This window comes from Sinohyriopsis cumingii, chromosome 10 (assembly GCF_028554795.1).
Source record: "Sinohyriopsis cumingii isolate HCF-2022 chromosome 10, ASM2855479v2, whole genome shotgun sequence".
NCBI lineage: Eukaryota > Metazoa > Mollusca > Bivalvia > Unionida > Unionidae > Sinohyriopsis > Sinohyriopsis cumingii.
Genome location: NC_142970.1, coordinates 113,570,367 through 113,642,455, shown reverse-complemented (window position 1 = coordinate 113,642,455; position 72,089 = coordinate 113,570,367). Strand labels below are relative to the sequence as shown.

Below are 72,089 nucleotides of genomic sequence, written 5' to 3'. Positions count from 1 at the left end.
CATCACATTTGAATGGCTTTTCTCCAGTATGTGTCCTCATGTGACTCTTCAAATTACCACGAAAACTAAACAATTTATTACAAAATTCACAGTTGACTGGTTTCTCTCCAGTATGTATCCTCATGTGCTGCTTCAAAGATGAATTATGACTAAACATTCTATCGCAAACTTCACATTTGAATGGTTTCTTTCCGTTATGTACGTTTATATGCATCTTTAGACTTTCATTGCGACCAAACATTTTATCACAAACTGCACTCCTGAATGGTTTCTCACCAGTATGAATGCTCAGATGCTTCTTTAGATTTCCACTCTGAGTAAATTTTTTATTACAAACATTACACCTGAATGGCTTCTCTCCAGAATGTGTTATGATGTGCCTCTTCAAATTAGAACTACACCTAAATACTTTATTACAAACTGCACACTTGAATGGTTTCTCTCCAGTATGTATCATCAAGTGCCTCTTCAAATTAGAACTACTCCTAAATACTTTATCACAAACTGCACACTTGAATGGTTTCTCACCAGAATGAATGCTAAGCTGCTCCTTTAGATGTCCATTCTGAGTAAACATTTTATCTCCAGTATGTGTGTTCAAGTGTCTTTTCAAATCACCATTCAGTGCAGACATTTCCTCACATCAAAGTTAATTTGAATCTCAAATATGAGCATGCGCATGGTCAAGTTCCGACTTCAATGGGCGCTGGTTATGATTGTAACGGACCTCTACGACGAAAGACTAAAGCCAAAACGGACTAGCGCTTGAAAGGCACGGTTCAAAAAGGCCCATTTCTGTATGCAGTATTAATTGCTACTATCATGTATACTAATATAAATAAAGAACGCATACATATGAAATCCTATTTTGTTATTGTGAAATATATATATATATATATATATATATATATATATATATATATATATATATATATATATATATATATATATATATATATATATATATATGAATACTGAAAAGGAGACCAAACACGGAACTAAAACCATAAGAGACGGATTTGATGGATAAAACGGTTGTTATTTTAAGAAGAATGAATCGGGAAAGTCATGGGGAAGACGCAGAACCCCTTCCCCCAATATTTTGTAGTGACGGGTTGTAAAGACAAACATAAAGGATATTTTAAAACAAACAAATGCACAAACGAACGAACAACTAGTAAATAAATAGATAAATAAATAAATAATGCGTGTCATGAAATCTGTCATTTAGGAAAATACGAAAAGAATCAAAAGAAGCCGAAATTTAATAAAAAAATCTTCATGACATTTATAATCAGGAAAGGATAGAGAGAAGAATAAATCCATGGGATAATTATCATGTTGTACCCATTTAACAACCAGAAGATTAAGACAACACCGAAAACATACCTACTCTATAACGCTGTGTCACACGATAAGTGCGATTTGCCCAGCTCACCCCACCCCACCCCGCCCCGCCCCGACACGGTCGTATGTCGGGACAACAACACACAAAAAACACGATTTTCAGGAATTGTAACCACAACGGTTTGTCATCAACAAAGAACAAAGAAAATGAAAAAAACATTTCTTGGTGACTGTGATTATGTCCATAATAAGCGTACATAATAGTAAACAGTTTTTCTCAAAACTTAGCCAAACCTATCCTTGGGGCATACGGTAGTTTTTTCTTCTTTTTTAGATGCAACTGAAACGTTTCTTTGAAGTCGGAATTATATTCCAGACATAAAAAGCAAAAAGTAATTATTTTGTTTTTGTTGGAATAATGTCCACGTGTGCGATTCAGAAATCAATACGCTATCAGCAAGCAAAGCCAAGCAAAAATAAATTTAAAACTTCAGGTTGACGGAGAATTTTTTAATCAAATACAACAAGGAGGAGGAGCACTGCAATCATAACACACATACTGCAATCATAACACACATACTGCAACCATAACAGACACACTGCAATCATACCAGACACACTGCAACCATACCAGACACACTGCAAACATACCAGACACACTACAAACATACCAGACATACTGCAAACATATCTGCATTAGTCTTCTAAAAGATGCTACCTCAGTCGAAATAGGAGCAATATGTGTATGTTTCATATTGGACATGTTGGACTGAACATTCTGATTTTTTCTTTGTATTCGCAATACATTGTCTTAATCTTGTTAAAACGCTACCTATTAATGTACTCATGGTTTTCAGGATGAATGTAGCCATGAAATTGATTGAAACGTTATAATAAGCAAACATTCGTGTTTGCATTTGATATGTGTGGATAAAGCTTTAACACTCAAACCGGACGGAGACATCTATTCCTGCTTTATCACCAATGAAGACTATAGTAAACTTAATAATATGATGCCCCCCTCCCCTTCCCCACTGAAATAGTCAGTCCCAAATGTGATATCTTCGTTTATCTTTAGAGACAAGTATATCGCGATGTCAAACTGCATCAGTGGTCAGCATGTATCAGATATAGTTCTGACAATGGTAAGGTTACTTGTTTTTCAATTTTCTAAATGATTTGCCTTCACTTTGGGCAGTAATGCAAATCGCACGTGCTTTGGCTAATTATTTTTCTTAAAACAATGGTGTCAAAATCAGCCCAGCTAATCTGTATTCATAAATCACGTGGCCAAGCTCTATTTAAGTCCACGTCTGAAACGTACTCGTTGGATTACTAGTATTCGACAAGGTGAGCACACGCTATTTTATATTTTTTTATTTTATAAAGAGTGGGTGGGTGATTTAGTTTTTGATCAGGTGAGGTGTTTGTTATTTCATTCTCAAGATAATTAGTTTTAAATAATAGCAATGGTACAACAGGTTCCTATTATATACCAATCGAAGCAATATTATTTTTCAAAACTATTTTTCAAAATTATAATTTCTCACCCACCTTTCCAAAAATGGAAGGATTGGCCCCAGTGATTCCAATATAAGATTGAAATAGGTCGATATTATTTAGAACTTGTGGCAATTCTCGGAGAATAAATATACAACTGAAATACACGTTATTTTGTTGAAATAAAAACTAAAAATTGAAAGAAGGATTTAAAAGATGAGAATCTACATGTTCTTTTTATTTATCATTAAAGAGTACTGAACATATATTGCGTGGTATGGGTATTTCTGTCAACTGCATTGTATATAAATTCGACCAGAAATATCTATCATCAAACGGACAGAAACAAAACTTGCGCACTTTAAAAACAAATTATTATTAACCTTGTCAAGCATTCAAACACGAGTTAAAGACGAAGTAATCTATTAAATAGTTTAAGAAGACTGTACTTATATCCCCGCCAAGATTCAGTACGCCTGCTCTTGCGGCAGACTCGACATGGCAGCTTCGTATAAACCGGTGTGAAAGTCGCTGAGAAAAAACAACTAGGTTTGATTGATTCAGCTTACCGTTAACTTTGAATGCGTATGGATTTTGCCTGAGACCAGACTGTAGGGCACGCGGACATTTGGAAACCATATTGCTTACGTTTGCTGTCTTAAGAGTATTTATTTATTTATTTCTTGCTCTGCTCTGTTAATATAATTTGATCTTGATCGTAAGCGACCATAGAGTACAAGCAGCACGGACTCCCCTGACCGCTTTTCTGAGACTAAGCGTAAAAAAATCTCTCTGGAGACCATTAGTCGTGTAATAGACAATCTTGAACAGTAAACTAGGAGGGACAAAATACGTATCATAAATATTAGTCCCCTCTGCTGATCCAACGGAGTATAACACATAATGTGGTCACTACGTTTTTAAAAGTAAATGTTGGAGTTGATGTTCCAGCTGATAAATTCGACCGCTCCCATATTCCTCGATCAATTAATAAGAAGTCGCCCAGGGCACAAATACTTGTGGATTTTGTGTCCTATCTTACACGAGCTATTAAGCTGCTAGAGAGAAAGAAAGAACAACAAAAAAAAAAAAAAAAGAAAGAAAGACAATGAAAATGGAACCTTCATTACTGAAGATTTAACCAAGACTAGTTATAACCAAACAATAAAGCTGAGAGAACTTAAGAAAAAGAATCCAATTTATAATTTCTGGACACGGTTGGGAATATCTCATTCAGGGAAACAGAAGATGTGATATTGTTTGTAAAATCAGTATCTTCATAATTAACATTGATTAAAATCTGTAATGGCTTTTAAAGTTTAATCCAGAAAAAAACGACAGTTTATATTTTTTCACGAACAAAAACGTACTAAATAATCCTAAACTTGTTTTTCATAATATTGAACTTAAATATGCGGATTCTCATTGTCATCTAGGATTAATACTTTCATCAAATACCAAATGGACTTGTCATATTTTAAAAACAGCAGCATGTCAAATAGCTAATCTATGAAAACATACAAACTAAGTATGAACATTTTATCAAAACTTGCATTAGGTCTATCATAGAATGTGCCAGTGTAGTCTGGGACAGATGCTCACTGATTGATTCAGAAACATTAAAAAACTGCATTTATAGTGGCAGGACATCTGAAATACACTAGTAAGCAATTTCTCTTTGAAACAGGGTGGGAAAGTCTGCAGCCTAGAAGAAAGACTAAAATTATTAACACTCTACAACATTAAAATGAACCAAACTCCAGAGTATATCATTGAATTACTTCCTCCCCGGTGTCTGAATAAACAAATTATAACCTTCGTACACACAATATGGCCATTTACAATTTCAGGCAAATTGTACAAATTCATCTTTTATACCAAAACAGTATCTTTGTGGTACAATCTTGAATGGGATACTCATTATAGTATGTCTTACAGTGTTTTTTAAAGGTATGTATGTCCATAAACCGTATGTAGCAAATTGTATTAGTCATCAAACACTGGATATTATCCATACTAGATTATGACACCATGTAAGTTAATTAAAAGCCGATCTTTATCATGTTCAACTTGCTAACACTCCTTGTTGTTCATATGGTGGGATCAAAACCACCATGCACTTTTTCATGTTCTTTCTCAAATACAGTAGACAACGAACTGAGTAGATGATAAATTTACTTTCAATGACATATGTAGCTATTAGCTTGGATTCACTGCTTTGCGGAAAGGGTGATGCAAATTAAAAATATAGAATTGTACATCATGTATGCAAGTCCTCATTACTATTACCATTACTGAATGATTTTAATAATTACTCAAATTGTTGTCATTGCCCCCCATCCATCTCGCTTACCCAGCCCCACAGTGGCAGAGTCATCTAAAGTGCTTACCATTACGGAGCACTGCCATCTCACCTCTGCGTGGGTTCGAGTCTCGGGCTCAGTCAATGTGGATACATGAGAAAGCTTACCAGTAGCTTCTCGTGCAACAGTGGTTATTTCCGAGGTTTTTCCTGGATTCTTCCGCCACCATTTATAATGGCTGAATAGACTATCTTGTGCTGAAAAATGGCTTTAAACCTTACAACAACAACAACAACAACAACAACAACAACTTTCTCACTTACCAATCATTTTTCATTGTTATATTGTCATGTTGAATATGTTTGATTACTTGTGACATGTGAGGACAAGACTAATTTAAGTTATTAGAACTTGTGTGCAATCTCATTACTGGGACAATAAAATGTTTAAAACAAAACATCATTGTTAAGTAATTAGTTTTGAAAAATGACAGATTTGACAAAATTTAGCTGCAGACTTAAACCTTTGTGCTCTTGCTTAAGGATTCATGGTACTAATGATATAGAAATATGGGAACCAGTCTTAAAATGTTTTGAACATAAGAGCTTACGTGTTTCGCTGGCTAGGACTGGTTGATAATGAAAGTTTTTAGTCAAAATCTTTTGAGAGTTTATCCTAAAAGCAAAATTTCATAGATGGAATTTCTGTCCTTTAACAGACTTGGGCTTGGAACACACTCATTACTGAAACTTAATTGACTTATGCCTATCTCACTTTAAGTTTTAAATTATTAATGTTCATATGAAATGTTAGGTAATTTGTCATTTAATTTTTTTTCTTCTGTAGAAATACATGTTGATAGTCACCATGACCGTTTCTCATTTATTGCACATTTTGGCATTGGACAGACTTACATTTCAATCTTAAATTTAAGAGATAACTGGTGATAGTAAAAAAAGGTAACTGTTGATTAGACCTCTTCATTTTCATTTTTTTTCCTGATTTTATTAATAGTCAATAAGGTAATCTTTGACAAGCACAATTATGTGCATTTCTTGCTTATGCATTTGCTACTGTTCCTAGGTGTCAAGTAAATCAAGGGTGGATGTAACACTTGTGGCCCTAATGATATGAAAAACTGGGAACCACTTATGAAATGGGTGAAGATAAACGAGAGTATAAATGTTTTGGCTGGACAGGATTAGTTGTTAATGAAATTTAGATTTTACTTACAAGAATCTTGAGAGCTTACCTAGATATAACTGAAATTTAATTGATGAAATTTCAGTCCTTTACTAAGCTCGAGTTTAGAACCCTCATTACTGACGTTTAATTAACTTGTGCCTACCTTACTCTAGTCTTAAGTTGTGTTCTTTGGAAATTTGCTATAACTTCTGTCATTGAAATTTCTTTTTCTGTAGTAACACATGCACATATGGATGGTCATCATTTGCTTATTTATTGCATAACATGACAAGGCTGGTTATATATTTTAATCTCAAATTAAAGAGATAAAATGGTGATTTTAGAAAAGGTATCTCTCTTGATTAGACATCTTTATTTTCAGTTTTACTCTCTAATGTTTTTAAATGAAGTTAAATACTTAAATGCTGCCTGAGCTATACCATTGCCATATTGATGAACACAAACTTGCAATATAATTTAATATTCACTAATGTATTTCACAAGCAGAACTATGCACACTGCTTCCATATGCATTGAGCTACCTAGGTATGTCCAGAAAATCAAGGGTGGATACAGAACATGGTTCTAATGATAGGAAAAACTGGGAACCAGCCTGGAAATGGGTGAAGATAAAATAGATTACATACATGTTTAGCTGGCCAGGAATGTTAGTTTTAAGTATAATGAGACTTATCCTAGTTGTAACTGAAAAAATAGACATTGTTTTATTGATGGAATTTGAGTCCTTTACCATCCTTGTGTTTCGAAGTACACATTAGTGAAATTTAATTGATTTGTACTTAACCTTAGTCCTAAATTATGTGTTTGGGGAAATTTAGGTAGTTTCTGCCATTTAAATCTCCTTTTCTATGGTAATACTTGCACAGATGGTCACCTTGGCCTTGACTCATTTATTGCAAAATATGACTATGTTGGAAATATTTTTTAATTGTAAATTGAAAAGGGATGAATGGCAAAAGTACCTTTTGATTAGGGATTTATATTTCATTATTGTTTTTCTGATTTTCTTAAATGAATCTCAGATACATACATGACGCATAAACTGCACCGTTGCCATATTGGTGTACATGGACTTGAAATAAAATTTAATATTCACTAATGTGATCTTTCACAAGCAGAAAGTGCTTCATTTAATTATGCATTGAGCTATTCCTAGGTCTGTCAAGAAAATCAAGGGTTGATATAGGATACAAGGTATTAATTGTATGGAAAAATGGGAGCCAGCCTGGAAATGGGTGAACATAAAATAGAGTATATATGGGTTTGGCTGGCCAGGATTGGTTGATAATAAAAAGATAAAATGAAAAATAAAGAGTGCAATTTTGAAATTTGGGGTCCCAACGAGCAATAATGTTAAACTTTTCCTCATCGTATTCATGCAGATATGTTTACATGTGACAAAATAATTTGATTGGACAGCTTTACATTTGAAATACATTTCTCAAATTTAAAATATGTACCAGTAATCTGAACCAGAAATTTAAAATTTGAAGGTTTAGACGATTTTGATGTACAGTTAAGAATTTGATACAATAATCACAAAGCAAATAATATTCGGTCCATATGTAATTCTTTGCATGTGAACGGATTATATTTAGTATTACAGGAACCATCAGGCACTGTTCCAGTTGAATCAATAATAACGTACTTTTCTCGATTCAAATAATAAATGTACAAGTGATCCTCCCTACAATTCACCACACTATTAACGTCATCCAGCATTCTGGCTTATGTAAAAACCTGTCTTTGTAAAGTTTTAATCAGTATTTTAAGCAGAAGGTACTTTCAATTTCAAGGAGAAAGATATATAATGATCTTCCATTTCAGGTATAAATTTAAAAGAAAAAGTCTGCATTATTTTTATTAACAAAAATCTATCAGCAGATGGCTGAAATATAATTAATTGATGTTATCCATTAGTCTGCAACACCCTTCTTTTATATTAGGAAATTTCAATCATTTTGTCTTCAGTTAAATATTTCCAAGTGAAGACTTATGAATTTTCTGAATCATTGACACAAATTCCTGTAAATTCATAGATTTTTAACATTATTCACTAAGAGGAGAAGGAACCATCACGTGCAACTATATAAAAAATAACATCCATTTTCACCCCAGTTATGTAAGTAATATGATGGATGCCTTTTTAAAGGCCAACTATATGAATAATTTAATGGATTTAATTTTAATGCCAACTATATCAATATTATAGATGTCTCTTTAATGGCAACTATATCAATGCCTTTTTTGGGCCAACTATGCTAATAATAATATGGTTGTCTTTTTAGGCCAGCTATTATCAATAAAATGGTTTCCTTTTAAAGCTTTTTAACTGTTTGGGAAACCTGTCACAATATGCCATGTGTAGTCTTTATTAGGGACAGTTTGAAAATGACATGTTGAGGATAACCTGTCACATTATGCCATGTGTAGTCTTTATTTGGGATAGTTTGAAAATTACATGTTGAGGAAACTTATCACAATATGCAGTGTAAAGCCTTTATTAGAGACAGTTTGAAAATTAATATATTTGTTCTATTTTCAACTGCTCTGGTTAGAAAGGGGCTTCTCAGCAGGCTAGGATGTACACGGTTGGAAGTTTGACAATTTTGACATGTACAGTACATGCGATTAAACCCAGGCTAGTGAATTGTGGAATATGGGCCACAGTGACAACTGTTTTAATGAGGGTGTAATTCTTCAGATACAATCCCGTTACCAAATTTCATGATTTATACGGTAGGTACAACTGTACGTCTTTTTAAAAATATGCCAGAAATCCTATTTGGTCATAAGTAAACACAAAAACTGAGTGACGGTCAACAAAATGATATGTATGTCACAATGACCCTTAATTGAAAGGGTGGGGCACCAATATAGATGCATTCAATCATCCTTGATTCTTGCATGAATAAGGTTAGAAAAATGAGCTAAAAACCAAATATTAACCAAATATGATGAAACATGAAACTCTGGGACACAGTGACCTAATTTGTGATGACATTGTAGTTGCCATCAGCTCTTGAAGATGCATTGTCATACCATGTTTGACAGTTCCAGGACTATTTATTTATATTTATGTAGTTAAATGCAAGATCATTACCAAAGAAGTACAACGAATGTACATGTACAAAGTTCCACCCGAGCCCCCTTCCAAGGGACACACAATCCAAACTGTTACCAAAGACCTATGTGTAGGAATAAGGAATGTTTGAAATGCAGTGAGGCTGTATATACTTAGTTTTTATAAATGTAGACATCCACGCCATTGCTCTTCTAACAGTTCTCAATGTAATATTACCATTTTTATATATTCGTCTTTTTCAGTCTTCTTGATCAGTGCTTGAAATCCTCCCTTGGTGCTTGCCGTATCTCAGTGCTTTCAGTACTCAGTTATTGCTTGAACCAGCGTTTGCTAGTGCTTGGAAGTGTTGTGTCAACGATGGTCATACCCCTGGGGAATTACTATCGCTGTCGCAGTGGTGTGTGTAGTCAGGTTGTGACTAGGTCAATGGCACGGAAGATAGCAGCTGAGATATGTAGCTTGAAATCATATTGACTATATTACTGAATATATTTATTATAAATGTTAACTTGTTTTGGAAGTAGCTTGATAAGTAGATACTCGAGTCCCTGTATATAACATTTAGTCATCTCCATCTAAATTTACATTGTTTCAAAGATCAGAAATTAAAATGCACTACTCTCTTAGGATATAAAAGCATAACCTATAGTTTTGTCGTGTAAAGTGTATTCTGGAAAATTAGATTGCCAAATGCTTGTTCATTTTATTTATTGACTGTTTATAATCAAAGTTCAAGCAAGTCCCACTCAGATTTATTAATCATTTCAAATTGCCAAAGCAGGGGGAGGGTTCCGTATCTTTCATAACCCAAACTTGACCAGGAATGTGTGTAAATATATCTGGGACATGAATGATTATTGGTAATATTTGTCATTTCCAGCAAATGCTTCGAAACAACCCGTACAGAAAAATCTCACCAATTCACATGGGCTGCTCATAAGCTGCACATGAGAACCTTGTTAGAAATGTATGCAAATTGGGTAGATTTTGCAGGCTCATGTGTGCAGTTTGTTAGATCTTGTGAGGCAAGGAAAACCTAATCCGATTCTCACATGTGCAGATTTTGCTCTCGTGAGAATCTAAATTTTCACATGAGAAAGTAGAACTTAGAAAACATTCTTTTCCATTACATACAACCATGTTTGAAAATAAGGCAGAGTTCCAATTTTTCACGTGAGTTATCACGTGTGAAACTTGGACTTTGATTCTGATTAAACACTTTCAAATGCATTCAAAGTTGGATTTTCTCATGTGAGTTATCACATGAGCAATTTGGATTTAAATATTTTGTGTAAATGTTGAATGTCAAGCATCCCCATTATTGTCAAATTGACATTATTTCCATTTTTCACTTGCTGTTGCTTTGTTGTATTTTTTAAATTTTAAAACATCTGTCAACTTATTTTCTCAGAGTTTTAATCTTATTTTGTCCCAACAGGCTCCTTGTATTTGAACATATTAAGGTTCATTTCAATGTTTATAAAATGAAACAATTCAGAATTAAGGTTTCGTATAACGAGACTACCCATTAAACTTTAACAGCTGTCAAAGAATAAAGTTAATAACTTGCATACTGATCGTGGTTGATGTTATAAAAAGTAATCCATAAAAAGTTGAAATGTTTCTCTCCCCAAAATACGCAGTTTGCATATATAAAAAGGAAATCAAACTTTTGCTCTAAAATAAATATGTACCATAAACATATGATGCAACCCCTTTATTCACACTCTTCTCAAACTCCACTATAAAATTGTAAAACAAATACATAGCCACATATCTGGAAATAATAAACACTGATGCACAGTCCTTTTGGCTTAATAAACTCTCAAGTCATTTTCCAGAAAATGTTGAGAATTACATAAACTACGTCGTTTTCTTCCATGCCTAACAGTCGCACAAAAGTCAATACAATCTTATACTTACTAAACTGTGTAATTCAGCTTAGGGGTCATCCATTTAATACGTACGCAAAAATCTGGCAAAGCTTGACTCCTCCCCCCCCCCAACACATGCATGCTTTTTTAAATGCCCCCTCCCCCCGTGTACGTACGCTTGACAAACCCCTCCCCTAATTCTATAGAATGGCCTATATTTAATCCATGCAGAAACCATAAAGGATTAATATTAACGTGTTTAATAAAACATTGTCCACCGACGTTAAATGTCTGGCATCAAAGAAATAAGCTGCGTAACATTAAACAGTTTGTCTAGTGTCCGCAAAAATTCGAACGCAGACTGAACAGTTGAACAGGTTATGTATTAGACAAATTATTATCGAGGTTTCACCCCCACCCCGTTTCCTATGCGTATGTACATTATTAGTATATAATAAAAAAATGCAAGCGTATGCATTTGGGTTACCTCCCCCCTCCATGCGTACGTGCTAAATGGACGGTCCCTTATTACTGGCAACGATGTGCTCCATTTGTCTTTTTTCTCCAATGACATTGTTGTATGGAAATGCGAAACTAACTTCTCTAATAGCTGTCAGTGGATTCACTAATGCTAACACTAAATTATAATTGCCATTCAACGATATGTACTGTACATAAAATTTAATAAATCTGTATGAAGCTGCCTAATCCAGTCGTGTTTGGTTGTGTAGCTGTTTCACACTGTTTTGCACGTGTATATTCTTGGCAACGGAATATCTTGCTTATTTGCAGCCTTATTTATGTTCTGATCGTGTCATTTCAAAGTTTATAAGAGAAGTTTTATATTGAAATAATCACAAAACAAATAACTGATGTTTCCGTTAACTTTTCTGTGACCCAGGTTATCAGAGTACACTGTGTAAGGATCGGCTTGCTAGAACCATAAGAGTGTCCTATGGGGCATCGCTCGGCACAAGCTACTGTAAAAACATCAAAATTAACTACGTCTATATTAACTTATTAATGATATGAATTCACTTCTAGCTCAGTTTTTATGAAACATCAGATAATAAAATATCATTTATTTGATATATAAAATGTAACATTAAGAAATGCCCGAGTACATATGTACAAAGGAGTGTAAAACCACAAGGGCTCATATCGTTGGAAACAATTTAAATGTCAGTCATACAGTAGTATAAAATAATCAAGGTATGTTCTAATGTCACTACTGGCTTAAGTTTTTAAATCGTCAATCAAATCTTGAAATCTTCAATCAAAAGAATTGCTTACAATTATCATAATCATTGTCAATCTTCTTAGCTGTACACCATCTCTGAATCATTCATTCCTTTTCCCATGCGAATACAAGATGAGTCTGTGTTTTTTCGAAAATTTCTAAAGCTTTGACTTTGGGTCCCAGGTACCATCTCAGAAGCCTTCAAGACATATTTTATGACCACATGATAATCAGCAGTTTGTTCAGACGAGTGTAGACATCATTAGCTTTACCACTAATCACATCTCTGCAATATCAAAGTCCACAAATCTTTCAGCCATTGCAAAGTTTCAGCAATATGCTGAAAACTGGGAAACAATAGTTACCTCCTTTTCTCTAAAACGGGAAGGAGACCTGTCTGATATGTTTGGCAAGATCAAAATATGAGCATGTATTTCCTTTAAGTGTCCTTTATTGGTTTGGTCAGTTCCAATTCCTTTAATCGCAACTCCCTGTCTCCACTTTGCTCCTGCGTTTGTTCCTTCTTTCCCACTATCTCTCTCTCTCTCTCTTGCATTTCTATTCGCATCTTGTGCATTTCGACATATTTATCTCTCTCATTTATTTGCACCTGCATTTGTATTTTGGATTTCTTCCTTCTTCATTTTCATATCTTCCGTCTTTTTTCTTTCTCCTCCTTTCTTTCTTGCCTCTCTCTCTCTCTCTCTCTCTCTCTCTCTCTCTCGTCCTTTCACTATTTCCTTTGTATTGGCAGTAATCTCCGACGAAGCTAAAGTGTTTCTAACTCTGCTTCCGGCTGGCTCTTTGCTTTGACTTTACTAACCGAACCAGATGATGACTTCTCTAAAACAAACAACAAAAATAACCCAGAACAATTCCATCAAGAACATTCTGGTTTACTAAATAAAGCATCAAAATTTTCCTGATCGCTTTCTTCACCAAAGTGGCTTTCGCCTCAGCAGGGTCATAATATTTGGCAGGTTCATGTAACTCATCCTTTTGTAATTTTAAGAAGTCATAGCCCCTACTTTCACTGATCCCGAGACTACGTTTAATGACTAATTATCACAGTGTTAAAGGACACACCGACACCCACACCCATGCATACACACACACACACACACACACACACACACATATATATATATATATATATATATATATATATATATATATATATATATATATATATATATATATATATACAGTCTACACACTGTATAATATACTTTCACCTAGAATACGTCTTGGAAAAGGGCCAAGTACTTACTAACAAAAGACTGAGAAGATTATTTGTATCTTAATATCTAAACAGGAGCAGCCTTATCGAAATCATCAACAAGTGATACTGAACCCTTCGACATGAATGGTTCGTAATTCTCCATAACACAATCAGACTGTACTGTTCAAACCCCAACTCTTGCATTTCTTTCAACACATTACCGTGACCTTGACTTTTTAGAAGCAAGAAAGTTTGGAACTGCTCTTTTAGAATTATGTTGCCTAGTTTTCTCCCTATAGCAATCAGAAACAATAAATGCACATAGGAAGAAAAAAGATTTCTTATCCGTATGATCAGAAATTTGATTATTCGCAGTTATACCAGTTTGTAAGTTCTCAAAGGAGCCATAAATGGTTTCTTGACTAAAACCTGATGAGAGCAAGATTTATTTACAACTGGAACCTTGTGAAAAAACACAAAATAATCATGAACTGTATAGCTGCCTTCTCTAAAGTTTCAACCCAGTTCTCATCTAAAACGGGGAGGTGACCTGTCTGATATGTTTGGCAAGATCGAAATCTGAGCCTGTATTTCCATTCGAGTGTCCTTTATTGGTCAGTTCCAATTCATTTAATCTCAACTCCCTATCTCCACATTTCTCCTGCATTTGTTCCTTCTCTCTCTCTCTCTCTCTCTCTCTCTCTCTCTTGCATTTCCATTTGCATTTTGTGCATTTCCATATCTGTATCTATCTCATGTATTTGCATTTGCATTTGTATTTGCATTTGTTCCTTCTTCATTTTTCTATCTTCCGTCTCTTTTTCTCTCTCCTCCTTTCTTTATTGCCTTTTTCTGTCTTCCCTCTTTTTATCTCTTTCATCCTTTCTCTCTTTCCTTTTTATTGGCAGTAATCTCCGATGAAGCTAAAGTGTTTCTAACTGCTTCCGGCTATCTATTTTCGCTGACTTTACTAACCGAACCAGATGATGACTTCTCTAAAAAAACACAACAGAAACATTCCATCAAGAACATTCTGGTTTACTAAAAAAAACATCAAATGTTTCCTGATCACTTGTTTCACCAAAGAGGTTTTCGCCTCATAATATTTCTAATTTTTATTTGTTTTAAATACTCACATGTATCCCCGGGTTAAGTCTTTCTAAGTTGTATTAACATCGTTCTCTATTCACTATACAGGATGTAAAAACACAGACGGTGAGTTGTCAGGGATCAGATATATTGTATTACTGGGAAGGAGGAGGAGGCTCTGCCAAAGGTGAAATAACACTTATCACAGATACGTATCTGATAAAGACATTTCATGTATTCCGAGTACTGTAACATGGCCCATCCCAAAAGACTCCAATATGTTTTTACCTTTCACATTGCAAAAACCCACCCTACCTCCGGTGTTACGAAGCACACACACCTATACATCTATGCTAACCAGAAGACCCCAGACCAGTTCATACCAATATGGCCGTTTCTTAAAGAGTGAATGTAGGGGAACGTTCGATTTTTATATGGTTCCAGTTTGAAGACTTTATTAAGTTTTGCTTCTTCATGAACTGAAGATTTTCCTCTCCATGGACTGAAAAGTTCTCCAGTTTCAGGTTTTGCTTAGGGCATGCTAACTAGTCCGGCATCGCCCCCACCCTCCCTATCCCAAGGAATAAATGAGCAAATAATAGGCACACACAAATATTTTTTCCATGTTATTTGTACCTTTTTCTTTATAGTGAAGTCCAGAAGGAAGTTAAGTGTGCACGACTAAGTGATCTTTTACCGAACACACGTTAACCTAGATTGAACACAGACAGCATTAACGAAGCGTATATTACGGGCTCATGTGGAAGAGGTTACATGCGGAGTGTTATAGTTAGTTCATATTTTGTGTAGTTTTTTTTTACTTAGTATCAATTATAATTCTACTGACTATTCAGTTCTAGAAGAAAAGAATGATACACTTTAAAGATTAACTTACTAAAGTGTCCAATAGCGAAAATGTTAATGTACTAATACGGTGTTTTTTATATTTTATCGCAATAAAATTTTCGATCATTTAAGTATGTACAGCTGATATGATTTGGTAGACCGATATGGTCACTTGTTCAATCAAAAATTTGTTTGTTGTCATACATACATACATACATACATACATAGGTACGTACGTACGTATGTGCATGCGTGAGTGCGTGCGTACGTGCGTACATGCATGCTTACCCCTGCGAGTGTGGTGTTGTAGAATTGGCCCGACGTGTCCTCACTACGTGTCGTAAGAGGCGACTAAGTTGAGACAACCTGTTTGCCGTGGGTTGCGTCCCGTGTCGATGGAAGAAAGGATCATGGAAGTTGAGCAAAGAATTTTCAATGCCTTACACTACTTTGGATTCAACTTTTTCTAGTGCGGTGGTGGGCAGGGCCCGGTTTCGACTATTCGGCTGGTCACGGCAAGTCCCAGGAGATCGTGATTTACTCGTTCACTTTCTCTATCTTTCTTCATGTAGCTCTCTTGACACCACCTTTGCCCTACTGTCTACCCCATTATGTTCCTTTCTCCTAGTCTCAGTAAACTTCCAAGTACGTGGTGGCTTAACTGGTCAATCGGGAGGTTTTTCAACTTGCTGAGTATACCACCACCTATATATCCCTGGCACTTGAAACGTGCCCCCTTGTTGCAGTCTGCGGCGGACGATGAACACGGGTGAAGAATATAACACAAAAAGATAGAAAAAATAAAACGATCTGAACCTTACCTGACTAGGATGACGAGGCATGTAGCGTGGAATCGTTCCCACGCATCATGGTTATACATGGCCCAACCTTATTTCGCTCATTGGATTACTTAACTCATCCAAAAGTGTCATTCGCTGCCTTGCCCTCGCAGGGGCCAGCGACGCTGAAATCTTCGAGGAAATGAGAAATCAAGGTGCTACTGCAGTTCGTCGAACTTGTATCAAACGCGATGCACAATTGCAGGACACCAACACTATCATACTTACCTCGAACATACCAACTACCTAAGGTAGTAAAAGTTGGCGTTTTGCAGGTTAAAGTTGAAGTGTATATTCCAAATCCTCGACGTTGTTTCAAGAAACAGAAATACGGTCAACACGAAGAAATATGCTCCAGAAGCCCTGTATGTGGCCGATGCGGCGAAACCAGCCATCGAAAAGCAGACTGCAACGCGAACCACCATCATGCTAAATGTGGCGAAGGTCACCACGTAAATTCTATAGACTGCAAGACCTGGAAATTACAGAAGGTGAAATATACGTCAAACATCCCGTTCCCAGAGGCTAAACGATGGTCGAATCTCCAACCCATATACATGGCCCAACCATCGCAACTGTCTTAAAAACCAGTCCAAAGACAATCAAAGATGAAAAAACAAAAATAAATCTACCTGAGACAACATCAACTACTAATATTCCACACTACAAGGCACAAAGAAACACAATGTTCACGCAGACAATTTTCAAAAGAAACCATTATCTAAATCTCTAAACAGTAAAAAGAAACAACAAACAAGCAGGCAGCAAAAGGCGTCTGATGACCCCATTACGATGCACAGTAGGTTTGGCGACTTTGAGGACATTACTGCAGAAGAAACTGCTCCATGCTCTGAGGGTGGCTCCAGATATACGACCAAACAATTTAATCCCATACTTCCTCCAGAAAGACATCCTGATAGATTGTCCCCGCGAAAGGTTTAACATTGCTCCATATTCTCCACTTTAAACTTATAACGAAGAACAAGATCATACAATGGAACTGACGAGGACTTAAAACCAATTGCAATGATATTCTTCTGCTCCTAGATGAACATGATCCTTCAGTGCTATGCCTGCATGAAACAATCTTGATGATGAAGGTGTCACTGGATCTTTTGGGGTTACGTCCTACCGATGATCCTTATGTGAAAATGTGAAAACATCTTTATTTATACAAGAGAAAAAAGAGGAGCTTTGAACAAGCTAAAATGATTTAACCCTTGTCTCAAGAGAAATAATACAGCCTATAATGCACCAGTTCTGTCTTGCACCTACGTTTCAGACGAATTCACATTTTCAGGAGCAATATACGAAAAAGAGGACATAGGATATACATAAATAGTAGTTTTATTAACAGGTGTCCAATTAGGTGGTATGTTCAATATATTCGGAAACGCTTTTCTTAAATCTCCTTTCGCTAGCATCATCAAACACGGAGTAAATGCTACTGACACGGGTTATAGAGCTTCGCTATTGTCATTAGAGTTTCTTAGTTGCTTGCTGTTGATATATGGACTTGTGGATTACATGCCTCTCGTTCTCTCGATCGTGGTCGTTATTGTCGTCTTCATTAACGCAACTGTTATCGTTTCCCTCTTCTTCTTTCTCTTTGTTTTTCATACAGGCTTCAATACTTGCTGCTTAGTTCAAATGTCGATTCAAGAAGTTGCGAATTGTGTTAACTCAACTTTGTGCTTTAATAAATAAACGCTGTGTTTGTTTTCCAGTGGGAATAATTCGTTGTACTAATTGATCTGTCGTCAATGTAAATCACTTAACACTTCACTAAAACTATCTTCCAACAGATGCGAACGCATTTGTTATCTTTTGCGTTACTGATGAGACAGAATGCGCACAGCAAATCAGATGGATTAGATTTAAATTTCATGTTGAACGACATTTATAGTGGTCAATGAGGGGTGGATATTTGAGCTCGCGAATGAGTGATTTCATACTTCTTATAATTAACGTCTCCCCAGATTTAAGAACTAAACACGCATTTTTACGGATGTCTAAAGGATTGTAAAAGGGCTACTGCAGCCTTCATTAGTGAAATCGAACTATTTCGTTTGACACAGTGCATCGATATTTATAGATCTTACTCTGTGATATATCGATTGCCAAAATAATTTAAACTCTATTTTATTCTCGATTTCCTATCACTACGTCAGTCACTCCGCAACAGGAATTTGAAAACCCCACTATTTACAGTGTTGTTAAACATACCGAGCTGTGTAGTTTTTATAATATAATACATTGTTGGTTACCCATTGTTGGTTCTATTGCTGCACCATATAATTTTAAAATACCATACACTGATTTAGAACCTTGCATCAACTAATTCTTATTTAGTAAGCGACAAGCATCGTGGAATGGTGATGTTGATAACATGCTCAATGTGGTGAAACCCTGCCTAGGCAAATGGTCTCCTTTCTCTAGAACCATTACTACGTGTGAACTAGTCATTGCAAGAATTAGAATTGGTCCTGTTTATATAATCCACTCTTAAATCATAAAATGCGCATCTAGGAACAAATCCTTAGCTATGAAGCACGTTCTGACAGATTGCTGCAATATTTAGCTTATACTAAAATGCAAAACGAATCACGACCCTAGTCTCGTGCATGTTACGTATCTTTTTATAAAGGAGTATAATACCAAGCTTTCTATATGTCGTATAAATTCAGATAAGTCGACCACAGTAGGCATTTCCAGGAAACTATTGCCACTCGTTTCCTGTTCTAACACCTGAGATGAAGATAGGACGATCGTTCCATTTTTTTCCTTTAAGCCATTTCAACATCAAGACCACAGAAGATGAAAAAGAGATGTTGTCAAATTTCATCAATTATAAGCAAAATCTGACTATCGACAACTTGATAATTAGATCGTCTGCTTGGTCTGTGACACCGATTGACACATTGTATATGCAATTCATTTTGACAGTTTTTGCACCACAATATACACGTATGCATACATACATACATACATACACACGCACGCACAAACACACGCACGCACACACACACACACATACATATATACATACATACACGTACGTACGTACACACACATACATACATACATACATACATACATACATACATACACGTACGTACGTACACACACACACATACATACATACATACATACATACATACTGAGAAAAAAGGACTGTGTCAAATGAGTGTTGCTGCCAACGGTATTTATGACAAAACAAAAATCACCAGTGGTCCACTGGGAAATAATTTGCGTCTCACAGAAAATAATCTTCACTCGAAAGACAATGTCTCTGGGATATATCTGCATGAAGACAATACAAAGTATTCACTTTGTTGAATATATTGTCCCATCATATTGTAAGTTAAGCTACTAATCGTAGTACGTGTATATTTCCAGCATTATCTCCAATCCATAGTTCATTTTCAGTAACAATGAAGATATTGTTGCTGTTTATATTTGTATTAAGTGTACTAAGGTATATGCCTTGCTGATTAAATATAAGGATACATTTATTTTTGTTGTCTGCAACAAACACATGGCCCTGTCTAGAAATTGCTAAGCCGCGTGGATCCATGTCTCCCTGTTTAAACTTATTTCTAACAACCCCTTCCAAAGATATCACAATCACGTCTCCCTTACTGAAGTAAGAGTCAATAACAAATATCTCCTCGAAATAAATTGCCACCTTTAGAGGATGTGATGCCATCCCCTGACAAGAGTCTTTGTGAAGTTCCATGCAAGGCTTGCCTTCTTTACTGTACATGTTGATCCTTCCGGCGTCTTCAAAACAGACATATATTTTAATGTCCTCACTAACAGCGATTCCACTAGGACATAAAGGTAGGTTGAAGCATTTCACTACATTCAGATCTGCATTCACCAGTCTGATAGAAGACTTGCAAGCTACGTATATTTCCCCGACAATGTCTTTCACTACATCAAACACGTCCTCTCCCATATCAACTTTTTCACAGGCCCCTCTGTGTTTTATAAATTTTTGAATGCATTGCCCATATGCAACCCAAACAGTATCAGGAGAAATTCCACATATGCCTTTAATGCATTTCTCAACTTTAAATTCAAACTGCTTTTCGATTTTTATCGGTGAAGATAGTGCAAACCTCATGCTTGGGACTCCAATCATCTTTCGTATTTCGTCGTCAGACACACTAGGTGGCGAATATTCAATATTGGCATTCTCCTCCAACCAAATAAAGCCATCCCTCATGAGCGGACCATCATCTAATCCAGGAAGAATATTAACTAGTTCAGCGTCCCCGGCAAAGTCAATGTATTGTTGAATATAACTAGACTTTGCTCTTAAAGCCCGAAGTTCGTTTTGTATGTCACCTTCTGTGGTCTGGATCCCTTTGACATATTTGTTAACATTTTCTCGAAGAGCATTTGATATTGCCTTGTTAATGCGGGTGTTTACATGCTCCATCATCATTTCTGTTTCTTTTTGGCATTTATCCTGAACACTTTGCCTCTTGTATTTGCATTTTTGTAACCGCTCCTCCAGAATCTTGATCCGGTACGTCACTTTTTCAAGACCCTCTTGTACTTCACACTTTCGTTTGGATTCGGCCACTGAGGTAATATCTTCGCAGCGATGTTTTTTGTGAGTTGTCATATTACATTTGAAACATATGGGCTCCTTGCAGTCCATGCAGAAATAATGTAATGGCTCTGTTCCATGCTTTGTGCAAAACGAGGCTGACCTTTTCTTGTTTTGCAAGGGTATTTTTCCATTCGGAACAGTATGATGTTCTCTAGTGTATTTAATTTTCGAGTGGATATCTGTACATGTCTGGCAATAGTTCTGTGTGCACTCAAGGCAGAAACTAGCTGCTTGACTTGTTTCGCAGACTTCACACTTGGATACTTCTTCGAATGTCATCTTCACGAAAAGATCAGACACACCAACTAGAATCCCATCGCTGGTGATTTCTATAATTCTCCTACATAGGGGACACTTCACGTTTCCTTGGTCACGATTGGTATCTATGTAACGCTGGAGACAATCACTGCAGTAAGGGTGGTAGCAGGACAGAAGTTTTGGATGACATGGTTTTTCTTGACATATACCACACGTTATGTCTTCTTTCTCGTATATGCGTTGTACAGCTTTCTCGACTCCATCTGCCATTGTGTGCGTCGTTTTTATGCATGAACCTAAGACAGAAATTCAGTAAAGGAAAATCATTACAAATTATCAAACTCAAAATACACAATCATTTCAGGCATCGCGATCCTTTTATACGCATTTTCCTGGGCAAAGCTGTCCTATGTTGTGTAATCAATGAACTATGCAAAATATGGACAATGAATATATTCCAAAAGCCCTGGCTAATAACAAAATAGACTGTGTTCAGTGTGTAATATCCATTAGCAGGTTTGAAAAGCCTAGACTAATATAATAAAGAAGTGTGCTCAGTCCATGGAATGAAACATGCCAGTGATACAAATAATACTTAGTCTGGGTGAAGGTTAGATGAACATGAATAAAGCTGGGAACTACGTAAAGTATGATCATTTAATTTAATCTTGGGCTATTGAAGAAATATAAACAATTCAAGCTGTATTCTCTGTAAAATATCAATCTGCAAGCCGGTCAATATTGTCTCATTTCCTACAACATTCCTTCCTGACCCGCGCTCAGATCAATAGAACAGTTTATGGCAAAATATAAAATGCAACATAAAAGTGAAAATTAAAACGCTGTATTTATAAAGAACTTCCCAAAACCTCTCTCATTATATTGATTCGAATTGCTGGTATAAAGACCTCTCAGATGAATATATCATTATTTATGTCGTTTCAGCTACCGAGGATAATTTTTCAAGATCAATGTGCAAGTTGTGATATACACGACATATGTACAAGTATTCCTTTTGGTTTTCCGGTTCGATTTATCAGTCTCCTTTTCTCATCCGATTTGTCATAAACATGGTGAACAGCCTTCCACCAGTACAAGAAGAATTCCGATTTCACGTTCCCTTCCTTACAATCATCTATAGTATCTCACCTAAATTAAGACCGTAGGATTAGGTTATAAATTACATCCACAAGGTGCTGATAGATAGATAGATAGATAGTGTTCTCGTTATCTCTTTCTCTCTGTCTCTTTCTACCAACTCTTATTTACTGGATTCGGCACGATAATATTAACTTGAGAGTTGTGCACATTAACGTACAATATACAAAGTATGTAACTGCATATTACATTTTTAAGTAAATGGCTAAAAGAGCATATTCTACAGATATTGACGTATTGTCAAGCCAGTCACTCAACAAGCCAAAACATGTATACCAAAACAAATCAATACTCCACTTGTCAGCCGTATTACTAGCCCATTATATAGGTATGTTTTCTCACCGGTGTGGAAGTTCCTTTGCACATCAAACTAATACTTCTTCTAATTACAATCTCGTCTCTCCGACCACTCATTGATCTGCAGCTACATTCCGTATCGGCACATTTTTTCAAACTGTAAATACCTTAATTTCGATTCTGGTTTAAGCGAGCAGCGTACTTGCATATTATCGCCACACTGACTAATCTACGCTTGAGAAAAGTGTACAGGTCCAAATTTTGTAGCGAGGAAACTACGACAGGTATAGATAGTACTCACATTTTGGGCATGACATGACAATGTAAGATCTCACTGGACAGTTTATCTGGTGCATTTTCATCCGACAATGACCAATTACAGAAAAATGAGAATAATTTTACACTGAAGATACAAATAAAAACAAACTAATGATTTTTGTAGAAAGCCTACATGTGAGATTTTGACTGCAGTAATCAGGTTAATTCCTAATGCAACTGGTGGTTTTTATACTGAACCAACACTGCTACCAACCCTTAAATTTTACATTCATTTTTGACAAGAAATAGCTATTTTGAATATTTTTCTGTGACAAGGCGGCTAAATGATTCAGTATGTGCCTTATGCATGAATAAAGTTTACTAGTACTATAACAAATTGGCATACTTTTCATCACCCCTCAACCATACAGATTTTTAGATATTTATCTCTGTAGCAGACACACATAAATACGTAAGCCAAGTCGACAGCTCATTTGTAGCCCAAGTTACTCATTTGATCTCCAATTGCAAATCTAACTGTGACAGGCAGTCACCAACAAGCCAACCTATGTCCAAGCCTAACTCAAAGTAAATATAAACCACATTATAGATTTAGCTTATGTGTGAATCTATAAATGCTAGGCTTGTGATAATTAGGTTCATGCCTTCTACCTTAAAAATTAGGGGGGTGGGGTGTCAAAATACGAAACTATCCGGTGAGACCTAATTGCCTTGCATACAAATTGGACCGTATTCGGCAGATAGACGAAGTATAACCACTGCTGAGAAGTGAACCCGACAGCTCTGCTTCACCATCTGATGTACATACATTTGAGCCTAAACAAAATCCAGTAGTAAGGGTGAGAGAGTTCTAGAACATTTGGATTAATTATTTTTTTGACAGATTGTTTTGATTCAAATTAAAAAGTGCGCTAGGAAACAGACTAATATACAACTCTGGAACTGCAAACAAAACCCCCAAAAATCAATTGTATTTGTAATTATTCAATTACTATTTAAATTTGAATAAAAAAAGGAAATGATAATACAATAGCGTATTCCCCATACGTTAGCCTCCCAATACGTCTCCCTCTACATCACAAAAATGCACACTGCATGTACAGATGTTTATCATTTCGGTTTTACCAACAACTACGCATGAACTTCGACAGTAGAGTATAGAAACAAAATACAGACTGCGTCAAGGATGTTCTTGTAATATACCACACTTACAAAAATAGTTTTGGCACAATCTTATCAGGAACAAACCAATAGTAATTAGGAAGACATCTATAAAAGGATACAGTAAACCATGAATTTAATGTTGGAAATTAATATACCAACAAGTCCGATGAAATAAATTTACTGAATGCAGCAAATTAAAATGACGGAATTTGAATATTCTATAATTTTGAACTTGTGATATAATTTTTGTGACTATTTGGGATTTGATTCACAATGCTGTAAGTATTTTTAAATGTTCACTTTGTATTCAATGCAAATAAATTATGTGGTGAATTTTACAAGACTTTTTCTGCTAATTGAGTCTTATTAATATATATGTAAAGGTAGGACTGTCATTATCAGAATCCTCCCTCTCTACATATTGTTAATTTCATTTTTCATGTTTTTTCCTTCTGTTTGTACAAAGTACAAGCGAATTTTAGTGTTTTTGTAAGAAGCAAATAACCATTTGAATCTGGGTTAACTTCGTCCACACTAATGTTGCCAATGTACCGATGAGTTTAGGCAGATAGTAAAGTGTTATAAACCCTAAAAAAGGAGGTACAAAAGCGCCATCATATTTCTTAATGAAAACTGGTGTCGTTGTTGTATTACGAATCTGTGGTCTGAAACTACGTAGCAGAAAAGAGCGAAAATCAATAAGTTTTGTAAACTTTAAAAAATAATGTATTTCCCTTGAATAGGAAGTGAAAATTTAAAAAAGAATCTACAGTATTGTGAATTAAATTCAAACTAGTCCAAAACGTTCCATCACAAGTCCTATTGAATAAAGTTCTAGTTAAGTTCCTATGGTACTCGAAATAAGTATCAGCGCTGAAGGTGCTGATGTGCCTATAGTTTTGAATGTACTAATGTACCAATGGCCTGAAGTGTGGTGATGTGATAACAGCCTTCCAATTAATCACAACAATATACCACTATATGTCCGTTTTTGAACTCACTATAATTCCAAATTTATCTTTCTTCCCATGAATAATATTGAGCACTTTGCAATTCTAGAGAATATTAATTTGAAAAATAAAACAATTTTACCCAAATGAAAAGCTGAACACAACAACAACAACGACAACAAAAATGCTTCTGCTTCTGACGTTATGGCATAAATTAATATTTTTTTCAATTAAACAAGATTATCTATTTTAAAAAAACCAAGACGCACAAGTAGAGCCAGGATGCAGGTCCACAGTTCATTTCTAGAAATTCTAAGTTTTAAGCAGATAAACATTGGTTTTAAAATTATAACAAAGAACGTGAGAAACGTTGGGTACATGAAGGAATTCCAATATCCTATACAGATACCTAAACAAACATATTTATCTTTGTTGATTATAATCCTAATATTTAACCCACACTACTAGAAGAAATATTAACTATGTATTATTTGTTTACAAAATAAAAACATCAATGTCCCTAGTCATGTACACAGTCAATTTGATTTTGAGAAAATGTCAAGTCCAAAATACAATTATACATAACTTATAACCATGCAGAAAAAACCTAACAAATACAAATTGAAGACACAAGACAGTAGATCAAATCTCAGATAGTTAAATTTTTCTTTAATGACTGTAATTACCATAAGAACAATACCTGTAAAAACAGCAGTATTTATAGTTGAGTATGTGGCTAATGAGCAAATTGAACGAATTATTTAATCTCAAAAATTGGAACCGTAACCAGATGACTATTCATTCGCGTGCGTTTGCCCTTTTGGAATCTTCTTGGCTAAAACCGCTGGGTTTCAGTGTTCTAAGTCGGCGCATCCAATAAGATTATATTTCTTTCATAGTTTCGGAATTCAAGTTGAGCTTGTTAGCAAATCTATCCAGGTGAAGAGAAGTACTGTCTAGGTAGCGATGACATTTTTCCTGTTGCACAGTCGCTACCTGCGTATTACTGAGCGTGAACAATAAGAACTGCATTTTCTACAGTGCCTCATTTTACTTCTCACAGTTTTTTACTAAAATAATCCAGGAAGAAAAGCAAATTATATTATTTACAAAAATATTATTCATTCATTTCTTCCTTTATTCCTTCTAAATTGGCTTGGTCACGCGATAATTTAGAGAGGCGCTAAAAAAGTAAACAGACTGAGTAGAGACAACATTAACTACAATTATTTATACTGCGATACTGAACCTGTTAACTGATATGCGTACTGTATTCCCTGTATATTTAATTTTCAATTTATAGGCGGGAAAATCATTGATTTAAAAAGCAAGTTAATATTTATGTTTGTCCAAAAACCTTTTTTTGTGGATGAGCACACATGTATGTGTGATAACAATTCAGTTTTAAAAACTTGAATATAAATAAACATATGTAAACTTAAACCATATAATTGTGGAAAAATTGTTTTTTCACAACCCTATAAGATTCCCCATCATACCATGCCACACGTGATTGTGTCTTTTCACAAAAATTTTACCCGCAGCAACAAAAACGAGTACTTTGTGAACTGGAACAAATTAAATAGAAACTCAGTTATATTACAGACATAAAAATTCATTTTTGATATAAATAAATGTTGGCCAGACGCCATTCGTGTCTCTCTGAAGTTATTTTCCCTTACTTCCTTCACAACAACGATAAAACCGTTGTGACGCATTGCTGAATCGGATTTGCATTACTTTCAGATACGGTCAAAAAATATACAAAACGACAAAATTGTAGTTTACTGTGATATATTAGGTCAACCCACGCGTACCGCTCTCTTAAGTTAAGTATATTTATATGACCAGCCAATGAAAGTGAGGTGAATTTACAAACAGGGGGTGGAGGTTAGCGTGCTGTGCCAAAAAGTAAGTTTAATCTTGTATACTTCAATTCTGGAACAGGTCTGGTATATAAAAAAAATGAAATTGTTTTCTACGTTAATAGTGTGAATTTTCACACGTGAAAAATATCTCCTTATATTTCCAGATATATGCATTTATTGGTACCAACGACTATGTATTTAACTCGTGGTTTCGCCACTCGTTAAAATGTTTTTGATACAATACGATGAAATATATCCGGTATTAACGTAGGAAAAGAAAATATCCTGTATTTTCAACTTTTCTATTTTTTACATTAGCATTTCCAATCCTTTGGGCAACATACTATTTTCTTTTATTTAGGATATGAAACCAACGTTGCAGTATATCAGTCACATTAGTGAAGAAAATAGTACACAATTTTCGATTGAGTAAAATTGGGCAAGTTTTGTGTCAAGGAACTGAACAATAGCTAGATTGCAACAGGTACCCTTGTATAAAATGTTGATTAACCAACATTATGGTATTATGCACACACACACACACACACACACACACAGTCGCGCGCGCATGAAACCAATGTGGGCATGGGGTTGCATACATGGCTTGCACAAGTTAATTACAAAATCTACACATAACACCAACTAGGGAGGTAATATTGGTTTATATGTTGCTACGGAAACCAAGCACTTGTAAGGAAAATTTCTAGCACACTTTACAGTTTAGTTCATACAATAGCTGAGATGAAAAATGGAGGACTCATGGTAATAATGATATGGAAAAACCATAAGCATTCTAGAACACAAAATATACTATATGTCGATTTGGCTGACCAGGACTGGTTGATAATGAAATTAAATTTAAGTGAATATATTCTTTTGAGAGCGTAACCAATATTTAACCCCCAAAAAATAAAATTGTTTAGTCCTTTTACAGACGAGTTTGGAAAACTCATTTATGAAGTTAGCACTTGAGTCTTTGGTGCGGAATTAAAAACACACGGTTCAAACACATATAGATCCAGAGTATGTCAAGGTTCATGTGGCCTTCTGTACATAGAAGCTTGCATCAAGAATATGTCTGTATTAATAAATATCATCAGCAATCAGAAATTTAACTTTAATAATTTTCAATAACATGTTGTTGCCATAGGTTTACTATGGGAGCGGATAAAACACCGCGAGTCCTGGCGGGTCAGGAAATGATATCCTGCGTTGATATCTATGATGCTTGCACTTCAATGTTATGAGATGCATTTTCAGGTGATAATGACTGAATTATATGGTAAGACATTAGGTCATTATTAGCATACTATGTGTATGAGACAATACATTAGACAAGGAAAATAAGATAGATTAATACTTCACGGACACAAATTAATATTTAAACCTTTTTCAAATACATTCAACGAATATTCAAATAACAATATTTGGTATACGTTTCTGAATATTGTCTCATAATATTGATAATTAAGCGGACAATTGGAGAACACATATATTTCCCAAAATAATCCAGACCATAGTTAATGTTCGAAGACAAAGAAGACAGTGAAAGGGCATACATTCATATTCAGTGTATTAAGGTTTCTGTCGTCTTGATAAAATACATATGTACAATTATTTTTTCTATCTTCAACAAAGACAAAAGACTTTCAACACAAATGTCAGACCCCCTAGATCGATGTTAAAATTTGAACAGCCCTTCCAAATATTAGTATTGCCATCTCAACTGTTGCTTCTTTGCGCTTTGTCATATTACATGCAAGACACACATATTCATCTCAGTCTATACAAAAGTTCTTATTAAGTTCTGCTTCATGTTAATGCCTAATGGGCCTGGCCAATGCTTGCCTTGGAGAAGTGCTCTAGCAGAGGGAAACTAGTGTTGTTCTGGACATCCGTTTATATCCATATGGAACTCTGCACACTCTGAATAGAAGTTCTGCTTATATTCCAGGCAGTAATTCTTTGTGTCTTGCATCAGATATGTTATTCTTAAAGTAAGTAACAGATAGAAACGAAATCAACAGGTTTAGTAAAATTCAACAAACAATTTATTTCCCTAGAATATTAAGTGAAAATATCAGAGGAACTTACAGTATAGTTAAGTAAATCATAAATAATCTTAAATGTTCTATCAAAAGCTAAAAGCGTAGGATGTTACGTTTGAATGGCAACAATCATCAATGTGCTGATGTACTAATAGGCGTGATGTATCACACTGATATAACCCAGAATGTCTTTGAAAGAATTCACAATAATCCCAATGGTATGGAGTAGTACAAAAAGTCAATGAGCACTTCGTAATTCCAGTGAATAATTTAAATACCCGATTCCTTTCAAATCATATCTGAAAACAACAGTAAATGATTCCACAGACCGAACTTAAAACAGAAATGAATAAGTGTTGGAATGAATAAGTGTTTACCAGGTCCTTGTTATTTATAGCTGTATCTTTCTTAACTCATGGTACATGATTTTATGGAACTGATTTCCGTACAGCAAATAAAAAGCTAACGAAACCCATCATCCGAATCCTTTCCTGTGTCAGAGCAATATAACCGGATTGTATTTTTCAGAGTTTGATGAAATCTTTCCAAAGCCCATTGACTTTAAGAGTTATCTTCAGATTCCAAATTTAAACTGTTGGATGCCTAGTTCATGTATGTTGGAAATTTCCAGACATAAAATTGGATCTTTGATCAGATTGGATAGATTTGAGAAGGCCAGAAATTGTTAAAAACTTTATCAGAGCTTCTACTATAACTTTAGGATTGAAATTTCATAAACGAATTGTGTCTGGAAATCTTCTGGAGAAACCCATTATTGTCAACAATTGGTTGCAAGACTTGATCTTAGGTAAGGGGATCGACACAGTCTACCATTATTCTACTAAATTCTTCGTCAAATGAAATAATAGGTTGCAGATCATACTTAGGTATATACAAAGTGCATTTTTCTACCATTTGACAAGTGTGACAAGATTTTCAGTATTTAGAAAAATCACTTTTAAGTTTATGCCAATTTAAAGTAATCAATGTCTTATGATAAGTCGGATTGATTCCTAAACGACCATGCAGAGAGCTTCATGGGCTAAACTAAGCATATCCTGTCGACATGAATAAGGAATGCTCGTCGCCAGCGGGTACAGCAGGTAAGCTTAATGTTCTCATAAGGACCCCAATTTCCAAAAAATAAAAAACTGGGACTCGGATTCGCTAATAACCCATTGAAAAGAACAGGACATCTAAGGATCATTTTCCTGTTCGACAATAAGTGAGTATTGTTTTCACCCTGATTGGAATAGAGAGAATTAGTAGTAAAAAGAGGGTCACTCTAATCAATATCTGTTGAATGGACAATACTAAGAGCATATATGACCTCATAAAAGGACTGATCGATAAATGTTAGCTAAAGAAATAATTTACTGATGAACATCATTCTGAAGAGCTATATTTGCCATAGCTCTGGTAACTGTACCAGCAGGATACAAATCAGGATTTTATTCTCAACAGGATCAATTTTCTATTCCAAAAAGGGATTGTCAATTAATCACAACTCATCTGCATCATGGTCATTGCTTATTAACAAAGTAAGGTAAGTAAATCGCTGCTACAACAAGCACTCTTTTCCCTGCACAAGAACACTTTCTTAAGAAGAATTCTGAGACAATGGCAAAGTACATAATAACAAAAGACTATGAGAAGTTCCTGTGTCCCTTTTATTTTAATTGGGAAAAGCTTGGCAGAATCACATATAAGTGATATAGAACCTTTTTACATGAATAGGGTTTTGTCTGGCCCTACAAATGTATTGCTTTCAGGACAAGACCTTGACCTTGACCTCTTTTAAATAAGCGTTTGGAACAGAGTTTCCTTTATTATGTTGAGCAATTTGCAGTCTGTTGCAATTATAAATCATATGCCCTTATCTTTTACAATATATGTACATAGGAACATTTACGGATTTCTCATTAATTTCGTAATACGTTCGATTTCTAAAAGTTGTGCTACATCGGAATTTGGAACTATGAGATTGATATGATTGTACACTTTATAACAAAAAAGTCTAATTTAATTGACCATTTCAAGTTTACAGCAATGTTTTCAACATGAAGAAAGAATGTATCTGCTTTTTTTCTTGAGAAGGGTGTACTAACCTAATATTACTGGAAGGATCAAAAACTGAACTTGTGTGTAAAGGGGAGGGGAAGTACTCCGTTTGCCACTTCTTAACTATTCACTCGCTCTTTCTGAAATTGTATTACTATTTCCTCTTCTCCCTTTGCCTCTCTCTCCCCTATCTCTGGGCATATGCATTTTCCTTTCCTTGTTCCCGCTCTGAATTTTCATTTCCTTCAGCTCCTTCTCAACATGATACTTTATCAATTCCAATTACATCATGTTTTGTAGCAGTAATTTCTTATCATAACCAGAAACATACCAATCAAACCCAGTGCACTAATATCTAGAAGTTCCTTTCCCACCAAACACTGAGTCACAAGATTAAATATTTCTTGCATTGTTAAGACGCTTTCGCTTCAGAAAGATTATAACGTCTCACAAAATTAAGCAACTTGTCCTTTTCGATAGACTCTAGCCCATCCAGGGCATGATGTAAAGGAAATATTTCTGTATTAAATGACATTGTGAATGCTTGCTGGTTTTACTCAAGATTTATCCAACGTATGAAATTAAAATCTCTACCAGGAACAACGAAAAATCAGAAACAAGGCCAATTTGAATATTAAAGACAATTTTTATTATCTCTTAAATATTTTAAATAATTCATATCCTGGACGTGCACCCAGTTTCTTTTGCGTCTCTAGGTCTTAAATTAAGTGACAAAACAAATATGGTAAACGTGAAGCATATTGAAATGATAAGCTTATGTCGGGTACATTTTGTGTCACGGCTCATCGGGTGTTAATAACTTAGAATGACATTGTGATGCGTGCATCGTCTTGTCCACAATCGATCGTTGAGGAACACACAAACACACACACACACACACACACACACACACATACACACACACATACACACACACACACACACAAAAGAGACCCAAGTGGGGATGAGATTGCATCCCTCTCTCATACTAGTCAAGAAGCTACACACACACACACACAGATGAGACCCAAGTGGGGATCGGATTGCTTCCCTCTCTCACACTAGTCAGGAAACTATATATCATACCTACCGGGTAGGTAAATCTTGTCTTTATAGGACAGATTGCTGCAATAATAATAATAATAATAATAATAATAATAATAATAATAACAATACTACTACTACTACTACTACTACTAATAATAATAATAATAATAATAATGATGATGATAATAATAATTTAGTTGGCATCCGTTAGTCTCGAGAGACGATGGATCTGCGCCCATGAGAGATGTCCCGGTTGGTGGTTGTGCAGCGTCTGCTGTGGCTATATAGTCCAACGCGGGAGTGGCAGTCCTTGCTGCACTTGCTGTACTTGAATGTTGAGTCTGGTGTTTGTTGGAGCTGCTTCTTTTTCCTCTGCGATCGTCTTTCATCAGCTAGCAAGCGTAGCTTGTCCTCTCCGGCTTTCAGGCCAGTGATCAGAGCATATCGCCAGTTTGAGCTGTCTAGAGCGAGCTCTTCCCAGGTGTTGACATCGATGTCAAGGGCTTTCATGTCGTGCTTGCAGACATCCTTGAAGCGGAGATGTGGCCGTCTGATCGACCTTTTGCCAGAGGCGAGTTCCGAATAAAGAATGTCTTTGGGGATCCGTCCGTCATCCAACGTACATGGCCCAGCCATCTCATGCGACGTTGGCGGAGGAAATGTGACCATGCTGGGAATCTTAGCACGCTCGAGCACCTCGTTGTTTATTACTCGATCGCTCCATGTTATCCCGAGTATTCGTCGGAGGTATCGCATGTGAAAGGCACTCAGTCTTTTCTCTTGTGAGGCGTCCAGAGTCCAGGTTTCACTGGCGTACATGAAAGTGCTTAGCACGCAAGCACGGTACAGGGTGATCTTAGTGCTCAGGGTCAGCATGCTGTTATTCCACACTCTCTGCGACAACCTGGAGAGAGTTGTTGATGCCTTTCCGATCCGCTTGTTGAGCTCAGCATCGAGCGAGAGGTTGTTGGTGATGGTAGAGCCGAGGTACATGAACTGACTGACCACTTCAAGTTCGTAGTTGTTGATGATGATGCTTGGGGTCCGCGTCCTGAACCATCACGTTTGTTTTCTTTAGGCTTATGGTTAACCCAAACTCATCGCATACTTTAGCAAAACGGTTCATCAGACGCTGTAGCTCAGCTTCTGTGTGGATGGCTAGAGCAGCATCGTCTGCAAAGAGCATGTCCATGATGGTGACTTCACGCACTTTGCTCTTTGCCTTCAGTCGTGCCAGGTTGAACAGTCTGCCATCTGATCGCGCGTACAGGTAAATCCCTTATGTGGACGTCCCAAAAGCGTGCTTGAGCAGGACTGCGAAGAAGATGCCGAAGAGCGAGGGGGCAAGGACGCAGCCCTGTTTAACTCCACTGCGGATGTCAAAGGGGTCGGACGTTGAGCCATCGTACTGCACTGTGCCTTTCATGAAATCGTGGAAGGACTGAATCATGCTTAGCAGCTTTGGAGGGCAACCCATTTTCGCCAGGATTGTGAAGGGAGTCTGTCTCTGCTGACTAGATCGAATGCCTTGGTGAGGTCTATAAAGGCCAGGAAGAGGGGTCTGTGTTGTTCTCTGCATTTTTCCTGTAGTTGCCTGACGGAGACGATTATGTCGATTGTCGACCTCTCTGCACGGAACCCGCACTTCGACTCTGGGTACACTCTGTCAGCAAGCGTTTGCAGTCTGTTCAGGATGACGCGTGTGAAAACTTTACCACAATGCTGACAAGTGATATGCCCCTGTAGTTGTTGCCATCGCTTCTGTCGCCCTTGTACTTGCATAGGATTATGATGTTAGCGTCTCTCATGTCCCGAGGCACTGCACCCTCGTCCCAGTACTGGCAGAGGAGGTCGTGCAGGTGTGTGAGAAGCACGCTACATCTGCACTTGATGAGTTCTGCTGCGATGCCATCCTTCCCTGGGGCTTTACCTAAGGACAGTTTCTCTAAGGCCTTCTTTAATTCGGCTACAGTAGGTTTCTCGTCCAGTTAGGCCATGAAAGGGAGGTTTTCAATGGCGATGAGGGCATCAGTGGTCACGTGGTTCTCTTTGGAGTACAGTTCAGAGTAGTATTCCACCCAACGCTCCATCTGCTTGCCCTTGTTGTGGATGCTATCGCCTGTAGCAGACTTCAGTGGTGCTGTCACTTTCTTCGTAGGACCCTTTGCTTTCTTTATGCCATCGAACATGCCTCTGATGTTTCCGATATCTGCTGCTGTCTGGATGTTCTGACAGAGCTGAAGCCAGTATTCATTGACACACTGCCGTGCCAATCTCTGCACTTTGCTTCTGATAGACCTGTATGCCTGTAGTGTCTTCTGGCAGGGGGATCGCTTGTATTGCAGGTGAGCACTGCGACGCTCTTCTATGGCTGGCATGAGTGTGGCAGAGTTAGCCTCAAACCAGTCATTGTTCTTTGATTGCTTCTTACCAAAGATCCGTGTGGCTGTGCTGTACACAGTCTCTCTGATATGATCCCATCTTTCTTTCGCACTGCCATTCGGAGGTTCTGAATCAAACGTCTTGGAAAGAGCATAGGTGAATCCCTCAGCCTTGTCTGGATATGATGTCTTGCTCACATCAATGCGTGGTTTACCATCTTGCCTTGAGCTGTGGATCTTCTTCGGCTGAAGCTTCATTTTGCAGCACATCAGCGAGTGGTCGGTGTCGCAGTCAGCACTGTGGAAGGTACGGGTAAGAAGCACACCCTTCATGGCTGACCGTCTTGTAATGATCAAGTCCAGCTGGTGCCAGCGTTTAGACCGGGGATGTCTCCAAGACACTTTGTGCTGTGGCTTTGTCTGAAAGAATGAATTGTTGGTGCTGAGGTCGTGGTACTAGCACATCTCTAGAAGGCGCTGACCATTCTCATTCATCTTCCCAACGCCAAACTTGCCAAGACAGGAGGGCCAAGAGTCATGGTCGGCACCCACCCTAGCATTGAAGTCGCCCTGCAAAATCAAGTTCTCTTCCTTGGGAATTTTGTCGATGAGCGAGTTTAACTCATCGTAAAACTCATCCTTGGTATCTGTGGAGGATCTTAGTGTGGGAGCGTACACCCTGATCAGGTTGGCAGGCCCGTTTGTGGTATGGAGGCTGAGGGATAGCAGTCTTCCATTTCCTTGTTGGCAGGGTTCTATCATCCATAGCAGAGCGTTGCTGACAGCGAATCCAACACCATACCCTCTGGCTTCGTCGGCGCTCTTTCCTTGCCAGAAGAATGTGTAGTTCTTTTCTCTGAGGGACCCGGAATCTGGTAGTCGTGTCTCCTGTAGTGAGGCCATGTCGACCTGGAGTCTTGCAAGTTCGTTGTTGATGACTGAAGTCTTTCGAACATCACTGATTGTCTGGAGATCATCTGAAAGCCCAGTCAGCATGGTCTGGACATTCCAGGTACCTAGCTTCAGGATTTAAGGTTTCCTTTTTGGTTTTCTTTTGTTATTTCTTGGTGGAGTTGTTGCAGTCCGCTTGTCAGGTACTCGCGTACCTTAAGCCTTACGCATCCAGCAAGGCAGACGAACAGTGGCGGGACGGCACCTTATTGGCTGGGGGCTGCCCAGTTTGAGGCGGGCGGTAGCTGTCCAATGAAACCTGTTGGTCTCTCCCACCGTCAGAAGCAACCCCTGGCGTATGGCTCTACGCCAATCGAGCGGTGACTTATAACCGGTAAACTGCTGCTTCCCGTGTTGTGTCGATGCTGTGGAGCGAAGCTGGAGTGTCCTCACCAGGGCGCAAGCCTGGGCAGGGTGATATGGAGAATCAACTGTTACCCACGCAGCTGATCCCCCCTCTCCACGCAGCTGATGGATCCAAGGGAAAGGACAAGCCGGCACGTCATGGCACCAGCTGCGTCGCAGGAGTTGCCTAGATGACACAGAAATCAATGCCAAGTCGCCTTAAGGACTCCGTCTCCGGATTTTCTGTTGGTGTTTACTCCCTTAGCCTTTCCCATGAGAGGGTATAATCGCAAGACACCGAAGGTTTGAAATCGGAGTTTACCTTCTCCTAGATGGGCGACCACCCAAGGTTAACGAGCCCCATCTGCCCGAAGCATCTGGTTTGAGGCGCCAGAAACTCGCCTGTCATCCCTTCTCCAGTCAGTTTAAACAGGTTTCGCCACTCGTGAAGGCCTGGAGCTGGATTTGGTTGTCAGGGGCTCTATCAAACGCAAGCCAATGGGAAATTTGCAAGGGAAGATAATAATAATGATAATGATAATGATAATGTTTTTATATCAAAAAGATAGCATAGTTTAAAACTAATCTTCCACATAGTTCTGTTAAAAATATATAGAAAGTACAATACTTAAATATAGAAATCCTATTTAAAACCATGACTAAATGGCGTGTACAATAATAGGGGAAGATATCATTAATTCTCTAAACAACGAAAAAAAAAAGAAACATTTGCCGACAATATGAAATGGAATATAAGCCTTGGTATCATTTGCGGTAATGATTATAGAAGGACTTGAAATTACAGTAAGAAGTTGAATTTCTGATTTTTATAGGAATACTACTATATATTTGAGGCTCAATGCAAAGAGATTTGTCGGAAGAGGCAAACAAGATGGTAAAAAATTTAAGGCCCTGTATTATCGCTTTGAGGAGATACAATCAAAAACCAGGAAAACAATTCCGATGACCGTGTTTACATCATGAAAACGTTCTGCGATGTACCTCCTAATCTCAAAGACGGGTAAAATAGAGCTATTTTAATATGGTTTAGAAATATTTCCAGAACATAATTTGAAATAATATTAAGCAGTCGGTGTGCTCAGAAAATGACAAATGTGTGTCCTAAATGAATAAATGTAATTAACTTTGTGTTCCAAAAAACGAATAAATGTAATTAACTTTGTGTCCCAAATGAAGATAACTAAAATTACGGTATTTGAAGGTGACAACATTACATTTTCCATCTTGTCTATGTGTGGATACCAACCAAATGATAAGAAAGTAAAATAAAAACTGCAACAGAGGATGTACAAAGAACCAGTTCGAGACAGCTGTATTTGAAATTGGCCTGGCATTTGTATAGATGTTATAAACAAGTATAACCTTTTATTATGGACACAAATCGGTTGCAAGATAATTAGCAGGAAACGAAACCTGTGAAAACTATGTAATGAAAATAAATGTCTGCATATCCGGCCAAAGCGGGCTCGTCGCTTTATGAGATGTTGAATGAGCCTTGAATGTTGATGGACACGTGACGCACGTGAAACGCAGTGTTATATGATAGTTCATATGGTCACTCGTTATAAAGATAAATTGAAACTGTATACTGACTATACTTCTTTATAGAAGTTACCTAAATATTATATTAATATGTTACTAACGAGAATAGACTTTTATAATGTAGGCCACAAATAAGACGGCGTTCAGAGATAGGTTGTGCACAGATATTAACATTTAGTTATGATATTTTTTTTAACAATCGCTGTAAAAATATTCTGAAGACTTGATGCTGATTTACACTGGGGAAAGTATTTGTATCCCATTTCCGTCATGATACATCGACCAATATTTAACGTACTGTTAAGAAAAATGCACTAAATCAATGCTGAGAAGAGGGGACAGCATACTTTCTTGCAAGATTTCAAGATTTAGTGTCCTGAGAATCAGTATTATTTATATTTTTTAATCAACGGAAAGGATGGTACAAAAGTTCAAAGTTTGCTCATTATGCGATACATCAAGGGGAATTTCATTCCAACGACGTGACTGATTTTAATTCGCAAATAATTCAAAACGATACAATGTAAAGACATCCATATCTCACATAAGACAGTAATCATGGCGAGAGAGGGATATCACAATCACCAATCTCTATCTCCCTATCGTTTTTATTTGCCAGCATTACTGTTTTCTAGAATCCAGTGGATATAGTCAGTCCAAAATTTGTATTCTAAGTTGAATTATTCTATTTCTATTCTTGCGTCAACAAAGACTAAACTACGAAATTTAGTTCCGTAATACATTTACAATAACGGTACTTTTGACGAAAAGAAACACGTATTAGTGTTCCATCTATGCATTTCTTTAATCAAACATATGACGTATTTTCACTTGAATGATAGCTTTAGGGGGATCGTACTATTTAAAGACAAAACAACAATAATTGTCCCATGGTATTTCGTCTTACAATAACAATCGGAAAACATGTACTTTTCCCACAGTATCTCCAATCCATAATTCAGTCTGAGCGACAGTACAGGCAGTGACGTAGTCCATATTGGAAATCAACGTACTAAGGTATATGCCAAGCTGATTAAATATATGGATGCATTTATTTCTTTTATCAGTGACAAACACATACCCCTGTATAGAAATTGCCAAGCCCCGTGGATCCATGTTACCATGCTTAAACTTATTTCTAAACTCCCCTTCCAGGGACATCACAGTTACGTCTTCATTTTGTGAGCTTAAATCAGTAACATATATCTGCTGGTTGTAAATTGCAGCCTTTAGTGGAGCGACTGGCATAGCATGACAAGAGCCCTTATGAAGTTCCAGGCAAGGCTTGCCCTCTTTGCTGTACACAGTGATCCTTCCTGCGCCTTTAAAGCAGATACATATTTTACCGTCCTCACTAATAGTGATTCCACTAGGACAGAATGGAAGATCAAAGCATTTCACTACACTCAGATCGGCATTCACCACTCTGACGGCAGACTTGCCAGCTACGTATGTTTCCCCGTCAATGTCCATTGCTACATCAAAGACGTCCTCCCCTATATCAACTTTGTCAAAAAGACCTTGGTGTTTCGTAAATTTCTGAATGCACTGACCATACGCAATCCAAACAGTATCAGGGGAGTTTCCACATATTCCTTGAATAGTTTTATCAAATTTAAATTCTGAGAGCTTTTCAATTTGTATCGGTGAAGCCAATGAAAACCGCACGCTTGGTACTCCAATCATCATTTTGATTTCGTCGTCAGACAAATTAGGCAGTGAATATTCGATACTGACATTCTCTTCCAACCAAATGCTTGCATCCGTCATGAGTGGACCATGTTCTAGTCCAGGAAGGATATTAATTAGTTCAGCGTCCCCGGCAAAATCTACGCATTGTTGAATATAACAAGATTTTGCTTTGAGAGCTCGAAGTTCATTCTCTATGACACCCTCTTGATTGTGAATCACCTGGATATATTTCTCAACATTTTCCCGAAGATTGTTTACTAGTGCCTTCATTTGCTCATCAATTCGGGTTTTAAGCATATTTACATGCTCGCTCACCATTTCTTGTTCTTTCTTACACTCATCCTCAATATGATGCCTCTTGTATTTGCATTTTTGTAGCCGCTCCTCCAGATTCCTGACCCGACACGTAGCTTGTCCAAAAAGCTCTTGCTCGAGGTATTTCCTTTTTGACTCGGCCACAAACGTAATGTCTTCACAGCCATGATTTTTGTGTTCTATCATATTGCATTTAAAACATATGGGCACCTTGCAGTCTTTGCAGAAATAATGTAAAGGCTCTGATTCGTGTTTTGTACAAAATGAGGCGGACCTTTTCTTGTTTTGCAAGAGCATCTTTCCATTCGGAACAATATGATGTTCCCTAGTTAACTTAATTTTTGCATGCATCTCTGCACATGTTTGGCAATAGTTCTGTGCACACTCAAGGCAGAAGTTTACTGCCTGACTTGTTTCGCAGACTTCGCACATGATTACTTCTTCTGAAATCATTTTCAGTAAAAGATCAGTTACACCAATGAGAGCTCCATCGCTGGTGATTTCTATAAGACCCCTACAAAGGGGACACCTTACGTTACCATATTCACAATTAATGTCTATGTAACGCTGGAGACACGTCCTGCAGTAAGCATGGTAGCAGGAGAGAAGTTTTGGATGACATGGTTTCTCTTGACATATACCACAAATTATTTCCGTTTTCTCGCATTTGCGTTTTGTGGCTTTGTCGATCTCATCGGCCATTTTGCTTGTATCGATCTCATCGGCCATTTTGCTTGTCATGTGTATGTCTGGACCTGAAATATTAATTCATTAATTTAAAATCATAATAATTTCTTGAAACTAACCGTCGAGCATTGTTATCCTTTTACACTCATTTTCCCGTGGATATTTATCCTGTTGTTTTGATATTACTAGACAAATATGCACTATGGTTGTTTGAACGAGCCCTAGACAATGCTAAAAGGAGAAATCAGGAAATATGTTGCACTTTATAAAAGCATCGCAAAACGTTTCTGATCACGAGAAATATAACCCACATTCTGTTTGAGGCAACTCGAAATATTATTTTCGAAGCCGATCGCCATCGATTCTATCTCATAAACATTCTTACTTGCTCTGCTCATAAATCGATATACTTGTTCACTGGACAATTTTAAATATAAAGCATATTTTGAATGAAAAACCTATCTCTCTCTATTTCCCTCCTCCCCCCCCCCCCCCCCCCGTCTCATTATAGATTCTAGTTCCTGGTAGGAGGACAACTCGGGTAAATATGTTCTATTTATTTCCTTTCAGATACTTGGGGCAATTTGTGTGGATCACGTCTAGGACGTGATATTTATAGTAAAAAATGTACAGGTATTAGTTTTGCTTAACTAATCCGATTTAAGTTCTTGTTGTTGTTGTAGGGTTTAACGCCATTTTTCAGCACAAGATAGGCTATACATGGCGGCCAGTATAATTGGTGGAGGAAGAACCCTGGAAAACCCCGGGAAGAACCACCGACCCACGAGAAGCTACTGGCAAGCTTTCTCACGTACCAACGTTAGCCGAGCCTGAGACTCGAACTCACGCAGACAGAGGTGAGATGACAGTGATCCGTAACGGTGAGCGCTTTAGACCACTCGGCCACTCGGGGCCCCATCTAAGTTCTTATCTCGTTTCGTCTAAAATGTCATAAATTTGACACCTGCGTTCCACAAGAAGTAGCTGAACTAGAATTCGTAATTTTCTGTCCTCAACTATCTACATTACATATGCTTCTATTACAAATGCATATAGCGATTTTAAATTACATATACAAGGCACCGCTCCGGTGACCTAGTGGTTAGAGCGTCCGCCTCGGATTGGGAGGTCGCGGGTTCGAATCTCTACCGAGTCATTTCAAAGACTTATTAAATGGTACTAACAGATGCCTCGCTATTCTTTCAGCATTATATACAAACATACATTAAAAACAAAATGTGCAATGCGATAGTATTTGCTTTATGTAAATGGCAAGTATTGCATGTTCTTTTTGTGAAACCAATCATTCCTTAAAAAAAAACAAAAAAACATACGCCAATACATTATTAGCCATGCTAATAAATCATTACTCGGTAATCTTGTCTTGCCCGTTTGCAAATTCGTCTGTAGAACATGCTAAAACTTGTACAAATTTTGTACCTTCGGTCACCGTCTGATCAATATATACATCCTGTATCAGTTAATGTCTTCAAATCTTTAATGCCTTACTTTCGAAACTGGTTTAAACCGAACAGCTTACGTCCACATGAATACCACTCTGAAGAATCCACACCGGAGAAACATGTACAGAGAAATAATTTATAATGAGGAAACTACGACAGATACAAATAATACTAAAATATTGTAGCTTAAATTAGACGTAGGTATCAAACGTGAAAACCTTATTACTTTGCATAAACATGGACCTTTGTTCAGCAGACAGACAAAGAATAACCACTGCTAAACACATGGAGCTTGTTATAAAACAAATTAAGAGTATCGGTCAGTCGATAGAGGTCTCGGAGATCCAAACTGTACCACTGTACAACAAAGGAACAAATGATGGGTATTTGCATCCCACCAAACTTGTTTAGTTGCAGTATTTATAATGTATACCTTACGCCAGCTGTTATCAAAACTGCATCAAGGTGCCAAACACCTCAGCAGACATTGTTCAATTCATGTCATAATGAAGAAAAGTCAAGACTTGTTGGCAGCCGAGTCTGAAGCTGTAAATACTGAGAAAGTTGGCGTCAGCGGTGAAATCCAAGAATAGCAGAATACTAACAGTATGCTAAGTAAAACAAGTTTTTTGTTTTGTACAGTAACCAAAGCATCCATTTCAAAATGTTTACATTAAACGTAACTGCAGTTGGATCAGTTTCCTTTCTGTTTTGATTGTTATGTTTCCCACATTTATAAATCAAAATGGATCTATCCGATTTAGTTCTAACATTGGTTTTCGAGTTTGTCACTCCAGGAATTACCACTTTTTGAAGTTCGTCTAAGTAACTTCATTCTTTTCACTCGTTTATGTCAACAGCAAGTCAGACATACTCTGTTTTTGTAGACTGGTTTTGTAGACTGTTTTTGTAAACAGTTTTTGTTTTTTGTAGACTGTTTTTCTAGACTGAATATTACCCTGCAAATTGATTATCTGAAGGTGGAAACCAGTTTAGCGTTAGCCAGTTTAATAACAATAATAATGCCATGCAATATCATGCGTATTTCTCAAATCAAATAAAACTGTTTTCAGTGTTTCGTATATACCAGAAATGTTGAACAGTTTAAATAGCGACGAAGAAGAGAGGCAAATAAAAACCATCCATTTGTACAAAGACTGGGACAAGTTATGCATTATGAAAGATGATGACGATGAAGAAAATCAAAACTGAGCTGTGCAAAAACTATTCAATAATAAGATGCAATAGAACTAAGGTGTTAAATACCTGCCTTACACATTATCAATTCGGAAACATAATCAATTAAATATGATGCTAAAATATATAATGTACAGATTAAGGAGTTTAGAAAAACGTCGTTGACTCAATAATTATTGTTACATTATTAAATACTATTTAAAGAATCAAGCTATTTTACGTCTTGCAAACATTAATATCACTAAGAATGGCTATATTCTGATTGGATGGCAAATAATGTTTTCAGTTGTTTCTAAATTTCTACCTGTCATAGTTTAAAATGCTTCATGCACTAGATGTTCAATCTGTACCTCATGCACTACATGTTCAATCTGTACCTCATGCACTAGATGTTCAATCTGTACCTCATGCACTACATGTTCAATCTGTACCTCATGCACTACATGTTCAATCTGTACCTCATGCACTACATGTTCAATCTGTACCTCATGCACTAGATGTTCAATCTGTACCTCATGCACTACATGTTCAATCTGTACCTCATGCACTAGATGTTCAATCTGTACCTCATGCACTACATGTTCAATCTGTACCTCATGCACTAGATGTTCAATCTGTACCTCATGCACTACATGTTCAATCTGTACCTCATGCACTACATGTTCAATCTGTACCTCATGCACTAGATGTTCAATCTGTACCTCATGTACTACATGTTCAATCTGTACCTCATGCACTACATGTTCAATCTGTACCTCATGCACTACATGTTCAATCTGTACCTCATGCACTACATGTTCAATCTGTACCTCATGCACTACATGTTCAATCTGTACCTCATGCACTAGATGTTCAATCTGTACCTCATGCACTACATGTTCAATCTGTACCTCATGCACTAGATGTTCAATCTGTACCTCATGCACTAGATGTTCAATCTGTACCTCACAGTATCTAACCTCGTTGGCAGCTGTAATAGTATAACTGTCGTAATCATAATTCACAATCCCTGCATACTTGTAATCACTTTTTCTTATTATTGTCGTGTACAAATTTTGTCGTTACTGTCACCAGTCTTCAGAATACCGTCATTTGCTATGTCCGAATTGTTTTCAAGGGTTATCCACGCTTACACAAAGCATTGAATTTCTGGAAACATATATAGGTGTTTCCCTTTTTCAGCAAATCCTTTATGATTTGGTTGTCAATCCGATTTCTTCAACAGACTGTATCTTTTCAGGTTTTCACTATCCGCAAATTCCTATGAAAGTATTGTGGTGTCATCTCCATTTTTGATCCCACTTTTCTAGCACCAAAGTATTTATTACTGCTAAACTGCATTTATTTCCATTTTCATATGCTTCCATGTCAACAATGACTGCTTCTCATTGGTCATCCACATAAACCTTTTTATATGGAAACCTTTTTCAGCTCTGACATGCGCAGTGTTTGCGAATCCGGTTCAGTTAACCAATCTGTCATTCAGCATATGTTCTTTTCGTCTTATTTTCGTGTTACTTTTTGTTTGTTCCCAAAACTGCTTTTATGGAATCACCTGGTGTTTCATTGTCTTAGCACATGTATCTTAAGTACTATTTATGCTGCTTATTTAATCTGGTATTGAAACGTCCAGAGAATACTTTGATCAACTGTCTTGCGGTGAAACTAAGCCTGCAAGATGATCATCGTAAGCAAGTACTTTCATTTCCAGATATTATCAATGTTTCTTCAATATTTCAAACGTATAAACGACGTGCAAGGTTCGCCCAATTCGTCCATTTCCCTAGTTGGATATAAAACATCCTCCATGTAAGGAATAATCAGTGTTTCATCTCATATGGTTAATTGTATTCCAAAAATTCTATATAGTTTTCCCGAAACGTACAAGAACGACTTTGAAAAGTTTATGAAGTTTTGAAATTGTACTGCAGATTCAGCAGAATGCAAATTGGTAACTTTATCCAAATTAAATGTGTAATGTATTCCTTTTTAATACTACATTGGTTGTACCACATTGCTAGTAGAGCAAATGCTGATTATTTCCATGTTGTCATCATTAAAATTAATGTGAGTCCATATTTTTATTTAAGTATGTTTCCGATGTCTGAAATCAAGATCTCAACATAGTTAATTCTCTTGCACGTTATTTTGTTACACAACCTGATTTGACCACATTTGTTCCCGTCTAGAGATGTAAACAAACAGGCATTAAAAGCAGACATACACATCGTTGTTCCTATAGTAAGTATTTCGCGTCTTGAAAACGGCTAAATTTATCTCAGTGCAACTATATACTATTATTTATGACGTTTTAAAAGAAATTAAAATTAATGTAGTGTTCGCTGTGTCCATAGTCTGCTAGGTCTTGTAATCTTCAATTTGTGATATTTTCTAGTAATCTTTCTTTGTAATTTTTAGTCGTTATTAATCCCTCTATTCTCATCAACAATTGCAATGCGCACAAATATGAGTGTCCTGGCGATTTCTTAATTTTAGATTTCATAACAGACCCAGGCCTACCTAATTTAGTTGTTTTAAATATAAATGTGCAATGTCCTCAAGGCCTTATATGGAATGTGTAAACACAAAAAGTGAGTATTACAGAAACAATTACAACTATATATAAAGCAATTTCATATACCAATACTATTGGTATATCACATTTTGATCCGCCCATGGCGCAATGATACGCATATATAAACATTCTTGCAACGGCGCCCTTGTAACTGTGTGCTGTCCACTCATTAATCATTAGTGACCGATGAAAATAACGAAAAAATCTATTAATAATCCCCGTTTTATAAATGAATTTAATATCGTACAAAATTTCATCACAATCTTTTGTGCTTTCCGTTCCCCCTCCCCTCTCGTGTATAAGGGACAAAATAAGCCGAAATCTGGAGTGAGAGATAAAAATAATTTGGGTTCGATGAAAACCTTGAAATGGAACTTACACCAAGTAACCCACAAGAATACTTTCCTTGGGATTTATCTACAGTGTTTATATATCATCAATGATACAAAGTTGCAAAACCTGTCCACATTGTACGGTAAATTCGTGGGACACATACTGTGATGTATTTAAAGTTTTGCTGTTGTTGTTGTCTTAATGCTATTATAATCTTCTTAAAATCGATTATTATTAATTAAATATGAAAATGTCTAAGGGCCAACTCCTCTCTGTCTCTGTCTCTGTCTCTCTCTCTCTCTCTCTCTCTTTGTGGACCATCGTAGCAAGATACGGGCGAATATCAATGAAAAAAACGAAAATACAGGATTTTCGCTTGTCATCTAGCGATGTCTCTGAACTTATGAATGATGTTAAAAGTTAAGTCAGACCGACCAAAGGATGAGAGAGAGAGAGAGAGAGAGAGAGAGAGAGAGAGAGACAGGCAGACAGAGAGAGAGAGAGAGTAATGAACTTGCGGTCAGTAGTACTATTATTAAAGCAGAATAATGGCTTTGATCAACTATACATATATTAAATTATTTTAATTGCCTCTTATTGGTTCGTCATTTCGCTTAGTTTCTATTCCACATTAATGTTCATGCACCCGTACGTGAATGGCAGCGTTAATATGAATGGCGTAGCGAACCATGTGTTTGTATTGCTCTACCTTCTTTACTAAAACCATCTTTCTTGTCTAAATCATGGGTGTGTCTTATATTGATTTAGACAATGTGAATAAAAACAGAAACTAAAAAAGGAAAACAACCAACTTATCAATATGCAAAGGTGATTGAATATTGGAACAAAAGCACATAACTACATTTGTTTGCGGACACACTCGGGATGGGAGGAGTTCATTCACTCGGTCAACACACAGTTTGCTTGTACTCAATCTTTAGCTGCGTTCTAAGGGCAAATAAATGTATTTGTAAGTGATATATATATATATATATATATATATATATATATATATATATATATATATATATATATATATATATATATATTAATTTGACAGGGGATGTTGTATGGAGGAGGACACTCAGTCGTATTTGCAGTTCGACTTCAGTATCTGTTCCGCAATAAAGACTCCATCCTCCATTTTTCTGAACATACTCACTCGTAATGAACCCCCAATATTTCTAACCTAACCTGCTCCAATACCATTATCCTCTCCAGCATTTATTTATACACCCATGCCCTCCACAAAGCCATCAGAACAATGCAACTGTAAATTAGTCGAATTTCGGAGAACTTTTATATGGTTCCTTCGTGATGATTTTGTCAAATCTAAAAAAATTCCTTCTCGTGGACTGACCATTTCCAAATGTCTTCATTTTCAGGACTTACCGCGCACATACCAGCCAAAATAGTGTGATAGCGCCTCCATGACCTTTACACCCAGACATACTTTAGGCAGTTAAAGAAAAGGTATTAAGGAAACGTAAGAACCGCCATACAAAACAATTCCACCAATATATGTGTTCCTCTTTCCAGACTTTAAGGAATTTCTCAGTAAATGACTACCGCTTATCCTCTCCGGATGACACGGTGACCCAGATTTAATGCTGATATCAGTCGTGAAATGTGTATTAATGATATATGAGGAAAGTAGGGGTTATATGCATGGGTATTACAATTAGCAACATTTTGTGTTGATTTCTCTGTGTCAATAATACTCATGATTCAGCTGATTTTATTCGTTCAACACCACAATGGTATTCTTTTTACTAAATTTACCCAGTATAAAAAATATCTTTACTGATATAACCGGGACATATTTTACCGCAAAACATACATCTTTGATTGAAGACAAGTAAAGATTGCGTAAAATACGACTATTTCTTAAGCACTTAGGACCAACTATACATCATAAGGTTTCTTTTAGCGAGAACCACATGCTAATATGACCATCCTTCCAGGAGGATTGGCAGTAAGATTTTCAAGACCGTTGCAATGTCGGCCATATTGGATATCAGATCAACACAACTTTACTGTAAGAAAAAGTAGATATCACGTGAGGTTGTGGGGTAAAAACCACATATATCACAGTGATTTTCCGACGAAGTGTAGTAACGATAACAAGATTACCAAAATGGCCGTCGTGGGGGCCATATTGAATTTCATATCAAACCATTTTCTTTTATGGACTTTTAAACAGAAGAACACTTCTGGTGATACCCCAGTGTCAATATGACTTTCAAAACATTACGATGTTATTCAACACGCAAAATGCGATTGTTTGTATGCCTTTTCAAAGATCAGGCGCTCGTACTCTCACTAAAATGTCCGTACTGTACTACTTTACTGAAAGTGATAGTTAACATAAAGTGCGTTCTCTATCCAACTCAACTACACTTCAGACTTGGATATACCGTCCTTTGTGCGTAACTAAGTGACAGCCATCTAGTGACCTACATACATTATAGTACGAGCGAAGTAATGTAAATTATGTTTCATGTGAAAGGAAGTAGCTACATGGAAGGTGTAATAATTATCGACAATTTGGGCCCTCTTTGGCCAACGAAACTATTAAGTTACAACAAGGAATGAAGTGACCTTTATTCAGTACATTTTGCTTAATGGAATGGGAGCATTGTATACGTTTTTATTCACCTTTCACAGTGATAATCGAGTCTAAATTGTGTGCACAATTTGGCAATATACATACTTAACAAGTACGTATATGGCTATTTTCATAAAATATTGCTTGGTAAGGGCCTGTTTAAAGTCTATATTTATATTTATCTATCAATGATCTACGACAAAATCGGATAGTATCGGATAGTATTCTTGACATGCAAAGTGATAAGCGATAAATGTGTTAATGCCGACACAACTGGGGTACAGAATGAACTTTAACAAATAACGCACGTAATCAGTTTAGGTACGAACATGTACATAAGGTCCATACTCATCCATGTATAGATAATCTAAAGTTCACCCTCCACATTTTCTGGTTCTACAACTACTACTTTGTTGCTTTTTATGCCAAACAAAAGAGTAGCATCTTTACTACTGCTAGTAAAAGTAGTGTCGCATTGAAGCGGCGTTTGAAACTAATTTATAAAACAAATCGCACTTTAAGATGTTTTACAGTAAGAGATATGAGTTAATACATCAACAGTTTTGCAGTCTGTGTAAATATGTGTTGAGTTATTCTCGGGTACAGTTACATGTCAAATATTCGGTATCAGTTTTGTTCAACCAGATGTCTTCCAAGTACGTGAAGAAGGTAATAAGGGGAAATTTGCAATAGCAATATCAATAAAAGATGCATAATGTATTCCCTTTGGGGGAATGGGTTGTGAAGGGGATATGCACAAATGAAACATGTAGACTATACATTACTTTTCCTAGATGTATTTTGTTATGGATTGATTACGTCATACCAGTCTCATAACGAAAAAATATATATGTATGAGAATCTAATAAATACATTACATCCAAGTACGTGATGAGGTATCAAAGGGGAAATTTGTGACAGTAACATAAATAATAGATTTACAGTGTATCCCTATGATACCCATTTACAGTGTATCCCTATCATACCAATTTACTGTGTATCCCTATCATACCCATTTACAGTGTATCCCTGTCATACCCATTTACAGTGTATCCCTATCATACCCATTTACAGTGTATCCCTGTCATACCAGTTTACAGTGTAACCCTATCATACTCATTTACAGTGTATCCCTATCATACCCATTTACAGTGTATCCCTATGATACCCATTTACAGTGTATCCCTATCATACCAATTTACTGTGTATCCCTATCATACCCATTTACAGTGTATCCCTGTCATACCCATTTACAGTGTATCCCTGTCATACCCATTTACAGTGTATCCCTGTCATACCAGTTTACAGTGTATCCCTATCATACCCATTTACAGTGTATCCCTATCATACCCATTTACAGTGTATCCCTATCATACCCATTTACAGTGTATCCCTATCATACCCATTTACAGTGTATCCCTATCATACCCATTTACAGTGTATCCCTGTCATACCCATTTACAGTGTATCCCTGTCATACCAATTTACAGTGTATCCCTATCATACCCATTTACAGTGTATCCCTGTCATACCAGTTTACAGTGTATCCCTATCATACCCATTTACAGTGTATCCCTGTCATACCAATTTACAGTGTATCCCTATCATACCAATTTAAAGTGTATCCCTGTCATACAAATTTACAGTGTATCCTTATCTTACCAATTTACAGTGTATCCCTATCATACCAATTTACAGTGTATCCCTATCATACCAGTTTAAAGTGTATCCCTGTCATACAAATTTACAGTGTATCCTTATCTTACCAAGTTACAGTGTATCCCTATCATACCCATTTACAGTGTATCCCTGTCATACAAATTTAAAGTGTATCCCTATCGTACCAATTTACAGTGTATTCATGTCATACCAAGTTACAGAGTATTCTTATCATACCAATCTCAGTATATTCATATCATACCAATTTACAGTGTATTCATGTCATACCAATTTACAGTGTATTCTTATCATACCAATCTCAGTGTATTCATGTCATACCAAGTTACAGTGTATCCCTGTCATACCCATTTACAGTGTATCCCTGTCATACAAATTTACAGTGTATCCTTATCTTACCAAGTTACAGTGTATCCCTATCATACCCATTTACAGTGTATCCCTGTCATACAAATTTAAAGTGTATTCATATCATACCAAGTTACAGTGTATTCCTATCATACCCATTTACAGTGTATTCCTATCATACCAAGTTACAGTGTATTCCTATCATACCCATTTACAGTGTATTCATGTCATACCAAGTTACAGTGTATTCCTATCATACCCATTTACAGTGTATTCATGTCATACCAAGTTACAGTGTATTCATGTCATACCCATTTACAGTGTATCCCTGTCATACCAAGTTACAGTGTATCCCTGTCATACCCATTTACAGTGTATCCCTGTCATACCCATTTACAGTGTATTCATGTCATACCAATCTCAGTACCAAATACATGTATAAGAAGGCAATAAATACATTAATGGGACCCATTATGCAACAAGCATCATCCTAGATATTCACAATTAGGGACTGTCAATGGGAGACATTTACCTTCTATCCCTAAAAGTAAGGGACCTATGCCACTTTGATAAGACTTTTTCCTTCCAGTCCCCACACCACCTCATCTATCTCCGATCACTTGCAACACGAAGTATACAGTTCTTTCCTAAATATATCATGCTAAATATATATTCTTTGAGAATTAGTCGTAGTATTTCACGCTATTTGTTATAGAAATACCGGTCAGTTTCATACAGACAAGAACAAAAAGCGGCATGAATTTCATATCGTATTACAACTAGAAACGAATTGAAATACTATATAATTGATTCTGGGTCATTCTGTCCATGTCCCATCAAACCCCTTTTTAGGAAATATCATATAAATTACTATCAAAATATGTCATCAAAACCTTTTATAATGTGTTGTCACAACAATTTATACCATACCTCGGGCTCTAGTCGAAACACATTATCCGATACAGCTGGATTGATTAGATGCACGGGGCTCTCCTTGCTAAGCATGTCCTCCACACCAAGGGAATGTGTACGTCACTAAATATAGCAATGAGATAAAACAGCATGAGATATATACAGCTTATAAACTTGATATAACTATGTTGCTAAAGACTTCGTGAGTCAATTGAATGTGTACATGCTAAAGGTTATAGGAACGTTTTAACGTTGTAATATTTGGTTGTTGTTGTTGTTGTTGTGGGGTTTAACGCCATTTTTCAGCACACGATAGGCTATACATGGCGGCCAGTATTAATGGTGGAGGAAGAACCCGGAAAACCCCGGAAAGAACCACCGACCCACGAGAAGCTACTGGCAAGCTTTCTCACATGCCCGCATTGGCTGAATCTTAGACTCGAACCGCCGCAGACAGAGGTGAGATGGCAGTGATCCGTAACGAAGAGCGCTTTAGACCACTCGGCCACTCGGGGCCCCGTTGTAATATTTGGAGTTAAGCCGTCACATGGTTAAGATAAAAAATCGAGTGTCTCCTGATAATCATTTTCAAGTTCAGGATTTAGTAATGATGATATGGAAACATAACAGTAATTATGATAATATGGTTGTATCACAGTAATTTTGAAGATACGCAAGTTTCACAGTAATTATGATAATATGCAAGTATCACAGTAATTATGATGATATCCAAGTATCACAGTAATTATGATGATATGCAAGTTTCACAGTAATTATGATGATATGGTAGTATCACAGTAATTTTGATGACATTTAAGTGTCACAGTAATTATGATGATATGGAAGTGTCACAGTAATTATGATGATATGGAAGTATCACAGTAATTATGATGATATGGAAGTATCACAGTAATTATGATGATATGGAAGTATCACAGTAATTATGATGATATGCAAGTTTCACAGTAATTATGATGATATGGTAGTATCACAGTAATTTTGATGACATTTAAGTGTCACAGTAATTATGATGATATGGAAGTATCACAGTAATTATGATGATATGGAAGTATCACAGTAATTATGATGATATGGAAGTATCACAGTAATTATGATGATATGGAAGCATCACAGTAATTATGATGATATACATGTATCACATGCTGGATTTAATTTTCTTTGAGAACAACCCTTTTTAAATTCTAAAATTATTATCCAGACTATGAAAGTAGAATGACCACGTTTGTTTTCTTGTAGGTATGACAGTGCTAATATAGTTTGGGTCCTCCTCTTCATCCCATATTGGAACAATGCAGAGTCGTGAATCAAATGACAAGACCTGATCAAAGAAGGACAGCAAACGGATATTATATGACATGACATGACATGACAGGACAGGACAGGACAGGACAGGACATGACATGATATAGGATCAATGTAAGATTTCGACTCGAGCACTTTAGTTGCCTGTTTTCTCTATCTGTGACTAATTATCTTGTGATATAAATAGGAGACAGTCTTTATACGAGTAACAGTAGATACAATGTAATTGTATAAAACTGCTTCATTCTGTCTTACCTTTTGGCCATATTTATCCGTACTCAACCAGTGAATGTTACGTAACTATAAACAGGTACCTAATAAATATATATCAATAACCAAAGGGCTCACAAAGAGTTTTGCTTTGGATATTAAATAATGCAAACGGATTAGACTCTTCTTTGACACAGTATAAGACTATTTCCCATTTGAACGTAGTACGTGATTAGCAAAAACTTTGTTGAAAAACTAAGTACAGCTTTTGCATCGCATGTCCAAATGTACATTTCCAGCTAGCATAGTGTCCTGCGAAACTGAGTGTACTACATTCATATCGCCGTGTACACATTCTGAACTATGTAAGTTCACCAGAGCATCTCATCCTCGCAGGCTGAGATTTATTGCAAGCATAGCCCATAAGTCAAAGTTATTTGTTACGTGTCTTGCTGACCGCGAACAGATTGACCGTGTTTGTGTTGTTGTTGTTGTTGTAGGGTTTAACGCCATTTTTCAGTACAAGATAGGCTATACATGGCGGCCAGTATTAATGGTGTAGGAAGAAACCGGGAAATCCCCGGAAAGAACCACCGACCCTCGAGAAGCTACTGGCACGCTTTCTCACCTACCCACATTGGCTGAATCTGAGACTCGAACCCACGCAGACAGAGGTGAGATGGCAGTGATCCGTAACGGAGAGCGCGTTAGACCACTTGGCCACTCGGGGCCCCTGTTTGTTTTGCAATAACATTTTAATTCAGAATGCAATCTGTTACACATACCTTCATACTCGTCTTTTTCTGTATCAAAGCAATATGACTAAATCATACCTTTTAAAGTCTAATGAAACCTTTCCAAAGCACATTGACTATCAGGGTGATAGGCAGAAGTTTTTAAATGTTGAATACATGCAAGACCTGCTGAAAAATAAAAGACATGAAGTATCTTTACCAAAACTTTCACTATGGTCTTCATTGCAATATTCTCTAAAGGAGAAGCTTATGGAAATGTTGTGGACGCATACATAATCGTCAACAAGTATAGGTTGCCTAACTTGGATACAGTATAGCATTATTATAATAAATGGTTCGTACAACGCAGGGATAGGTAACATATGATCTTTGGGTATCTTCTGATTAGATTGATTTACCTAGCATTTGACAAGTATGACAAGAGCTAAAAACATTAGAAGTATCACTTTTAATTTTCGGCAAAAATATTTTTTAAGATCATGCGATTGTCTTACTACCTCCTAAATTACCATACAACGGCGTTTCATGGGCTAGACTGAAATTTTCATGTCGTTAGATCTAGGAACAACAATGTGATAGCTTACTGGCCACACAAAACACCGAAGGATACATCATGTTGCCTCCATTTCGTCATAAGAGCCCCATTTGATAAGAAGTGACAAATTTCTTCTTGTGTGGTATCAGTTTCGCAAATAGCCCTCTGAAACAAACAGGAGATCTCTGGATCTTCTTCCTATAAGACAACTACTAATTATTTTTTATCACCCTGATTAGATTTAAGATAACCTGTAGCCAAAAGAGTACCACTGTGATCAATTCTTCTTGGTTGATGCAAACTAGTAGCAAACGTGACCTCAGTAAAAGCCTGACCCAAAGAGGTGTCAGCTAAAGGAATGTTCCTGTTCAAAATCACTCTCAAGAGCCTGCTTTGCTCTAAGCTCTGCGCAAGCTGGATATAAACCAGGAACTTCATCATTAGCTTTACCACTAATCACATCTCTGCAATATCAAAGTCCACAAATCTTTTAGCCATTTCAAAGTTTCAGCAATATGCCGAAAACTGGGAAACAATAGTTACCTCCTTTTCTCTAAAACGGGGAGGAGACCTGTCTGATATGTTTGGCAAGATCTTTTCAAACTTATAAAGCATTTCAAAGTTTTGTCCAATTTCGCCCGCTCTGTGATTAAGAATAAAACATCTTCTTCACTAACCCTGTGCTTCTTCAAATCAACTTTTGCTTCAACAATTCACGTCTTTATTTGTGTTGCATCATTCTCAGTTGATCTTGAGAAGATTATGAGATCCCCAAGTTGTACTGAAAATGTATCCAAATGCAGATATGTGTACCGGTCAGTTACGGAATCTATTCCTTCTTCATACTGCGTTGCTCTTAACCATATTTCTAGCAGGAATGGTGCTGCTTATTTCGATAGTTGTCATAGTTGTAAGCAATCTGCACCTTTTATAAAGCATTCCAGCATATATTTTCGATTCTGAATAAGGATTGTAACAGTTGTATACTTTTATATCATATTTTCACACACAACCTGCTATGATTCAAACATGGAGCTAATCAGGCAATATCTCTAGACAATGACGGTTTGGCATAACAAATGGAGTTTCTAGTTCAAGCCAGCTCCTGAAAACTGCCAGATTATTCACAAATTAACTTTGTGTCAATTTTTATGTCATAAAGAACAACAAAATAACCTTCTCTTGTGTATTAACATATTGTATCGAAAATCTAACTAATTAAGTAATTTGTAATTCGTCAAATTGAAATAATCTAGTGATTTTATTTTAGTTTTATAATTTTCGTGACCCTTCATTGGAGATGTTATTCCACACAGATGAGTGGTCTAGTGATTTCTAATTATTTTTTTTAAAAATACTCCCACGTATCCTTGGGTTAAGTCATTTTAAATTGTATTAACATCGTTCTCTATACACTATACGGGATTTAAAAACACAAAAAGTGAGTTGTCCAGGATCAGATATATTGTATTACTGGGGAGGAGGAGGAGGCTCTGCCAAAGGTATGTATCTGATAAAGACATTTCATGTATTCCGAGTATTGGAACATGGCCCATCTCAAAAGACCCCAATATGTTTTGACCTTTCACATTCCAATAACCCACCCCACCTCCTCCGGTGTTACCAAGCACGCACCTATACATTCATGCTCACCAGAAGACTCCAGACCAGTTCAGGCAATGTAGGGGAACGTTCGGTTTTTATATGGTTCCAGTTAGAAGACTTTTTAAAGTTTTGCATCTTCACGAACTGAAGATTTGCCACTCCATGGACTGAAAAGTTCTCCAGTTTTAGGTTTTTCTTAGGGCATGCTAACTAGTCCAGTATCGTTCCCGCCCTCTATATCCCAATGAATAAATGAGCAAACAATAGGCACACAAACATATTTCTTCCATGTCATTTGTACCCCTTCCATTATAGTGAAGTCCAGACTTCAAGGAAGTTATGTGTGCACGACTAAGTGATCCTTTACCGAACACACGTTAACCTAGACTCAACATAGACAGCATTAGCGAAGCGTATATTACGGGCTCATGTGGAAGAAGTTACATGCGTGGTGTTACAGTTAGTTTATATTTTGTGTAGTTGTTTTAGACTTAGTATCAATTATAATTCTACTGACTGTATTCAGTTCTAGAAGAAAAGAGTGATAAATTTAAAAGATTAACTTTTTAAAGTGTCGAAAACGTTAATGTACTAATATGGTTTTTATATATTTTATCGCAATACATTTTTCGATCATTTAAGTATGTACAGCTGATATGATTTGGTAGACCGATATTTGGTCACTTGTTCAATCATAAAATTGTTTGTTGTCAAACACACATATATACATGCATACATACAAACATACATACATACATACATACGTATAAAATTTGATTTATCGAAGATTCAGAAAACATCCATCTCCGACACACCTCACTAGCGGCGTAAGCAATCAAAAGTAATTTTTACGCTACACAATGGAAAACAATCTGAGACAAACCCCTCCATCTTCCACAAATCCTATGAACTCCTCGTCGTATTGAAAAACTACACAAGAATATATACTAGTGTTGTTCCGATTATCGATTATAATCGATCATCAGATGGTTGAGCGAACCAATATGATAATCGATTGTGATCTCCATAATCGATTGTGCGTAATGGGAGACTACATTTTAGCTGTATGCAAAGCACAAAGATTAGTAAAACACCAAGCCACTAAAACTGACCTGAAATTTATTAATTTCCTACACAACTACAAATATAAAACCATAGGTTATTTCATAGGTGCAAAGTTTCATCACTATGAACAGTTAGTCATTCTTACATGATAAAGTTGTTAAATTGTTGAGTTAATAAATTTAAACACATTTTGATAATTTGTTTCAGTTTAAATGGAACATTATTTGTAGTATTTGTAAACAATGACAAACAAGAAAACCATGTCCTTCTGCACTTAAAATTATAGACACATCACATATGAATGAAAGGATTTTGGGGGATTGTAGCAGTATTTCAGTTGCATATGACTTATCAGCCACAAAATGTTGCGTTCATTTAACAAAGATGTAGAACAAAAATAACACACAACACAATAGACAAAAAATGTAATATTATCAGGTTAAAGTATACATGTCATTAAAAGAGATTACTCCTGTACATTTACTAACATCTTGAACTGTTGATCAAAGATATAACTGTATAACAAACAAAAATTAAAACCTTCTCTTAATAACTGATTACAATCGATTATCAGTTGGTTAAGTGGAAGCGATTATCGATTATGAATTTCTGACCGATTCCCATCACTAATATATACTGATCGATCAAAAGATGCGGAAAAGGCTGCTGTAGCTTTCGTTAGTGGAAAACACACAACAAGGGTTCGCTTACCAAACGCACATCAGTTTTGTCAGCCGAAATCAAAGCAATAGACCTTGCTCTGCTATATCGCGAAAGTAAACTTATTTTAAACCGCATCATCTTCTCTGACTCACTATCGGTACTTTAGTCACTACTATCGGTACTTTAGTCACTACTATCGGTACTTTAGTCACTACTGTCGGTACTTTAGTCACTGCACATTGGATTACTTGAAAATCGATTATTAACCAATATTCTTGTCAGAAATATTCAGCTGAATTGTTCCCACAATATAGTGTACTGTTGAGTACCAGCTATATTGGTACTAAAGGCAATGATAAAGCAAATCACGCTGCTAATATGACCATAGCCCCAGACCCATCTGGTTTGAAAATACCGTATACTGATTTTAAACCGTATATCAATGAGTCTTTATGTCAGAAGTGGCAGGCATCATGGAATGAGGCAGTGAATAACGAACTCCATGCAATCAAACCAACCTTAGGAGAATTGACTCCTTCTTACAGAACCATCCGTAGCGACAAGGTAGACATTGCAAGAATTAAAATTGGTCATACTCATATAACCCACTCCCATATGATAAAATACGAATATCCACCAGAGTTTTGTTGTAGGGTGTAACGCCATTTTTAAGTACAAGATAAGCTATACATGGCGGACAGCATAAATGGTGGAGGAAGAACCCAGGAAAACCCCTGAAAAAACATGCCAACATTCGCCGAACTCGAGACTAGAACCCACTCTGACAGAGATGAGATGGCAATGATCCGTAACGGTGAGCGCTTTGGACCACTCGGCCACTCGGGGCCCCCGCCCTCCAGAGTTCGTTTCTTGCAATGAGCCATTCACTGTTAAGCACTTCATGATAGAATGTTTCGACTACGACCTATACGCGATCAGTTCTACAATGTGCATGACATGAAGGAACCTTGTGATACAATAAACGTATCTTGTATTTTGGAGTTCCTGAAAGAAGTAAACATATTTTTTCTAAGATATAACCTTTATGCTATCACCTTGAGTATTTATATGTAATGTATATACCATTCTCCATACTCAATACCTTTTCATTTAAATCGTATTAACCCATGCCATTAACATTCCCCGTTCATCGGGAAGCTTTATATCCCTAATTATCTTATCGTTTTGCTTTTAACATACATACATACGTACGTACGTACGTACCTACCTACCTACATACATACATACATACATACGTAACATAAGATACTTCTGCAAAACAACTATGTCGTTTGTATCATTCATAAACAAATACCGCAATGTTCTGTTCTTGTACACATTCAAAGGAACATGAGAGAAACGAGATGCAAGGGCGATTTTTGTAGTTCAAGGGATATAACTCTGTATATACAATACATGATATTCATCCTGCTTGGATAGTTCTGTCCCTTGCAACATAGTTGAAGGCTAAGATTTTATGCTCCTGTTGAATGTGAAGACTTAATGCATTTAGTAATAGGATATTTTAAAAATAACTGTTAATTTACGGCCGTTTTCTTGGATGACATAGACATTGCTAAGCTTATTATTTCGTGAATTTATATAATCGCTATAACATTTGATACCAAAGCGTAGATTGCGTATAGACTGATATAACGGGATGAGTGAGTTAGGTCATATCTGAGATTTACCAACCCAACCCAAATTAAGTTTGCATTCTGTAATAATTAAATAGCCATGAAACTAAAGACAAAACAAAAAATTATCTCTAATACAGATTACCCATACTGATAATCTTTATCATGAACTACGATCGATATTTTTAGCTGTTCTATTAAACTTGCAGTTGCGTTTGGAATATAATAGGTTAAGTCAAATTTAGCCAAACTTTAGCCAACACATTGAAAACAGAGGAATCTTGAACGAAGTAATTAACACAATTTTCACACAATCGAATTAATTTGATTGAGTCTTGTGATTACGTCACCTAACTCTACTCACGGCTCGATAATTTTTAGATGTAAACTATGAACAAACTGATTTATGTTGCGTTTCATGTGCTATATGTACACATTTATCGGACGGAATCAGTCTGAGCTGGGCTGTGCAATGACCTATGAAATTTGCTACATGTTTACGTTTATCAAGGGAAGTAACCAGTCTGAGCTGTCAAGTTTGCTATATGTTGATATGTATCTTACGAATTAATCATTCTGAGCTAAGCTGTGAAATGTGCGAAACGTATACACTTATCTTGGGAATTAAACAGTCTGACCTATGAAATGTGATATGTTTACGTTATCAGGGGAAGTAACCAGTCTGATCTGTGAAGTGTACTATACGTTTACGGTTATCATGAGAAATAAACATTATGAACTGTGAATTATGCATGTATCTTACAAGAAATTAGCTGTATATTTGTTTACACGCTAGTGACTATTCTGATCATTAGACTGATTCTCGCAAGAAAATGATAAACTTCGACAAAGTAAACGAAAGAACAATGGATATGATAATGTGTCTATTATGTGAGACACTATTTGAGTCCGCCTCTTATTTACTGTACATAAGAGACAAAATACAAAGATAGCTGTTGATCATGATGTCCTAGCTGTTGATCATGGTGACCTGGTTGTTGATCATGGTGACCTGGCTGTTGATCATGGTGACCTGGTTGTTGATCATGGTGACCTGGCTGTTGATCATGATGACATAGTGGTGATCATGGTGACCTTACTGTTGATCATGGTGACCTTACTGTTGATCATGGTGACCTGGCTGTTGATCATGGTGACCTGGCTGTTGATCATGGTGACCTTACTGTTGATCATGGTGACCTGGCTGTTGATCATGGTGACCTGGTTGTTGATCATGGTGACCTGGCTGTTGATCATGATGACATAGTGGTGATCATGGTGACCTTACTGTTGATCATGGTGACCTTACTGTTAATCATGGTGACCTTACTGTTGATCATGGTGACCTGGCTGTTGATCATGGTGACCTTACTGTTGATCATGATGACCTGGTTGTTGATCATGGTGACCTGGCTGTTGATCATGATGACATAGTGGTGATCATGGTGACCTTACTGTTGATCATGGTGACCTTACTGTTAATCATGGTGACCTTACTGTTAATCATGGTGACCTGGCTGTTGATCATGGTGACCTGGCTGTTGATCATGATGACATAGTGGTGATCATGGTGACCTTACTGTTGATCATGGTGACCTTACTGTTGATCATGGTGACCTTACTGTTGATCATGGTGACCTTACTGTTGATCATGGTGACCTGGCTGTTGATCATGGTGACCTGGCTGTTGATCATGGTGACCTGGTTGTTGATCATGGTGACCTGGCTGTTGATCATGATGACATAGTGGTGATCATGGTGACCTTACTGTTGATCATGGTGACCTTACTGTTGATCATGGTGACCTGGCTGTTGATCATGGTGACCTGGCTGTTGATCATGGTGACCTTACTGTTGATCATGGTGACCTGGCTGTTGATCATGGTGACCTGGCTGTTGATCATGATGACATAGTGGTGATCATGGTGACCTTACTGTTAATCATGGTGACCTTACTGTTGATCATGGTGACCTGGCTGTTGATCATGGTGACCTGGCTGTTGATCATGGTGACCTTACTGTTGATCATGGTGACCTGGCTGTTGATCATGGTGACCTGGCTGTTGATCATGATGACATAGTGGTGATCATGGTGACCTTACTGTTGATCATGGTGACCTTACTGTTAATCATGGTGACCTTACTGTTGATCATGATGACCTAGATGTTGATCATCATGATCTGGCTGTTGATCCTGATGATCTGGCTGTTGATAATGGTGACCTGGCTGTTAATCATGGTGACGTGGCTATTGATTATGGTGACCTGGCTGTTGATTATAATGACCTATGATTTTTTAACGTCCAGTGAAATACAATGGGGGCCTGGTCCATTTGCGAGATTGATATTTCTTTCAACGTATAATGCGTGCATAGTATGACATATATCACCGACATAAACAACGCACAGAGCACGTACACTGCTATAGCTATCGACCGCTTGGACCAGGCTGTAACTATTTCTATGGTACGTCAATACATACAGGTCATGAAGGTTGAGATACAACACCGCATGGAGAATAAAACATATTCTTCCTTTGAAAACCGTTGAGCAGAAGAACAAACCTCTCCATACAAATCCTACTTAATCAGCAAATATACAATTCAACCCAGATAACAATAGACGTTTAATTGAATCTCCATGTATTTGAATAATTCTGTGTTTGAATTGATTGTGTAAACAAAGGCACGTGGTTATTCAAACAAGTAAATTCGAACAAGCTGGGCTTCTTCACTGTAAACGTTCCTATTCAGTTTTCTATTTATAGAGCATTCCAGCCAGCCATTTGGTCGTTGAAGTATATTCGTTATCTAAATTTGTTGTTTTGCACCTATTTCACATATTTCTGTCGAAAGGTGTATATTATAATATCTACGGATCTATCACTAATCACGTGGTCAGAAAAACAAACTACTTCGCCAAAATATAACAGCATACCTGGGGGCAGGGGGAAGAGGAACGGGGGAATACTTTTCTTATAATGTTTACTTTAATTTTTGTTCTAATAGCATTGAATAATATTAATGATAAGTTATAGCCTTAAAAGTCACAAAATAAAAAATAAAACTTAAATTATGTTCTATAATTATATGGAGCACATAGTTTGTTAAAAATCACTGCAATTTAAACAAAACTGGAATGTTGACATAGAAGGTATAATGCCTCCTTGGCAGCTTCCGTTTGAAAAGGATATGTACAAAGTTTGTGCTTGGGTTTCTATTGGGGAGTTTATCAGGTAATTGCATACATTAGTGAAGAAAGCAGTTTAAAGGTCAGCAACTTTAATCTTAGATCAAGGTCAAACAAAAAGAATGACGCGATACATGTATATTTCCCTACAACATTTCTCATAGTTTCATTTATCAAATTAAATCATGTTTCTTCAACGAAAATGTTGGATCTCATCTCTTGGAAATAAACGTAATAGCGGATTAAAAATTAATAATAAAATGAATCCAAAACCAACTGACCTCACCCATCCAAAGAGACATGGGGGAACCTATAGAAACTTTGAGATATCTTGACACCAATCCTTCCATTGCAGTTCTATACACCCCACCCACCCCCGGACAGTGTATTAGATCAACCTCTACAGCGGAGATGCTTTTAAAATTGAGTTTCTGTGTAACAGAATTGCATCTCGTAGGAGTCATTTGCAATATGAACTCTTGGTGAACGTTAGCGTTAAACTAAGTGTCTGGACAATAATAAAGTGATGCACTATTTTGTTACTTTATTTTTTGCATTGGTGGGTGAGTGGGATGGGGAGGTATTTTGTGTTGTTTTGAATCTGAAATCCACTTATCTTTGATAAAGTATTTTGTACAACCAATTGTTTTACCTGTGAAAATACATTTCTACTCACCGTTTTTCCACACTCTCAAGTAAGTCTCTGCTTAATGGTCATTCATTTCCTCTTGCGTAGTACCAGGTTAATCTGTTTTGTTTCACGCCATCTTTACATATCTGTTATTTGGCATTTTTTGTTTCCATTGCCTCCAAAAGTGTTTGTGTATTTTATGACATTTTAAAACCGTCATCATCAGGCTATTATGACTCCATAGAATAGGTGACAAAGATTTTAAAAGACGTTGTTCCTAAGGGACGTTGCCATAAAATGACGATATTGTGCTATTTCACAAGATTAACTTCGTGAACCTTCGGTTCTAGCGACTAATAATGTTCAAAGCCCTAAAACAGTTGCTGTATCTAATTTTTGCTGTGTATTTCAGTCGCTAATGTTCATTTGCTGCTAGATGTCCAGGCCAGCTATGGTCGGCTACCTCTGTGTCTCTGGGAAAGACACATCGCATCTCCTTGCATTATATCGCTATTAATTTTAATAATGCCGTTGACACCACCAGACTGTGCTAAATGGCTGTAAGAGCGGAGTCCTTGAAACGCTATGTCGGCATACTGTGAAAGATATATGGGATTTTACTTCAATCAAATAGTATGTAAAATCTTCTCAAATACGCAGATTTTGCTTAATCGTTTAGCATTTTCTCTGATCAAGGGTTTCATGGATGCTTGGAAATGGTTGATAGCAATACTGTATTCAGGATAAACATGCATAGTTGATTTCGAGACTCTTTTACGTACCCTTGTGAATAAACTTTGAAAGCAGTTTAAATGTCCTGATGAATGTATCAATGTGTGTCTTTTTATTTTTTAATGCCTTGTATCTTCCTCACAATCGAATACTCTTAGGTCGGTGTTTAACGCCGTATTTGTTTTCGAACTCGTGTATGATATTGTTTTCATCAATTCTCGAATGTTGCAGTGTAATCTCGTTTCATTTCCTTTGACATGACATTATTGCCCTGCTAGAAACATTGCCCACATTGACGTTTCCTTATCAAGGCTTAAATTTGTATCATTTTACTGTTATCTTTATGTTTTGGACATTTTATTTTTTCACATCATGTCTCGTAAACAATACAAATGTGCATGGCGTACATGTTTAAATTTCTAGTGCACTGCTTTTATCACACCTGTCATATTCTAGAAATTCGTTCAATTTATTGCACTCAGAGGGTGACTGCTGCTTAATAATGCAATCTATGTATTGCACGTCTAGCATTTATGTTAAACATTTCTTTCTACTGGTGTATAGCTGCTAAGCTAATCAACACATCTCTTCTATTTAATGAGTACATTTGTTGTTCCTTTCAAGATTTTGACATCGAAATGTTTTGAAATTTGTATGTCACCATGTATGTTATATATAGGTAACTTTTGAGATCCTTTCCATTCAAGTCTTCCAATATGTAGACAACCGGATCACCTAGCATTTACTTACCTAATATGAAAAGTCTCCTCGGTGAAGTTAGTAATGTGCCCTTTTGCAAATATTACATTTAAATTTTAAAATCCGTTTTTTTTGCGCAAATTTTAAACTTTAAAATGCCATATGGACCTTTTCTCAAATAGCCAGATAGACCAACTCAACCTGTTGATTCGTTTATTTCCTCACTCAAAGGACTAGTGTCTGTCCATGCGTGTTATTGTATCACTCAATTGATATTGGTCAATGTGTGTGTGTGTTTGATTTGGATTTTTAACGTAGCTTTAACAGTCTTTCAGTCATGTCGCTACGATGCATGCAGTGTGGCAGTTTATAGTGTTGTTGTTGTTGTTGTGGGGTTTAACGCCATTTTTCAGCACACGATAGGCTATGCATGGCGGCCAGTATTAATGGTGGAGGAAGAACCCGGGAAATCCCCGGGAAGAACCACCGACCCACGAGAAGCTACTGGCATGCTTTCTCACATATCCACATTTGCCGAATCCTGGACTCGAACCCACGCAGACAGAGGTGAGATGGCAGTGATCCATAACTGAGAGCGCTTTAGACCACTCGGCCACTCGGGGCCCCCAGTTTATAGTGATGTCAAGCACTGAGGCATCATGCCGCAGACATGTAGCATGCTGTCCCACCCAGACATATTTTCCTGACACCAGACCGACCAGTCCTAACACTAACCTTTTAATGCTGAGCGCCAAGCGAAGCAGCTGTTAATAACGTTTTTGTAAGTCTTTGGCATGACTCGGCCCGGGCTCGAACCCACGACCTATCGCATCCGAGGCGGACGCAATAACCACTAGGCCACCGGAGAGGTCACCTTTGGTCAAGCATCCACTAATTTTCTTCTTTCCATTTGAGTGAAATATTTTCACATTCTAGCCTTCATGGTTCTTTTAAGCCTTACAACTACTAGCGCTCTAGTGTTTTCTTTGGTCGAGTTTTTACATTTATAGGTGTTCTCCTCATCCAACAATATCTTGATTTTCATGTTGTAAACGATTACCCGTTATGAAACTATATCTTTTCAGTCTTTCCTTATTTAAATATTTATACGAAATTGTTTTATATGTCAACCTTTGTTTTATTTTACCTTTTCATCCAATGCATATCCTGAAGACAAAAACCATATATCACTGTCGAAATATATTTGTATCCATCATTGTATATTTGATATACTGGCATATTACCAATGTCTGATTGCCACTAATATCTCGGCGTGAATAGCATAGACCATTCTAAATCACTTTTGTTTTCTCGCTTGCACATAGCTTGTTCAATTAACCATTCTTTCGATTCAAGACGGCTTCATATATATATATATATATATATATATATATATATATATATATATATATATATATATGCACTGTAACTTGTTCCCATAATTGATTGTCATTCGTGAAAGCGACTGTATTTTCTGTATCATGGTAACGTTACATTAAGTATGGATTTACTCTTGCTCTGCAACGTCCAAGTTTGCTACGTCTGCTGGGTCTCTAACGTTGTTGCTGTGTAACAACGTCAGTCTCTAACGTTGTTGCTGTGTAACAACGTCAGTCTCTAACGTTGTTGCTGTGTAACAACGTCAGTCTCTAACGTTGTTGCTGTGTAACAACGTCAGTCTCGAAGGAACAGCTACGTTGGTCATTAACACTGTATTATTGTATCAAAAGAGTACTTTACTAAAGTACTTTACTACTGACACATTGTCGACTTTTGGAGTCAACAATCTGTCAAGAAAACATCCATCTACAACCAGAATTTTCAATTTAAGGAATTTGCAACATTTCTGAATCCTTGGGAATGTTTCAGATTTTGACATTCAAGTGATTGATTCAAAAGCATTTGTTTCATAAATTGAGTTAATGTGCTGTTTGGAATCAAAATTTGGTTTCCTTAAAATCCTTCTTTGTTTTTGACAAGTCAATTTCAGTTGATCTGGTAAAGTTTATGAGTTCATGGAATTGTACTGTAAATTTAGCTAAACAACAAATGTATATATTTGTCTGCACCAGATCGGTAACTTTCACCCTCTTGATCAACCCACTCAAAAGATTGACCGTTGATCTCAATATTTTCATTCCACACTCTAGGTTTATTGTGTTTATTTCAACATTTTCCTCTCACACTCCATCTTGATTGTTTACATTAACAGTATGATCCCACACTATAAATTTATTGCTTTTCTCAATATTCGCATCGCTGAATCCAATCTGCAAATCAGCATCTGTCCTGAACCATAGCGGTGCATCTTTTTATGTTTCGAATAGGCAAGTCAACATTTGTATGTTCTTAAATGTTGTTTTTGTATCTAAACTAACTTTGACCACAGTTTCATCCCACCCAAAACTTGTAAACCAGGACACTTTATCTCTTAATACCGGTATTGTCGCTTTTATCTTAATCTCAGCAAATATTTCCAAAGCCTCTCTAAATCTGTTGGATTTATCGCACTATAGCTTTGACCCATCATATGTGTTGTGCCATGAATTTAAGCTTATATTCTTCTGTAGTTGATGAAGTACAAGAATTAAACTAATTTGTCATCTCAATTTATCTCAGTAATCAGGATTTAAACATCACCTCAGTATAGCAGCATTTCAGTAATAATTAGAGTTCTAAGTTCTTGGACTATCTCACTGAAAATTAAAAAGTAAGGAAAGTTATGTATTATTAAAGTCTATTAAAATGGTGTTTTGTGTTGCTTGATACTGTAGTACTCTGAGTGGATATATGGTTGAGGATGGAGTTGTACAGCAGTAATAAACGCTTTCCGCGGTGATGGTGCTTTGTGATTTTTAATGCATTAGGAAGAACCTTGGTTACGCAATGAGTAAATTGCTAATGAGAGAGCTTACATTTGAAATCCTAATTAAAGCCTTTATTTATTTACTTTCTTTGGGGGGGGGGGGGCTGTTTTATCGTGGACACAGACCATGTCAGAAACGTCCTTGCTATCTGAAATTCAGTATTGATGTAGAGCTTCCATTATCCGACTACTTAAGTATCAAACAAGTCCAATTAACTATTAGAAAGGGTATTTTGAGAACACTTACTTACGTCTTAACTTTGTCTTCGCCACACACTCGAACAACCCAGTCCTTGTGTCTATTTTATAACTAATATCACCATTGTTTTTCAACTATTCTAACAGCTAACAATGCGATGCATTGGTTGTGTTATTTGTTAGGTTGAGAATAGCTGTATAGAATTTCATTGTGTACTTCATAATATGCTCTATTGACCAGCCATTCTAAACCTTTCCTGAGTGTCAGAATGACAGAGATGGTAGGATTCGAACACACACTCTTTCCGTGTTAACCAATGCGCCACTTCAACTCCTTAAGCGAAATTAAATAATGATTGAACATTCTAATCTGATAGTATGATATATATATATATATGTGTGTGTGTGTGTGTGTGTGTGTGTGTGTGTGTGTGTGATACTTTTTCGGATTTGTACTTTGATGTATCACCACCCTTCCCAGCTTCCATTTTTTCCATACTTCGCGTAGCATTCCTACGTCATCTCGACAGGTCACGAAGGCTTTAGTATATTGCCATTAGGATCTAAAAGTAGTCATTAAGGTGTAAATATTATGGTCTAACAGAAGTGGCCATTAACATGTAAATATTAGGGTTCTAAGCATTTTTTTCAGATGTTTGACAAAACTCCCAGCGCGATGAATGCGTAATCTGTATACAGTGTACGTTCTCTTTTAAAAAAATGTATAGAAATAAATAACGCCTTAATACTCGGGAGGCACAACATAATTCTATTTTAGGGAAAAAGCATAACGCTATAAACACTTCATCTCTAACATTGGTCTGGGTCCATATCTGAGAAAATTGAGGTTTTAAGTTAATTTGTCAGTTCAGTTCAAACGCTCTGTCTGCCAATTTGCTTTCCCATCAATACAATTCAATATGTCCTTCATATCCTCTCTTCTTTATACCAGTGAATTTGTTGAATCTATTTATGACCTTCTGACTGCCTAGCGTTGAATTCATTTTAACCGTACAAATTTGTTTAAATATAAATTATTAAAGTAATATTCATTCTAATATACATTAATGTACATTACAGTATCATTTATTATTATTGTTATTATTATTATTATTATTATTATTATTATTATTATTATTATTATTCATTGCCTTCATGAAGCAGATGGAATATTTCAAAATAATGAATGATTTCCATGAGTTTTATAGAAATCGAATAGGACTTAGATCTCAAGGAAGACAATGTGATTGACACGGCTGTGTGCTCGAAATTGACAATTCCGGAAGAGAAAAGGGTTAAAATGCTTCAATTAATCTGAGTAATTCATGGAACATATAACGGCTGGGGATAATCAAGTTAAGTAGAATTCGTTGTTATGAAAGTCCGTTTATTTGGCAAGAGTGTTTATGATGCTAAATCTATTATTTAAATTGTTACCTCAGTCTCAGAGGAAATCTTTGTAGAGAAGATTCATCTGTCACACTTTGTACATTCTATCCATAAAGAGAAATCGCTGATCTTGAAATTGTGTGAAAATCACAACGTAAATCTTTTTATACAAAATCACAAAAAATATTTTACCCTAGGATTTGAAGGTTCTGTGGCAATCTGTGTCTCTCTCTTTCTGTCTGTCTGTCTATCTCTCATTTAAATGTGAAGCCAAGACCTATACAGTTCATACCTCTCACATAGACCTTTGCCTGAAAATGCGTAGCTATATACCCTTTTGTCTAAACATCACTAAAACGGCTACATTTACTTTTTCAAGCTTATAATAAATTCATAATTTGAAAGGATTTTTTTCTCGTGTTTTATATCCTTTCTTCTTATTTGTCAATGTTCGTTTTTCAGTTACATTAGTTTTTGATTCATATTTTTCTACTCCTTATAAATGTGTATATTGTTTTACATTTTGACCCGAATTTGATATACAGTTCATATGTATTGATGGTTATGAAAACTTGTACGACGTTTGGAAGATAACCTTCAATAAACAAAGTTGGATGCATACGTCAATATTATACGTTGATATCGGAAAGACTTGGCGGCTAGGTGACTGGTATCTAGGACCCTCGGTCAGAAGGATGAGGGGTTGAACCCTACAAAGAATAGGCCAGGTTGATCATGACAAAGAACAGGCCAGGTTAAACCCTACAAAGAACAGGCCAGGTCGAACCATACAAAGAACAGGCCAGGTTAAACCCTACAAAGAATAGGCCAGGTTGATCATGACAAAGAACAGGCCAGGTTGAACCCTACAAAGAACAGGCCAGGTCGAACCATACAAAGAACAGGCCAGGTCGAACCATACAAAGAACAGGCCAGGTTGAACCCTACAAAGAACAGGCCAGGTTGAACCCTACAAAGAACAGGCCAGGTCGAACCATACAAAGAACAGGCCAGGTCGAACCATACAAAGAACAGGCCAGGTTGAACCCTACAAAGAACAGGCCAGGTCGAACCATACAAAGAACAGGCCAGGTTGAACCTGACAAGACACTTTACTCCAAATGCCTCAGTATGATATAATCGTTTATGTTGATATGAACTCAAATGTCAAACATATATTTAACTAACAATTATAAAACTAATGTGTCATAGATCACAATAAAATTCAAATAAAAATTACAAAAAATGTGTCATAGATGACAATCAAATTTAAAGTGATTTTTAAATTAATACAAGTATATTTAGTTTAATTTGAAAACTTTCTATGGAAGCAAAATGTGGTGGTGTTATATCTTTTATCAACAATACACGGAGTCCGGCCTATGTATGGCTAGTGATAATGTATGTGGCAGATACGATGGATGTTGCTATAACTTCTTACAAAACTCTACACAACCTGGCCCCTACATAGATCGTAATAAAATACATAAAACAGGGAAAGCTGCAAACAAGGAACTCCATATCTCTATCGACAGTTCAATCGATGAATGGACGGACGGACGGACGGACGGATAGATAGATAGATAGATAGATAAAATATAAACAAATATGTTTGTATCTATATTCTGTTATGTATAGTCTGTTTTAGAATTAATATCGCCAGGTAATAGGCCTTGTGATCAATCAGTCGACGTACTTGGGGGTTAAGGTCTTGGATCCATGTCCTCGTCATGAATCAGCTGACGTTCTGGTGGGTTAAGGTATTGGACCCTGTCAAATGCCACAGCACAACCCTTCGTAAATGTGAAATTATGATTTTTATTTATTGAATACGTGTTGATATATGGCGTCCAGATTAACTGTATATTTGGTGTTGTACTCAGTCAGCATGTGAAGAGAAAATAAAGGGTAGAAAATCCGAAGCATACATGTAAATGTTAGACAAACACTTTTGTGTGACAAATAAAGACAGCTTATTCCTGTTTTCGGAAACTCTCGCTATCTCACAGCGGTAAGCATTTGTTAGATCAGTTCGTAACCTCTCTACGTGATTTCACCCATTGTATGAATAAACACGCGAGACTACTTCTGTGTGAAACCAGTCTAAGCCTTTATACTGTAGTATTGTATTGTACATACACTTCAAATGGTTGGTCTCCTATTATGCTACATTTGATGGGATAAAGAAAAATCCTAGTAATTGTCAGTATCTGTGGAAAAACCAACAAGCTGCAAAATTCAAAAAAACCTTTTGCTTCTTTCATTCACGATTAAGTGACTAAGACCGTCCAAATTGGAGATAATCAGGATCTCATAATGCATTCCTCTGCTCCTGTTTCAAAACGCTTATCGATTTACCCGTATATGTCTTAGTGTGATTCTAATGCTTGTTATAATTAACATTGCTGCTTAAAGGTAAACGTTAATGGAACTGTTTTGGCTCCGGCATGGAAAAAATAGATTAGCGTTCGCCATGTTACAGAGGTGAAGCGACGGCAAGGGTGTAGAACGTGTACAAAGACTGGGAGGCTATAGCCCAGAATATGACATGTAAGGAGTGAAATGGAAATGCTTACAGACAATTTACTTTGTTCATACAGAGCAAAACCTAAATTGAATTGTAAGTACCAGTAATCACAAATTCTGATAACCTGGGACAGATTTTATATTAAAAATGTAATTAAAAATGAAGAAGCAAACAAATTACAATTTCACTAAACATACGCACAGACGGACCAAAGCAAAGAAACTGACAAATGGCTTAATAACAAATATGAAAATGAATTAAACTTAGTGACCAGAGTTTCTGTCAATGATTAATTGCATTTAAGTGAATGCATGTGTTATCAGCAAGCTACATGATTAAATAACTTTGGTATTATTAGTAAAATTAGAGTAACAATTTGGCAACATTTTTTTTTGCACTTTCATTTTACAAATATTGACGAAAATAATATGATTTTGTATTAAGAAGTAGTGGTTCTTGGAACAACTATGAAAGAAAAAAAGAAACGGAAACACCTTAACCGATCTGTCAATCAATATTTTATCATTTTACATATAAACCCAAAGATAAAAATAGATTTCTAACTTTTTAGAAAGATGAATTCTCCAAGAATTACACACCGACTTAAACATCTCTCTCTTTCTCGGATAATAGGAACTTACTGATCACCACGCCCTTCATCCTTTTTTTTTTAATAAATATTTTTTCAAATAAAACCTTGCTAATTTCTCCCC

The 72,089-nt window shown here is 36.6% G+C and overlaps 1 protein-coding gene across 2 annotated transcripts; it reads right to left on the bottom strand.

Annotated features, from left to right (window-relative positions):
- Positions 1–19,733: 19,733 nt before the first annotated feature.
- LOC149791048 (uncharacterized) lies at positions 19,734–51,485 on the bottom strand. Of its 2 annotated transcripts, none has more exons than XM_089972956.1 (4): positions 51,371–51,485; positions 38,627–40,307; positions 32,349–32,383; positions 19,734–21,729 (listed from the first exon to the last, which is right to left on the bottom strand). In XM_089972956.1, the coding sequence occupies exons 2-4, from the start codon at positions 40,291–40,293 to the stop codon at positions 19,916–19,918; spliced, it is 3,516 nt and encodes a 1,171-aa protein (XP_089829082.1). In that variant the 5' UTR covers positions 40,294–40,307; positions 51,371–51,485; the 3' UTR covers positions 19,734–19,915. The 2 variants fall into 2 exon arrangements, with proteins under 2 accessions (XP_089829082.1, XP_089829083.1); XM_089972957.1 differs by lacking the exon at positions 51,371–51,485 and adding an exon at positions 41,680–41,791.
- Positions 51,486–72,089: the final 20,604 nt, after the last annotated feature.

What these genes read in the sequence shown, in the direction of transcription:
- LOC149791048 (XM_089972956.1), bottom strand. Translation starts at nt 40,293, where the DNA reads ATGACAAGCAAAATGGCCGATGAGATCGATACAAGCAAAATGGCCGAT. An exon ending in TTGGCAATTTCTATACAGGG is followed by an intron (nt 32,384 to 38,626) that starts GTATGTGTTTGT and finishes TTATTATTGCAG; the next exon opens with CAATCTGTCCTATAAAGACA. An exon ending in AGACAAGATTTACCTACCCG is followed by an intron (nt 21,730 to 32,348) that starts GTAGGTATGATA and finishes TTTCTGTCTTAG; the next exon opens with GTTCATGCATAAAAACGACG.